This window comes from Pseudochaenichthys georgianus, unplaced genomic scaffold, assembly GCF_902827115.2.
Source record: "Pseudochaenichthys georgianus unplaced genomic scaffold, fPseGeo1.2 scaffold_620_arrow_ctg1, whole genome shotgun sequence".
Lineage (NCBI taxonomy): Eukaryota > Metazoa > Chordata > Actinopteri > Perciformes > Channichthyidae > Pseudochaenichthys > Pseudochaenichthys georgianus.
In genome coordinates, this window is record NW_027263178.1 from 3,190 (window position 1) to 75,278 (window position 72,089).

At 42.8% G+C, this 72,089-nt stretch overlaps 1 protein-coding gene across 1 annotated transcript; it reads right to left on the minus strand.

Moving 5' to 3' along the window:
* Positions 1–2,188: 2,188 nt before the first annotated feature.
* LOC117443524 (multidrug resistance-associated protein 1-like) lies at positions 2,189–56,742 on the minus strand. The gene is made up of 16 exons (XM_034079451.2): positions 56,597–56,742; positions 38,595–38,771; positions 34,072–34,200; positions 33,318–33,455; positions 33,007–33,132; positions 32,614–32,675; positions 23,768–23,899; positions 19,280–19,492; positions 7,331–7,508; positions 5,665–5,826; positions 3,688–3,780; positions 3,326–3,529; positions 3,051–3,197; positions 2,835–2,922; positions 2,623–2,693; positions 2,189–2,276 (listed from the first exon to the last, which is right to left on the minus strand). Exons 1-15 carry the CDS (start codon positions 56,642–56,644, stop codon positions 2,641–2,643), a joined length of 1,950 nt encoding a protein of 649 aa, XP_033935342.1. The 5' UTR covers positions 56,645–56,742; the 3' UTR covers positions 2,189–2,276; positions 2,623–2,640.
* Positions 56,743–72,089: the final 15,347 nt, after the last annotated feature.

The following is a 72,089-nucleotide window of genomic DNA, read 5'->3' on the forward strand; positions in this document are numbered from 1 at the left end:
ATAAACATTGATTGATTGATTGATTGATTGATTGATTGAGATGATGACCGTACGTGTGTAAATATATTGTTTTCTTTGAGGGGGTCTGCCCCCAAAAAACAGTTTTAAGTCCTGAGAAAGTCAAATAAGACGGTGTGTAAAACTACACTGCCCAGCCAAACAAAAGTAACCACTTTGATTTAACTAGGTTAGTAGGTAAGGACCTTCCACTGGATAATAACTGAAGTATAAAGAATGCATGACTGAAGTGATGGAGACCATGTTGAAGGCAAACAAAAAGAGGAAATAACAGGTCAAATCAAGCAAATCCCCTCTCAGATTCCACAGCAACCAGAAGAACATACATACTGGCTGGTGATTTGATGCATCAGCTTTGTGATCAGTGCATTTCCTTAGCTGTGGGTGAGTCCACTGACACCACTGACAATGCTCAGTTGCTGGTGTTTGTGAGTTTTTATGATGAGGCAAAGGGGGGGTTTGTTGAAGATGTATTGGGCCTGACGAACCTCAGTGGACACACAAGGGGGGGGGGGGGGGGGGGGGGGGCAAGACATTTATAAAGCACTAATGGGTCTTACACTGCGACTCTGAGGGGTCAAGCACAGACCGATTATTTTTGTTTTTGCAACCTCGTGTTAAGAATCGTGTTGCAATTGTTTAAAAGTTTGAATGACCGTAATAAACGGACCTTTGTCTTATTGAAACGTTTATTTTGGACCTTTAAGATTTGTATTTGAGTACCCCTGATCTAGAGTGTTGATCTCCTTAGGCCACACCCTCCCTCATTACACAAATACACATCAACTAATATGCTCAACTCCAATACGCATTCAAGTTCATACAGCTTGGAGTTGGAGAATATGCATACTAACGATGATGTGGGCAAAATACACACTTACCTAATAATTCTGCACACAGTGTAGATTACTGCATCTGCATTACTTGCAGGTGGTTTTATAAGATAATCTTGCACTATTTCATTGTTTGATGTCTCATGTATATTTATGTTGCCTTGTTGGAGGAGCCTGGGACTTGAGATTTACATTTTATAATACTACTATTACTGTGCAGAGCACAATCAAGCTTTTGAATCTTTGAAAGTAATAATATAATGTCAACACTCACACACTACCTCTTGATCAAACCTCAGTATAATGAATGCAGACCACTTTGACAGATCCAATGCATTTGTATCAGTCCGCAGATGACTGGACTCTGTGATCAAGAATGTATACCTTCTCTCCAATTTCTGTCTCGTCTCCAGCAGGGAGGACCTCAAGGTCAGGCTGAAGGGCACATGCCTCCACCACACGCCGATACCAGCCCTCTCTCCTCTCCTGTCCAAACATGATGTTGTCTCTCAGAGTGGAGTTCTGGATCCAGGCTTGCTGGGGAACGTAGGCCACTGAACCCTACAGGGCGACAAGCACAAGCACAAGCATACACATTGATTATTCATTGCTTGTGTAGTTGATAATGAGCACTCACGATGAACCGCTTTGTTTCAATGTTGCCAAAGCCCATTGGTGTGCAATAATGGGAACTTCTTTTACACAAAATGATCCTAGCCGGGCCGTCGTATAGCTGCGTTGGCAGAGCAGACTGCCCATATGCTGGGGCTTGGTCCCTAAGCGGAGGACCCGGGTTTAGATCCGGGTCCTCCTTGCTGTCATCCCCTTTCATGGCAAAAGAAAATATCAGAAAACAGTTACAAACTCGTATGGTCATTCATTTCATATAACCAGTTTAGTCAACTTTAATCCGGTGAGCTGACCAAAGGTTTCAACAAAATGATGAAGGACAAGATAAATACCGAGCGCAACTATGGTAACTGTACACAGATGGCAACAGCTGTAGCCTCAACATTATTAGAAGAGATAACCTAAACTGCACAATGAAGAGCAACACTTTTAGAAAATACTTAAATGGAGGTAAACTAGACATTACATGTTTGTCAAAGGAGGAGAACTACAATCAACATCAAATGCTGCATTAGTATGAAGATTCTGTATTCATGTTCTTGTTATCATTTTAAATATAGACCCCATATGAAAATACCCAAAATGCTTTCCCCTCGGAACAGCAGGAAGATAGCTTCAACTGCTGCTGCTGCTGCTGCTGCTGCAAGTGTATTTAGTGAGAGAGCCACCTTCACAGCGACAGCTCCTTCCAGTTTGTCCATCTCTCCAAGCAGGGCGGAAAGCAGGGAGGACTTCCCTGACCCCACGTGTCCTACCAAGGCCACCAGAGAGCCGTCTGGGATACACACATTCAGCCTGCAGACACAGAATCATCTCCATTCATTATCAGGTTAAATGCTTCATAGGAAACAGACATGCTAATCCAACAAGTGCTGTTTGGAAATGTTCATAAACCATTCATCATTTTCTTCTGCTTCTTTGTGTGATATGCTGGATGGCAAGACACTGTAGAACACATCAGCTGCCTCCATGTTGTAAGGTAAAGATGCCCTATTATGCTTCTTCAGGTTTCTTTCCTGTATTGTGTTCTAAAACTAAATAGAGAACCTAAGCCTGTTTTTAAACATGACATTTGTATCGTTACAAATGTTCCCCATATGTGTGAATACAATGAACAAATATGTGGCAAGATGGCGCATGCCTCTTAAGTGTTGGTGGCTCAGCTCTGGACCAGCTGAAAACTCCAGTCCACGATGGAGATACTGTATGGGGCTGCATGGAAGAGAGAAGAGGAGCATCAATACACTGTCCATGACATGCCTCCCTCTACATCAGCAAGAGAGAAGCAAACATGTGCAAAACTGAGAGAAGAGGGAGGGCACACACACACAATAAGAAGCCGAAGAAACTCACAGCCTGCCACTGATTTGTGCTCCACACTGTCCTGCTGCAGCTCCTCGTGTGACAGAAACACCCTCAGCCGCTTCAAGGACACGCTGGCCTGGAGATGGAGACAAACTGTTTTACCAGAAAACACCAGGGGCCTGATGCACCAAACTGTGTACCATTAAAACACGACACCACTCAAGTGTGTGAGCGTGGTTGAGCAGGTGAAGGAGACACACACACCTGCACCATACTACTGATGACCATTGGAAGCATGTTGAGAGGAAAGCGCAGGATGTTGAAGAGTGCCAGTGACACAAACGCCTTCTGAGCATCGAGCACGTTATGTTCGTCACTCAGCACGTACACAGTGAAGGTGGACAGGGCAACCTGTGTTTATATTTGCAGAAAATGGTAAAAGGTTAAAATATTATTATACAGATACTCTATGTCTGTCCTAGCTAACAAGATGAGGCCATGTCTAGCCGTTTGGATGTGTGACTCCGTGTTACACTCACCAGGAAAGGGGCACAGACCCAGGTAAACGTGGACACGGCCCCGAGGTAAGCAGTCTTCTTCAGGACGCGCAGCTCACTCTCCCGGATCTCTGAAACCTTGTCTTTGAAAGCCAGCTCCCAGGCATACAGCTTCAGCACCTTGATGCCATTCAGCATCTCATTCATGAGCTTAATGCGACTGTCCTTACTTTTCATCTGAGCCACCTGTTCAACAAACACGACTTCAATGCTACAAACTGACACGAAGGACGCTGGAGGACCGCTCTGTGTTACATCACATGGATACGTCTTCCTTGTCACTGAACACATGACACATTTTAACAAAATGATTTGTGTGGCAGTGTGTTTGTAGAGAGTCCCACCTGGTAGGTTTTTGTCTTCATGGCGATGACAGCATTAACAGGAACCATCAGAACCATCACTGCCACTCCAGCTAGCACAGACGGACCCAGGATCTGCACAGGAACCGGTGAAGAGAAACCTCATTAAGGAAGCATTTCCCCTGATGTCAGCACTGTCAGCACTGTCAGCACTGTCAGCACTGTCAGCACTGTTAGCACTGTTAGCACTGTTAGCACTGTCAGCACTGTTAGCACTGTTAGCACTGTCAGCACTGTCAGCACTGTCAGCACTGTTAGCACTGTTAGCACTGTCAGCACTGTTAGCACGAGTTTACATTAGAATAATGTTCAGTGCAAGCTTTTCAGAAGGGGGCATTGTAATGCTCATGAACCGTGCCAAAGCTTTCTGCATTTTCCAGGGCCTGCAGTTGCTTTCGTTTGGATTTAACTAGGCACATGTTCAAATTCATCATTTAGAAAAGTGTTTTAACATAATGAGTCGAGTGCATGATTGAGCTCAAATGCGCCAGCTACAATATATAGCGCTTGCAATGCATCGGTCCTGCATGTATGCAATGTGGTAGGTTTATTTAATGTGGAGACGACAACAATGTATTTTTGCGTGAGACCGTAAACCCAAAAGGAAGTCAGACATTTCTTGAACAGTTGAGTGCAGTACTTTAATGAACTCTTACAGATTGTATATAAATTAACTAAATTGTCAGTTCAAAATGAAGACATCTGCATGCAAGTATTGATTCATAGTCATAACGCCAGATTCTACGGGTTTTGTACCCGTCTGACCGCTTGCAGATTATGCAGATTATGCAGATCACTCTGACATTTGTTTTGGGATAAACCTTAAGAAGTGGATGATGCTTCAAAGTTAGGGCTGAGTTTCACAGCAACACATTTTAAAGGTCACCTATTATGCAAAATCCACTTTGTATACATCAACATGTGTCCCCTCTTCTTCATGTCTCTCTACATCAACATGTGTCCCCTCTTCTTCATGTCTCTCTACATCAACATGTGTCCCCTCTTCTTCATGTCTCTCTACATCAACATGTGTCCCCTCTTCTTCATGTCTCTCTACATCAACATGTGTCCCCTCTTCTTCATGTCTCTTCTACATCAACATGTGTCCCCTCTTCTCCATGTCTCTTCTACATCAACATGTGTCCCCTCTTCTTCATGTCTCTCTACATCAACATGTGTCCCCTCTTCTTCATGTCTCTCTACATCAACATGTGTCCCCTCTTCTTCATGTCTCTTCTACATCAACATGTGTCCCCTCTTCTCCATGTCTCTTCTACATCAACATGTGTCCCCTCTTCTCCATGTCTCTTCTACATCAACACGTGTCCCCTCTTCTTCATGTCTCTTCTACATCAACATGTGTCCCCTCTTCTTCATGTCTCTCTACATCAACATGTGTCCCCTCTTCTTCATGTCTCTTCACATCAACATGTGTCCCCTCTTCTTCATGTCTCTCTACATCAACATGTGTCCCCTCTTCTCCATGTCTCTTCTACATCAACATGTGTCCCCTCTTCTCCATGTCTCTTCTACATCAACATGTGTCCCCTCTTCTCCATATCTCTTCTACATCAACATGTGTCCCCTCTTCTCCATGTCTCTTCTACATCAACATGTGTCCCCTCTTCTTCATGTCTCTTCTACATCAACATGTGTCCCCTGTTCTTCATGTCTCTTCTACATCAACATGTGTCCCCTCTGTGGAAAGAGACTCTGAAAGTTTCAGGAACAAAGATTCTCTCTTTTTGATCCATTTCTATAAAAACCTGTCTGAAAATGAGCTGGTCAGATTCTGGCCACTTTATGATGTCATGGCGATGTTTTGTCTTGTGTAACCATTAGCCAATCAGCAACCAAGGTAACCCCCCCCCCCCCCCCCCCCCCCAAAATGTGCATGTGAGACTTCTTCTGAATGGAGCTGATGTGATGTATGTGACTTGTACCTGAGTGTAGTCCTACCTGCCAGAGGAAGTAGAGGGCCAGAACCACCTGCAGGGGGGCGGACCATATCATGTTGATGTAAGTGATTAGGTCCATGAAGCGCTGAGCATCCACTGACATCAGGTTGACGATCTCTCCCACCGTGGAGCTGCGGCGCGCCGCACTGCTGATAACTAAAGCCTGAAAGCGCAGACACAGGGCCGAGTTACAGCCCTGCTGTAGAGTCACAACACAGACCTGCACACGCCTGGGGCCTCATTTATACGCCAGTTTCTACGCAATGTTCGCGATTTATAAAATACTAACTTGACGGGAAAACGTGCGGTCCTCCACGCAAACTCTAACCCATGCGTACGCACTGAGCACAACAACGGGAGAGACGAGAAACTGAGACACCGTTGGAAGAAGGAAGAATGGAGAGAAATATGTGGAAATAATACCATAAATAAAATGTTACCTCATTTATCAGATATGAAGAATTACTTTTCAAACATTGATTAAAGCCAATCTTAAAATGATTTAACAAACGCCTCCTTGAGACTCCTCAGTGCACACCAAAACATAACTTGGAGAAATAAATAAATACGGATATATTATTGAAAACTACCTCGAATATGTTGTGTTAATGTTAAGAAATGTTTTCTCATAAATGATGCGGTCAGCAAGAGGACAGAATTACGTCTAAACTGACGCCGTTTTGCATTTCTATAGGTTGTAGATACGAGCATGGTTTTATGCATGGGGGGGGGGGGGGGGGGGGGAGAGACGCACAGGCTGCAGTGGAGACGCTGATCGACAGCTGGGACACAAACCACCAAATACAAAAACATAATTCAGATCCAGTCGTCATGACTCCACTCCGGAGGGATTCCCCGATCACTTCTTACAGTCTCTCATCAAGGGGGGGGGGGGGGGGGGTCTCCTGTCCCCGGTACAAACACACTGCCTGAGGAAGGCTATGTGTATTGTTTTTGTCATTAACCTTTTTCGGACCACTTATTTATTTATTTTGGTGACGATCCGACCTCCATGCTGCTACTCTGGTTCAAACTGCATCCACCAAACAATGTGATTTATCTCCACCTCCCCAAAATAACCAAAATCTGACTCTGTGAGAGACGTCTTTTTTAGCTGTTTTGTCGTCATTTCCTGCTCTTCTTCATGCAGTCAGTCAGAATGAATGAATGGGCGTTTTGACTATTTATAGGCGAATATGGACGTTACGTGAAGCCCGCGAAAGCTGCACCGCATTTCGAGTCGATTGTGATTTATAAAAGGGAAACCGGCGTAGGAAGTGCTGTACGCACTTTCCTCGCCGGTACGCAATGTTTGGTAAATCGGAAAATGTCGGAACATTTCTGTACCTATTTTTTGGATTTCTACTACGTAAGCAACCTTCCCACGTGAACCCTACGCACGGCGTTATAAATGAGGCCCCAGGACAGGAGAATTATACAGCCATTTATGAAATCTGATTTACATCAACACGGTTCCACAAACACAGCTCTCTGGTTGAGTAAAGGCTTTGACTGATTCCAAAATAAAAATTATCTTATTGTAAATAGTCATTCACTTGGAGGTTTGTCCTCAAAATATTAAATTAAGTATTATATCAAGCAATAACCTATATTCTTTACCTCTGTCATATTTCCATAATTCAAAGTAACATTCCATTTCCTTGTACCTTCCTGTAGACGGCTCCGATGATAGCAGTGCGCAGACGCATGCCTGAGACAAAGCACACGTGAAAGTACTTCTGGAGGATGATGGACTGCACACAGTTACACATGAAGAGCAGGGCGGTATAGAAGAAGCCCCGCCAGGCGGGGGCGCTGGAGTCGTTGACGAAGTGGATCAACAGCCTGATCGAGGGAAGAAAGTCATCATTAGGTATACGTTTACATTAAGTAAGCCGATTAAGCTAATAAATCGCACCTACAAATATCAAAGATGAAGAGAAATATTTTTAAATCTTCCACAATTGAGATGTAAGGTTGCCACGTTTAAGTACATCTTCATGAATATAATGTTTCTAACGTCTAGCATTTGTGTCTTCTCTCTAATCGACGAGGGGAGTGGCAGAAGGCAGCTCTCCTTCCAATTCAAAATAATGAAACATTGAAAACTGAAAGAATATGGAAAATAGATAGCTTGGGGCATCTCCAGAACATAGTATGGCAGGTTCCTGTTTGCATTGCACGTAGGACGGCTTCAGGTCAGGCTGAAACCATGTTATCTTCTCATCTATGGAGCTGTCCATAAGGATAAATTCAGTTTGAAAAGGTGGCGCTGGAATTGAGGTTTTGATGTCCTTAAACATTTCGATATGTTCCTCTTAACATAAGACTAAGGTCACATTCACAGCCAACACTTCTCTGGTGCGCACCAGACGACAGTTTGTTACATCACTTCTTTTTTCAGAAGGTTCGGTTTGCCTCACACAGGCAGACCACAAACGCTCTATAAACTGTAACGAAAAAAAAGTCATAAGAAAAAACGCTAATCCCGGAAATTCCTACTGTAGCCCCTACCATGGAGCAGGTTCTTTTCATGCTGCTGTTTACCTGGAGAGCAGGTCGGCGCATATGATTATATAATCAGACAACGTGCGTTAAAAAACATTTAACGCACAAATCTTTGATTCTAGCAACTCAGGGATGATCGCTGCAGAAGGAGAGCCAGGTCCTCCGCCACTTGACCCTGATCAACTGTTCACCTTTGCCCCCATCTTGACCTCTCAGGTTCACAAAGCTTTAATGAGCCTAGATGTAAAGAAATCTTCAGGCCCAGACAAGATAGAGCCGTTCTTCTTCAAAGTTGCTGCAGGTCTGATTGCAGAACCCATAACCTCCATTTTGAATCTCAGTCTTTGTGCTGGTGAATGACCTAGCTCATGGAAGTCGGCCATGGTTCTCCCCTTGCTAAAGGGCGGAGACCCCTCTGACCTAAATAATTATCGCCCTATTTCCAGACTGTCTGTAATGGCCAAAGTCTTTGAATCTCTTGTAAACGAACAACTGAAAAAGTTTCTAACTGACCATAATATTCTTAGCGAGTCTCAGTCAGGCTTCAGATCAGGCCATAGTACTACTCAGAGGCTATGCTAGTCTCAAATGACATCATAGAAGCACTAGACAAGAAAGAACCCTGTGCAGCATTGTTTGTTGATCCGTCTAAAGCTTTTGATTCTGTGGATCATGCATTGCTGCTGCAGAGGCTTGGCTGCATAGGTCTTGGCAAAATGGCTTTGAGCTGGTTTAAAAACTATCTGAAAGAACTCAGTGTGTCTCAGTAGAAGATGATACCTCAGCTGCTCTTACTGTAAACAAAGGTGTTCCACAAGGTTCTATTTTGGCCCCCGTCTTATTCTCCATCTTTATAAATGAACTAGGAAATGGGATAAACCCAGCACGGTTTCATTTCTACGCCGATGATACAGTTGTTTACACAGTGGCTTCCTCTTTAACTCAGGCCATAGAGCTTCTACAGGATGCTTTTAATACACTGCAACACTCCTTGCTAAGGCTAAGACTGGTCCTTAATGCAAAGAAGACCAAGTACATGACCTTCTCTCGCTCTCGAGCTAATACAGCTGTCCCTCCGATTCTTACACTGGAAGGGACATGCCTTGACAAAGTAGCATCCTACAAATATCTGGGCATATGGATTGATGAAAAGATGGCCTTTGATGTTCATATTGGGAACCTACTGAGAAAACTTAGACCTAAACTGGGCTTTTTCTTTCGTTTAAAGAAATGTTTCCCGTCTGAAGCCAGGAAGAGAATTGTGCAGAGTTCCTTTCTGTCTGAATTAGACTATGGCGATGTGATCTATATGCATGCTTCTTTCTCCCTGCTTAAAAAGCTGGACTCTGCGTACCATACTGCGATACGTTTTGTAACGGGTGCAGGCTCTCGCACCCACCACTGCACTTTATATCAGTCCTTAGGATGGTCCTCTCTGTACCAAAGAAGACAATCACACATGTTGATTTGTATCCTTAAGTCATTGCTAGGTAGCTGCCCTTATATATCTCCAGACAACTGTCCTTTTATACTTGCTTTTTTAATACCAGACGAGCAGCAAATGGGATGCTTTTAAATGTTCCTTTGATGCAGTCAGAGCTTGGTAAAGCTGCATTCTCCCACTATGCTCCCTTTTTATGGAATACGCTGCAAGTAAAACTTTGTCTAGAGGCACTTCCTACTGTAAATGCTTTTAAAGGTATGCTACGATTAGCCCTTCATGAAACATGTAACTGTTTTACCTGATGCTATTGCTGATGTGATTATGCTTCTTGCCACTGCACAAATGGCCTTCTGTATTTATATTTGAATTGTATGGTTTTTTTTGTTTAATGCCCTTGTTTTATGTTGAAACTTGTTGTGTGCCGTGTTGGTTAGGACTCCCTAGAAGAAGAGATCTTGTATCTCAATGGGACATTCCTGGATAAATAAAGGATAAATTATACCTAACACATAATAGGTTCATCCCAATTCACTATCTGGCCTCCTCCTTTCCCTCACTCGCGCCTCTTCCTTGCGTCTTAGCTCTGCCTCCGTAAGATGCAAGCGAGAGACACGATGAGAGCTTTGATTCAGAACAGCTGCAGTGAGCTGATGGCTGTGCAGCTGGGGGCGGAGCTTCGATTCAGAACAGCTGCAGTGAGCTGATGGCTGTGCAGCTGGGGGCGGAGCTTCGATTCAGAACAGCTGCAGTAAGCAGACGGCTGTGCAGCTGGGGGCGGAGCTTTGATTCAGAACAGCTGCAGTGAGCTGATGGCTGTGCAGCTGGGGGCAGAGCTTCGATTCAGAACAGCTGCAGTGAGCAGACGGCTGTGCAGCTGGGGGTGGAGCTTTGATGCACGAGTGGTGATAACACTTCCGCGTAGTCTGCACTCATGTATCCTCCCTCTCTTCTCCTCTGGAATTCTCCTTTCTCCTCGACTCCTCCGTGTGCATTTCAGCAATTGGGAAGTCGCTCAACATGGCATGTCTCGATCGATTTCAGGGTCAAGTCACCAAGGAGAGAGGAGTTGAGGAGGGAAATTGGGATGAACCTAATGAGACGGTGTGCAGTCAGGAGGAGGTTTCCCCGAAGACAGGGGGCTCTGATGAGATTACCATGGCCTTTAAGTCACAAAAGCAATATAGCATAGCTTGTGTTTATAGTTTTATATCTCTGTGAATTAATGAATGATTTCAGAATGAATGAAAGCATGACCCTATAGGCTACTGTATTTTACACACAGCTTAGATACAAAATAGATTTGTCTTGGGGGAGCTGCCACTTTTATGTATTGTTGACGGAGCTTTTTTCCTTGTACACGACACTGTTCAACACTCGGGTTAAATCCATTCTGCTTCATTCTTTCGCTAAAGATTTTGAAGACCTCCACTTGTGACACATAAATCCTACGTTTCCTATGTTTTGGTGCGGACTGCGTTCACACCAGCGATGAATCGCTTCAGAGTTCACCATCAGCGGTCCGAGACCACCTTTTTAGGAGGACCAGAGTCCAATTGTTTAGTTCACATCAGAGGCCTCGGACTGCGTTTCAGACCAACCCAAACGAACCGCACCAAGGAGTAAACGCTCCAGGGCTCGATTCAACCGGACTAAACCAGGCTGGTGTGGACGCAACCATACAGTTTAAAATTGTCCACGTTGGGTGCACTTACGTTCTCCCCATGCTCCTTAGGGACCCGGGAAACATGGTGCACGGTAAGCCCCATGCAGGGCTAGAGGACTCTTTTCCATGTAGACTCTACACGAGGTAAGCGCGTCTCAACTGGAGGAGAAGAAGTTGCGGTGCAGCCGGTCAGGGGCAGTATGATGGGTCGATGTTGTTGGACGACAGGGCGTTTATCCATCAGGGCTCCACCCACTGTACCCATAGAATCCAGTAGAGGGCGGAGCCTGTGTAAGATATAACGGGGGGTCATGTATTGTAACCCTAGTGATATAAGCACAGGCGGAGCCCTCTACCTGGGGCCCTATCTGTCCTATGCCGCTCACTGAAGAGTGTGTAGGACAGGGCTTCTCAAACTCCAGACCAAGGTCCGGATCCGGACAGAACTGCAAATCAATCCGGACCGAACCCTGTGTTCCATTATAATAATACAAAAAAAGAATTTCTGATTCTGATGTAAATTAAAGTGGACCTATTATGCTATATTGGACAAATATATTCGAATTCGAATATTCGTTACAGTCTCCATAATCGAATATTATTTTTAAAAATCGATATTATTTATATATATTTTTGTTTTTTTTCTGGCTTAGTTTCAACCAAAATATATATAAATATATGCTAATAATAGTAATAGTATTAATAATTGTAAATGGCCATTGGTCACACCACCAGTTTGTTTTATTGTAAACTTGGAGGAAGCCTGCGTGCAGAGCAGACTGCTGCTGCAGCACGCTACACACCGACAAAGTGGGTTACATTAACAAATAACTATAAAACAACAATACTGTAGAATAACAAAATAAATGCCGTGAATACACCGAAATACACGTGTTGAAGCGTGTTACTTTGGCATTAGGGCAGGGATATCTCGATACTTTCCAAGGTTTGACATAATGAATTGTGCTACTTTTAAAACAAGTAGCGATGTTTTCAAATCTGTAATCAAAAAGCTCCTCCAAAACGCTATCGAAGCAGTTCCTGCCGTAGCTACGTTAGTTCAAACGGTAACAACGGACTATTTTTCTTAGCGGATGCATGTCAATTTGAATCAATACATACAACTATTTTTTAAATCAATAAAATCATTTTCTAAATCCATAAAAGCATTTCAATTAATATTGGGAGTCATGTCGTTACTTTGTTGAGAATGTGGCCGTGTAATAAGCGGGATAATTTGCAGCGACGCGGTCATTATGGGGAAAAGAACACCGACAGGCTGATCAGGAGCCCGACGCGAAGCGGAGGGATCTAGATCGGCATGTTACATTTGAAGTTAACGTGAATGGTTTTAGGCCATTACACAGTTGGGACTGTTTGAGGCAAGAACACAGCCACAGTTGGAAGCTGAGGATATTGGAGTGAGTGTTTAAACGACAGTGTGAGGCTGTTTTAAAAAAAAAGTCCTTCTCGAGGAAAAGGCCTGAAAAGTTTGAAACTTTCAGTGGTTATTCTTTTCTGTTTTCAAACAAACATTGCGTGTGGATTACGACGAGAAATGCGACATTCGTGCGTTAGAGAGACGATATTCTTCTGATTGTGTTTGGATAGCGTCCCATTTTGTCCCATTATAGCGTGTTTAAACAGAAGAGATAACCATACTGGCTCTTAAAGTCAAAACATTGACGTATATGGGTTGAGGGCTATGACGTAAAGGGTATGAGGCCCATTTATCATTGTAAACTAAATAGAAATGTTATTTTAAACTACAGTGTTGTTTTGTGTTGAATTTTCTAGACTAAAGATCACCCCGCCATTATTTCAACTCCGCTGTGAGAGCCACGAGGTGTGTTTTCAAATCCCTTTGTTCTTCAGGTTAAAGGTTGGAAAATCAGTTGCCATCTTGTCTTGCCCTCATGTTCACAATGAACCACACGGCAGTCGCCATTTCGTGAAATGCTAATTGAAAGTACTCTGTTTTTACACACTCAGTCCCACTCACATGAGGCTAGGCACTCCATCTTGAGAAGGACAAATCATATTTCTTGGCAGAGTTGGAACTATAAAATAGACAGGTTATCTTACTGTGGGAAGTTTGGTATTTGTAGGGAAGAAGGAATATTGTATTTCCTAAAAATCCCAATCTGATTTTGGAAGTTGTTTCTGCTTGCAAGTGTGTATTGGCGGTTGTTTGAAATATTCCTGTTTGCAAATGTGTTTTGGCGGTTATGTGCTGTGTTGTTTAACCATAGTGTAATTTTCTTCCCTAGTGTAATTTTCTTCCCATTTTTAAGAAGGAAAATAAGCTTTTTCTTGTTAAATAGGTCAGTTTTGCAACAGTTATCCCTGGTGGATTGAGCTGGAAATTACAATAGCGCACTCTGCTGGTAGTACAGAATTATTACATAGATAGAGGAAACACTCAATAGCATTTTGAAGTTTAATTTGAAGTGTTATAAATAAACTAGGGCTGTCAAACGATTACAATTTTTTTTTTAATCAGATTAATCACAGCTTAAAAATTAATTAATCATGATTAATTACCATTCGAACTATGTCCAAAATATGCCATTTCTTTATGTATATTGTTGTGGGAATGGAAAGATAAATGAAATAAGGCGGATATATCCATTTAACATACAGTATCTATGTTTATTATAACATTTTTCTGTGTGTCAAAATGAAAGACAGCCCACACACCTATCAATCATCAAACCGTGGGGTCTTAATTCATCACGTGTTGATTTCTATCAACGGGGGAGTACTTCAAGAAAGTCGACAGAGGGGGGGGGGGGGGGGGCTAGTGGAGTACTTCGTAACAGCAGCCCTGTCTGTGCACACGGAGACCGACTCGGTCGTCCTGTGATCTAACCGCCTTCTAGAAAAGCTTCACAAGTACGTCGGTACGCAAATGCGCTTTGTGACACAAGTGACGGTACGCATTTCTGATTACATAACCTGCGTACCAGTTATGTGCACCCCTGTACTACAGCAAAAGTATTCTCCGTCGGGACTTCCTGCAACAACACCACGCCGTTATCAAAGATGTTCTCAAAACCGTGGCTACTGAAATCAATCTTACTAACTGCTGTCTGTGCAATTTACTCCGCGTGAGTTGGCAGACTTTATCTTGCTTACTTTAACATCATTTTTCATGGTGGGGCTAAGCCATTTCTTGGTAAGGGTGTAGCCTACCCCAGCCATACCCTGGCGCTGCACCTGGTGGCACGTATGGGGCGGGCCATTCTGCACATGCGTTAAATGCGTTAAATATTTTAACGCAATTAATTCAAAAAATTAATTACCGCCGTTAACATGATAACTTTGACAGCACTAAAATAAACACATGCTTGATCGCCGAGATAGAATTTCAAGTGGTTTCTAATTATAAGATAAGAAACTTTACATAATACTCTTTCAAATAAGACAATAGAATATTAAGCTAACACAAATTATGACATTTGCATAATTTCATACACTTCGGTATGCACTATACACGGTAGATTTAGATTTTCACCAGATTTTTAGTTTTCATATTTCAAAGTCAAAACCATACACGGTACAATTTTTATTTTTTTAACATTTCAGATTTTAAAATTTGCATAATTTGTATCTTTTAATTTACTTTATTAATATTTTACAACAAAAAAAAATTCAATCATACTTAAAATAATAATAATATAGGCCTATAACTTTTTAAAAAATATTTAAAACTTATTTTTTTTTTTTTTTTTAACAACTGAAAAAAACCCATATTTAAAGTTAATATCGAATGACATAGGATATTATTTATCAGGAACGAAGGTGCTAGTCGGAGGATTAGCGCTTCAATTTGATAACTTAGTAATTTCATTCGAATAGGAAGAGAGCATGTCACCGAAAGAAACTAAGTTGAGACCAGACGCAGAGTCAGGCTCAACTGCAGATATCAAGGAAAGGGTAAAAATCAGATCAGATGCTTTAACCTTTCTAAGTAAAAGACAGACGACATGGAACCAAATAGAGAAACTGTTGGAACAGTGGCAAACAAGAGGACTGATTCCAGCAGATGATCAACCTGGACCAACAAAAGCCCATAGAAGAGCAGTACTCGACTATGAGCACGAACAATGCCTACAACAGCTATATATATATATATATATATATATATATGGAGGGAAGCTGAAGAAAGATTTATAACAGTTACAAATCTGATACTCCATCTGGAATATGCCAGCCTATTGGCAGATAGCATAAATGTGGTCCAAGTACCAGACCTGGCAGTGAGGGAAGACATAGCAGAAAAAACCAAAGAGGCTCCAGTTATCCAAACTCCGAAGCTGTATCTAAGCCTGGCCGAAGTCCCTCCTCCCTCCCCGAATGTTGGTTCGATAGGAGAAGTCTTACAGTTGGATGGAGTCTCCACGGACAAACATCTCAAAGAATTGGAGTATGAAGTAAGAGTGATAACCAGTAAATCAAAACACCTGATAGAAGAGAACATACGATTAGAAGAAATCGCAGAAGAAAGACAAACACAAAAGACAGAAATGGAAGCACTACAACGGAGACTCTTGAAGATGCAAATAGCTGAGAAAGATACCGAAGCTAATAAAAACAAGAAAGTGGCAAGGCAAATTGCAGCTACATCAGGGATGGCCATAGAACCAGAGAAGGCAGGTCAGACACCTCCAACAATTCAAGCTCAGGAAGTGCCAGAGATTCAGGTGCAGAATCAACAAAGAGGGGGAGGAGGTTTCCGAGGAAGACAAAGTGGCAGAGGAGAAGGGCATTTCCAAGGAGGTAATCGATCAACAGGACAAGGTTTCCAAGGTGAAGGATGCTCCATATGTGGTCAGTTCTCACATTGGGCCAGATATTGTCCACAACACAGGATGCTGCAAGTACCAGAATATCTTCCCACACAATTTCGGCAACAGCAAACACCTGCATATCCTCCTACCCAAGTACAGCCACAAGCACAGGCATACACTCCCATACAGCATCAACAAAAGGGACAATGGAGAGGAGAGACACGATCAAGATGAAGAACAGATGAAGGCTGCTACAAATGTGGTCAGCTGACACATTGGTCCAGAGAGTGTCCGCAGAACATGCACCAAACAACGGCCCTCCATGCAGTTACCCCGGGGAGGTTTCCATGATGACAGAGGCAGGGGGTCCCAGAGGTGTCAAAGACGAACAGGGGTGCCAAACATGACCCAAATGCCACTGACACCCTCGTATCAACCACAACAATGAGGAAGCTCAGAGGGCCAGACCACCAGGTGATGCATCTTCAGTCCAAGGGTATTTTGAAATCCAGCTACATTGAGCCATATCGGTCACCACAGGAGGTTGAATGTTATTTAAAAGATAGTGAGTAGCATATTGCATTTACACATAAAGCATCCACAGAGTAGTAGAAGATTAAAACATAGTAGAATATTTAGCAGACTATTTTTGTAATTAAGAGAAGGATAGAGATTACGAGTGATGTTGTTCCCCCACACAGAAAACTATTGTGTCCACACAGCTAGTGAGGTCAAGACGACGGGTTTCCACCCAAAATATGAAGACGGAAACCTAGTACTCGCCCAAGAAGGAGAATCCTTACCAAGTCCTCCTGTTTACACCGACTGCAGTTCAAGGGGCGGCGATACACCTGACGTGGAGCTGTTGAGACCTAAAAACAGAAACTCGATTCTGCTGTGGTGAAGTCTGGCTACAAAGGGAGGTGTCCGATAGGGTCACTTGTCTCAAACCAGTGAAGAAGTCAACAAGAACCCAGCAGAACTAGAGAGTGACTGTTGGCGGGAGAACAGTGACGGCGCGACAGAGACTGGCACAACATTTTCCAGCCAGTACATAGATAGACCCCGTCAGAAGACCGGGGCTGTGTTTAAAGGGGAACTTCATTTACTGTTAGTGGAAGTGTAGTTTTTTAGTCAAACAAGTATGTTATTTATGGAGTCAGATTACATTTTTCTCATAAAAAACATTTTATAAATCGGTCTGAAGTATCTGTTTTAAGGCAATGAGCTGCAGATTAAATAACATAACACTGATTGAGAGCTTGGATGAAGAAGTTGTAGGGTTTTTACAACAGTTTCAAGAATCAGTTTTTATTTATTTATTCTTGAGTAACTTTACTGATTTATAATGTAGTGCGTAAGGCAATATCTCATTTTGAGTGAGGGGCACCAGCCCTTCATGCATGTCACCCTCTGTGAGAATACTTCGTATTTTCCCTCTAGTTTAGAGAAATAACATTTTATCATATGTTTGTTCAGCAGTATCAACCAATCCTCTAATCCTAGAATTATTGAGACGCATTAGCGACACCAGGGGTATTGTTTTTCGCAGCAACAATGATGCATAATATCAGGACAAAAGCCATTCCTGAAACAAGTAAACTATTTTTTGTGCTAATGGCAGATTTGAGTGAATATGCATTTATACCATCAGAAAACCATACATCATACGATATTTTTGTACGCCTTATGGGTACACGGAGAAGTTATATTTATTTAATGCAACGTTATGGGTTTTACATGTCCTGTTCAGAATAGGGTAATCATTGCAATATTAATTGAGCATGTTATGCTCAAAGGAGGGACTGTTATGATTGATTTCAGCGACGTTGTAGTTAATAAATAATAACATGTAGTTAATAATAGGTCACATAACGACAAAAGGTATGCCGAAGCTTGGGCCTCCTCCAATGAGGGAGTGGTCCAGTTTTAGATATTAGACGAATAGAAGTGATGAATATGTCAGAGAGTAATATTATCCAAGTTTTGTCTACACAGGCTAGGAAAGCTACAGAGATACCAGACGAGAAACCAGAAGAGACTCCTGTTCGGCCAGGTGATTGGGTGAGGGTGAAAGTTCACAAAAGACAGTGAGCTGATCCCGGTGGACGGAACAGTGAGAAGTTGTAATGAACTTAACACGCGCTCCGGTTTAAAAGGTAAAGAAAAAGGAGCAAATTGACACCACCTCACACATGGTCACCCTTCACCGGCAACTTCCAGAACATTATTGGGAGTTAGGACTGATTTGGCAGAGCTGGAACAAGACAATAAATAGAAATAAGATAAAGATAGAAACAGCTCAAACGACGAATTGTCTATAGATTTTTATAGATTGTACACTAAAGTGAAAACCTATTTTTTTTTTACATCTGAAAAAGAGTGCAATTTTAGTATACGTTATTATGGTACTCATTTAAATTCTGTAACTGACACAACCATGAAGAAATAGAGATGATGTCAAGAACAAAGCCAAACCAATTGTGGGGTCCCCTAGGGATAAGAGTTAGAATAGTATTGTTGATTGTGCTCATTACACGTGGCACCTTTCTGGTTGGAGGGGGAGTACAATAAGTAAGACATGGATCCATTAGTCCACTCATAGAGAATGCCCACATCACTAACAAAACTCCAGCTGTGTTTCAGAGACGTTCACTTATCTCCAGAGCCAAAAGATCAGTTAAGTTTATGGACAACCGACCGGTGACCTGAGCACAATTATTGAAAATGATTACAGTAGAAACAGGCTACTAACCCACAAGTACAGATGGCGAACGACCTGTTGGTTACCCCTGAAGTAGAGGCTCCATCACTATGGAACATTCGGTCTGCAGTCTCTGCAGAAGCTTTTAAAAAACAACTGAAGACCCATCTTTGATGTGTTATGTGTTATGTTCTTTTGTTTGTTCCATTTGGGACTCTTCGTTGTCTGTGTTTTGTTTTTATGTTAACCTTACATTTCGGCACATGAATTTATTGTATTCTTATGTCTGTGGTCTTATTTTTTACTTTTCTTTTTTCTTGTGAAACACTTTGGCAATTGTATTTCTGTGAAAGATGCTATACTAAATAAACATGTTATTATTATTAAAAAGGTACAGGTACCCAGAGACATTCATTTTTACTCTGTGTGAATCAGATGATGCTAAAAGAAAAGTATCCAATGTTAAAGATTCTATACGTTTAAGAAAAAACTAATGTTTCTCACCGGAGGATCTCAGGCCCAACGAACATGAGGACGTCTTGAATGATCTTATAAAGGCAGGAGATAAGGAAGTAGGGCCCAAAGGTCAGACACAGTGCCCAGAACAGGGAGGGCTCCTTTGTTTTCTGGGGCCTCACAATCAAGATTTCAGACTCCTCCACAGCTCGGTCCTCTTTGACTTCAGTGTTGGGTGAGTACAACGTTTTCTGCTCTGTCCTGAAAAGAAAGACAGATTTCATTTAATATTTAAAACATTTCTTTGTCAGATATGATTGGTGTCATTGGTGTATACATTATTTGTACATACACTGAACAAAAATATAAATGCAACACTTTTGTTTTTGCTGATGTCAATGTTGTGAATCGAGTGGCCCATGGGGGTGGTGGTGTTATGGTATGGGCAGGCGTATGGGCAGGCGTATGCTATGGACGACGAACACAGGTGCATTTTATTGATGGCATTGTGAATGCACAGAGATACCGTGACGAGATCCTGAGGCCCATTGTTGTGCCATTCATCCACGACCATCACCTGATAATGCACGGCCCCATGTTGCAAGCAGGGTTTCCCACACATAGACTATACTTGGGCGGGCCGCCCATGTATATTAACGGCCGCCCAAGTATATTTCGCGACCCATTTACATTTTTAATTTTTTTTTTTATTCGTCCGTGACCACGACGCCATCTGCGATCGATTAACTTGTGGACAATGGTCCCTTGCTCTGATCTCGCCTCCTTCTGGCCTGTTAAGTGGCCTGCCTCACACAGGGTGACTGGCTGTCCACATGATGTGGCCTGCCGACATGGCCACTGTCATACAGATCATAAATCAAAGCCCTTGATTGGTCTCTGTGTCATTCAAGCTCGGGATAAGCTCAGCTCAGGTGAGGTAAAGGACTCTCTGAGTGTTTAGAAAGTTAACTTAGTCTAAGTTCTCAGTGGGTCTCAAACGGTGTGGTCACCATTTATGTAAACACATACTTCTAGGATAAATTGGCTATATGTGAAATGTTTATGAATTCATTGGTTACAAGGCATAAATAATCAAATTAACACTTCAATAATTAAATGATTAGATAATCCACAAATCAGACAAAAAGAATAAGACAAAGACAAAAACGAACAAAATGAAAATGTGTTTTTTTTTCTTTCAATAAACGTATAAGATATCTTAGCACCTGGCCATTAGGAACGTATTGTGTTCTCTAACTTACCTATTTTGCTATCTTTCACCAGAGATATGAACTTTGTTTCTGATTCTCGTGGTTATTTATTATTTACCAGATTCTTCTATTGTGAATTTATTAAGTTATTATCTTTTAACCAATTCCCTGTAATTTGTTTAATTATTGCTTTTTATCACAAGTAATAGTTAATAATCTTTTTTCCCCCTCTGTCATTTTCCCAGGTGATATTATTATTCGGTTCTTTTTTGGAGAAATACAAAAAAGATTTGACATTTCTTAGATGCACGAGTGACTGGACTTCTAAAAGGACCCGTATTAGAATGATATGTGTTTTTATGCCATTTTTGTCATTTTGGTTAAGAAAAATCACTTGAACCAAAATATAATACTAAATATTATACATTTAATTTTTCACAATTTAAGAATTTATTTTTACATTTTGAAAAAACCTGTTTTGAACATATTGATGTAAAGATCTCCGCTATTCTGAGACCCTCACAGTATTCCAGTCCCTTTTCAAAACTCATCTCTTCTCCTCTTGTCTACTCATAGCCCACCCCCCATCAATCCATGCCGGTTGATCAAGTTTGATAGTCCTATACCCCCCACCCTAACCTTCCCTTATATTGTAAAGCGATTTTGAGTCCTTGAAAAGCCCTATACAAATATAATGTATTATTATACTAACAGGTATCAGAACTTGCTGTGTAAAACAATCTTCCTGAGAGGTGTGTCTCAGGAAGTGATGTAGTCTGTGTGGTCTGCAGTGAATGTATTCCTGACAGCAACAGGTGATAAGAATCAAAGGTTCCCATAGAAAATGCATGCGGGTCATTTTTGACCCACTTATGGAAGCTTGGGGTAGTAATACAAAAGCTACAATTTCTTAAAATGTATAAAATGTAAATTTAAATGGCATGATATCCAAAACATGTTTTGGTTAACTTGTATTATTTTAACCATCTTAGTAAGATATTTGGTTTCCAGAGTCATACACATCAGTGGGTTGATGTCTTGAAAATATCTATTTTTTTCAATGACATAAGATAACTTCTCATATGGAAGAATCTGAATAAATGGGTTTTTTTTTTTTTATTCTGACAGACTTCCCAAACAAACCCCAAGTATAGCAACAACCCATCTATTTATTGTATTTTTAATACTCGGAGACAGGCAGAAGTTGTTGGTATATCTCCTGAATTATGCTGCTTCATAGCAAGCTTTAAGGTTTGGCAGATCGAGACCACCCATTTATTTTGGGAGTTTAAACTCTTTAGTATTGGTATAAGGGTAGTTGCCCGCATTGTGAAACGGAGATGTGAAAATGTTGAGTACCCCAAAGGTTTATGATGGACATGTATAGTAGGGTCCCCAGCACATAGCGCTTTGAGCACCAGGAAAAGCGCTTTAAAAATTAAATGTATTATTATAGAAACTGCCTGATGCTAACTTGCATATATTGGCCAATTAGCATAATTAGCAGGAGTTGCGTTAATTAGCAACACATTACTATTATAACCTAAGCAGACAATAGTTTAAAAAATGGCTTGGCCGATTTGGACCGTTTCTGGAGGTTATTGAGGACGCTGAGTCCATTCCTGACCAGAGAGTCCATATGTGTACTCCCGATGGGCTGAATTTGATTAACTAAAGCTTTGGTGAACACAGTTTTCTTCTTTATCCCTAGCCCTCCATTTCCTTTCATTTTAAAGATGGAGAATTTCACCACAATACATCTCGGGGGTCAATCGGTTCGTTGGTTTCTTCTGAAGTGACATTTGGGCTCTTTCTTTCCCCAGATTGAGCTCAGAGGATAAATAAACTTAAAAGTGGTAAAAAGAGGTACAAGCTATTTAATAAACTGATCATTAATCTTGAGCATGTCACCATTCGTGGCGTCTTCGGGCTACTGCATGAACTCTGATTTTTAAGTCTCTATAGATTTTCCCTTGTAAATACTGATCACTTTGCAGAAGGAATGAAAGCAGTTACTCTGTGACAGCATTGCGTTCCTTTGTAGTGCTTATCCTAGGTTCATCTCCTTCGTCTGCTGCCAAGTTTTTTGACAGTATTATTTCCGCGTCGTCACTTTCTGTTCCAGTTGCTCAAATACAATTTTTTGTGTGTGGCATTTCTGACTAAATATCAGTGTTTAAAATCAGCTTTCAGTTTAGCAAACATCGTCTGTATCATAGTAATACCTCACTCTTCTTCACGCTGCTGATGTTGTTTCCCTTAATCTTACGGCTTCCTTTTAGTTGCCAGTTTAGTGAACCTGGAAATGTTGAGTACACCAAAGTTTCATGTTGGAAATGCAAGTGTCCCCAGCGCATAGAAACTTGCCTATGCTGGGAGGGTGGCACAATTAGCATACATTGCATTAATGGCATTATAGCAGACAGTAGCAACAAAAACATTAATGGGAGATTGATAGTTTTTGAGTGTTTTTGGGGATATTGAGGACACTGTCCAATCCAAATGATCCAGAGTCCCCTAAATCGTCATAATCAAAATCAGTTAAAACTGCCATTTTTTTTATCCTGTCAGAAATGGACTCAGCATCCCCAATAACCCCCAAAATTGCAATTTTTAAAACTATTGTCCCCATAGGCTATATTGGTAAATGCTAATTAACGCAATCTATGCCAATTGTGCAAATTGCCCATCATATACAGGTTAGCATCCGGCTGTTTCTACAGTCACAACAGGACTCTATGAGCTGGCAACTAGACTGTTTATTTGCACATATTTAGAAGATAACTTATTTAGAAAGATGCAGCTATTTTCCTATTTGTTTGAGAGTGTGTCTAATCCTCCATATCGTACCACTTCACCTGGTCCAATTGTCAAAAGGAACCCATTTAATTCACAAAACATTGATGATAACTGTTACCCATAAATCCTTGTTCGATGAGCTAGCTAGCCTATGTAAATCACTGTGTGGCACCAACCCCAACGGTTAATAACGTAGCCATTATTATTTTAATGGAGGAGTATTGTAAGAATTATAAAAAGGTTTGTTTATGCATGGTACTTTTGGCATTTGTATATGAAAGTTAAATGTGTACATACAGTATGTTGTAGGGGCTCCCTGCTCCGTCTCTCTTACAGCTAAGGGACATTTGGCCTGAAACGTGTTCTCATCTGCACCTGCAGTATGGACCAGAGGAGAGTCCATTCTCTCTGTACCTATGTACAACACATCTGGCGGATATCTAGCAGGTGTAGTTTTACCAGGGAAAACATTTGGAGCATTTCTGTGTATTTCCTTGCTGTGGGCCATCTATAATTTACTACTGACCTTTTAACCTTTTGGCACTCTGTGTTCCAACGGAGCACCAGCTGTGGAACAACTCTGTGGGAGCGGTCCTCCAAATTCAAAGACCACAGGTCCTTCTCTTCCAGGGGGCGCCTGTAGGCCGTCACCATCAACCTGGAAGATACAATGGGAGGGAGGGGCATTGTATCATTGTATTTCAGCGCAGTGATACAATGCAAAGGACTCCGTAGTGCAATATGAGAAACAAATAACACAGCAAGGTAGGGTTGGGTACCGAGAACCGGTTCCGGTTCGGAACCGGTTCCAACATTTCGATTCCAACGGCATCATTTAGAAATGTGAATTTCGGTTCCGCTTTTCGATGCCTGAGGAAATGTTCTCTGTAGGCTCTCCGTAGCCTACTGTGTGACTGCAGCGAGGCGGGAAATGTAGCGTTGTATCTACACTTCCTACAGCGTAACCTGAGACTAGGGCCGGCCCGTTGCACTGGCGTTATAGATGTTCTCCTAGGGCGCCAGATCTGTGGAGGCGCTGCGCTGACAGCTCTGGGAGGGGAAACAAATGTTTTGACCGTTGGTGCTCATCCTAATGTTCGGCCTTGATGTAACGATATTCATAATTAAGTAAATGTAACACCCTTTTCATCCCGGTTACACGTTTAATTCGCCCTGTACGATGGGCGCTGTAAGTGATGAAAATGGGGGATGTTGGCTTATCTGGCGCCCGCAGCCAACGTGCGAGTGAGCGAGGGAGGGTGCACTGGAACTGGCGCTGTTGTTATTAGCATCTGGTGCTAGCTGCTCTAACGGAAGAAGAAGATGTTTCTACAATGATGTGGAGGAGAGTCCTCTCCAGTCAGACTGAGGCTGATAACTACAGCTCAGTGAGGTAAGGACTCTTGAGTGTTTAGATAGTTCACTTTAGTCTAAGTTATCTCAGTGGGTCTCAAACGTTTTGATCACAATTTATGTAAACATATATTTCCAAGGCACTCCTTTATAATTATTGGGATAAAACAGGTTTGAAATCATTCCAATGTATACTATAGGACAGTAAACCAGACATATCGTTTTAAACTGGAGATAAAAAAATATGCATAAATAAAATAGTAAAATAAGATATGAATGAACAACAAAAATAAAATAAGTTACATGTATTTGTTATTGGCTATGGTAGGTTACTGGTTATGTTCACATACTTATTTAATTATTAAAATGTAAACCGATCTTTTTCATATGGGTGTCTAGAGTTGTACCCCCTAGATCTAGTCTCTAGTCATTCTGCTTAAAGTGCACCAGATTGAAGCATTTGACTTCAAAATGTTCTAACATTTCTTCCCGGTATGCCTGAGAAGGCAGGTATGCTTGTTTTTCTCAACAAGAACTGTTTTTAAAAGTTGGACTGTTGCACTGTTGTAGCTTCAGTGGTTCTCAGGTTACAGTTACATAGCAGTGAATATAAACAGACTGATTAATGTGAATATGACTGTAAACTAATCTGTGTAAAAGTTTCTCGAATAAATGTAATTTTTTGGTGGAAGAAGCATGTATCATTTTTTTACCCTGCCCCTCAAAGAATCGGAATTGAGAACCGTTAAGAACCGGAATCGGAATCAGACTCGAGGAAATTCAAACGATACCCAACCCTACAGTTAGGTCATGCCTGGCAGAGTGATACCAAGAACTCAGAAGCTTACATGACCTGGGGCCTCATTTATAAAAGTGGCGTTCGCTCAAAATATGGCGTACGCCAATTTCAAAGGAATGTTTCCGATTTATAAAAAGCAAACTTGAAGGGAGAATGTGGAGTCCTCCATGGACACTTTGACCCATGCGTTCGCACAAAAACAGGAGAGATGAGAAACTGCCACACCATTGGCAGAAGGATGAAAGCATAGACACATACAGAAATACAACCAATAGTGGAAATATTATAGTTCTGGTCTTAATATGCTCTGCTCAATACGGGCCTAATAAGGCAGTAGTACCACAAGAATAGTAATTCTCCCATAATAACACTTAATTAACAAATATGATCTATTCTTATGTAACAACTTCAAGACATGAAACTATACGTGTTAATTCAGGGCTGCCAACATTTGAGTTCAGCTCGGAGTGAGATTTTTTTTTGGTGAACCGAAAAAAGAAACGTTCATGTGTCCAGTGTTACAAATGTATTGAACATGTAACACTAGGGTTTCCCATTAATGTACCGGGCGCTACAGTGGAATACGCACATACACAGTGTACTCTTATTAACAACTAGTTGATGATTAATTTGTGTACCTTAATATCAAGTGTTACCAAATGTACGAATATAGACACAAGTGCATGCATTTATTTTACACATGTGTTCATATTGTTAAGCATTTAAGAATGTTTTTGAACGGTCCTTTACAAATAAAGTTAATGATTATAATGCTGTTCAACAATACTTGATGTGTTGCTTGTTAAAACACAAGAGGTATGGAAGGAAAGAACACCATGCATGTGGTCAATTGTACAGCTGATGTCACACATCTGTTTGATTTTCTTTAACTGGTGGATAGATAGAGTTGCTGCGGGGGGTTGAGACACACAGGGTGCAGTGCAGACAGCTGATTGACAGCTGGAACACAAACTAAAAAGGGAAGAGCAATGACGTTATCTGAGCGTTATCCTGTGAGTCTGGCACTCCTGTCACCATGACTCCACTCATGAGCTCCACGTCAAACCTGCCAAACGCTGAGGAGAGATTTTGGACCATCCTTCCTCACAGAACTGCTTCGGCTCAGCCATGTTCTCAGGATGTCCGGTGTGAACGGATCTCTTGAGGTCATTCCACAGTACCACACCTTTGGATAAGGTCTAGGCTTGGACTGAACCACTCTAAAGGGCAGATGTTCTATGTACTCAGAGATTCTGTATTACATTTACTTCAATATTCTGCATCACTAAACCCCGGCTGAGCTTCAGCTGGCGGACAGACACTCATTATTACATTATCCTGTAGTAGGGGTGGGCAATATGACGATATATATCGTCGAGACGATATTAGGTCTCCACGATATGCCTTTTCAGAGATATCATATCTATCGTGATAGTGCACCGCGGTAGGATTTTCATGGCGGCAATGACGGCCGGTCTGGCCGTGAAGCCCCGAAAATAATTGTACGTCCTACGGCCACCATGGCCTGCGTGCCCCTGATACTGTTAAAGTCTCGAAGTTGCTTTAAAAGCGTCAGAACAGTGGTTTCTGAACTGCGTTATGCTGCGTTCACAACGGACGCAATGCGAATATTCTCACCCTAACCGCTGGAGTTTCACCGCGGCTGTCAGCTGCGTTTACTTCTGTCATTCAAACAAGACACGCTGGAGAGGGGGCGGGGCTTATATCCATGTAAATACTGTGGTGGAAACCGAAACCAACTACGACAAAATTAACCTATTTTATCGTGATTTAATTGTAATACACGTTTCAAAATGATGCCGAAGTAACTACATAGTACATACTATAACGGTTAGTAAAACCCAAGCTGTCTAGTCAGGATTCAGACAGTATTGCACTTCATTTATTGTCTTGGTTGATTATGTTGGCTTATATTTTATTTTATCAATAAGGTATTTATATTGTTTTTCCCTTTTGAAACAGATGTTCAGTTATGCTAAAGTGACTGACTTTTCCTCATTGGTGTTTTATGTTTTACTTAGTTAGGTTTTACTCTCCTTTTCATGTTCATTGATGTTACATCACTGCTAGTGCTACCTAAAACAGAAAGTGCATTTTTATACTGAGAAACTGTGCCTTGAATATTTTATTTTATTTAGCAAGAGAGTGCAATTTACTTGGTGAAGAAACCAGTGTTGACGTGTGTTGTAGGGTGTAGGCCTACCTACTTGAACACTGAGGAAGCCATATCAAAATTCCTGTTGAATTGTTCATTCAGGGATTCATTGCAGAATTAAAACCAGCTTGAAATGGTATTTTGGTCTGTGACTCCTTTTTATTTTAGTTGTTGTTACCTTGTAGGTGCTTGTACTGTTAAGTAACTTGAAAAATAACCATAATAACCGACATAAAAAAATATCGTGATAAATATCGTCCATCGTGATACTGCTTGAAAAATATCGTGATATTATATTTTTCAATATCGCCCACCCCTACCCTGTATGATATTTTAATAAACTTGGGAATTCATTTTTCTTTTGATGTTTGCAAACTGTCCTGGCCCCCATTTTTTTCTGCCACTCGTAGTGCTGAGTGTTCTTCCCCTTTAATTCAACATTAGTTTAATCAGACTACAAAACATTCTCCCAGTGATGTTAAAGTGCTCTTTGGCAAGCTTCAGGTGCACAGTGGTGTTATTCTGAGAGCAGCTGCTTCCTCTGTAGTGTCCTGCCATGGTTCCTAGGCTGTACACGGTTTTGCGTGTTATAATCTGATTAACTGAAATACTAACCAGATCCAATGATAACGACATGCCTTTAGCAGTTACTCTCGGGTTCTAGTTCATCTAATTTAGTGGGAATGCTGACACAGCACCAACTATCTGTTATGCTACGCACAAAATTCTTTATTATTCTGCCGGGTTATTTTGCGCCTATTCTGCTCCCACATTGAACATCGCAGAAACTCCGTTCAAACATCAAAACGTTCAGCTCGGTCGGGAATCGATGGCTATTACTTTTCTCTTTCATAACTCCAGAGATACATCCCATAATTCATCACATTTTTAACATTGAAGTCAATGGAGAAACTCTTCAGACTTGAAAAATCTTCATGCAACTTCAACTACTAACTGTTCATTTATACTTTCACTCAGAAACCTCATTCCAACTTTAAAATGTTACACATCTTTCTGAGATTATTCGTCTAACACAACTTTTACATCTGATTCTTACTTTTAGAGATATTAAACATTGTTCAGACCTTGGTAAAGAGGCCTTCTTCATATTTTAACATTAGTGTGTATTGAGCAGCTCGTTAAGGTGTGTGACGTCAAAGCTAGAGTGGAGGACAGCTTGAAATTTGCCTTCATATTTATTTATTTTTTTAAACCTGCCATAATTCCCAAACCCGACACTCCTGAGACATCATTTGTCACGACAAATGTAGGAAAACATCTCGTAGCTTGAAAAATGAAAAATAATTAAACAAAATGCCTCTTGAGGGCATGAAGTAGGGCTGAACGATATATCGTATCTTGGCGATAACCGCGATATGCGCATTCGCGATATTCACATCGCAGGGACGATGACGATTTTTATTAAAAAAAAAAAATATTTTTAGGATGTGCGATATTAAGTAGGTAAATTAACTCAAACACGTCATGTTACAATTATTTTGCCGCTTGCTACAAAAGGAAAACTTGCGCGGCTCTCATGTCAGGGGTACTTGAGTGAGTGACATGCAGGCTCTGCATGCACAGCAAACCACCAATCACCGCTAGTTTGCAGACCATCAAAACACCGGTAAAAAAATGTGCGAGGAACAGAAGGACAATACCAGCGAGAATGAAGATTTACTTCCAAAAAGAAAAGCAACATCTGCCACCTGGAACTATTTTGGATACAAAAAGGTTCTTCTCTTCTTCATTCACAGCTGAACCCCCTTATTTGAGGGTAAGCAACATGCATTATCATGACATGTTCGATCATGACTTAAGGTATGATGAGTAAACCAGTTAAGATCCAGATATCCGTGACTAAAATCCTTCATCCGGTAAAATATAGTTAAAAAAAACGCAATGTATATCGCAGGGGAAAAAATATATATCACAATGTCAGTTTTTTTCAATATCGTGCAGCCCTAGCATGAAGTGACAAAAACTTTCAACATGTCTCCATTAAAGCCAACAGTAAATTCAAGCTGATCTTTACTCACAGCAGCAGTCGCACACCTTTAGTTAATCTGCCAAAAATGCCACATTATTAACCCGAAAGTATACAAAAAGTACACTTCAGATGCTCAAGTTCCTTGACATGCTTCACGCGTTGAAATTTCACTGATATCTTTTTTTTTTTGTCCAACAAAACTTTCACATGTACGAGGTTTATCTCTCATTCAGAACAATGCAAAGGCTCTCCTCTCACTGATTACTGCACATCACCATGGAAACCTTTGATCTCTGGACACGTTGTTAGCTCAAATATAAACACCCGTGTCATGGAACACGATGATGTCATAACTCTAACTGACATGGTCAGAGCAGCAGACTTCATATAATGGTTAACGGTCCAGCCTTCAACATGTCTATGTGCCATTAGTGAGTTTTCCTCAAAAGCTGTTGCCATGGCAATGCATCCCTCGCCATAAAACACGATTTTGCTATAACTCCTATGAAAATGGTCAAAAAGTGCTCAAACTTCACGTGTGCCAACAGTCCAGCCGTGAAGACATCTATTTGACAGTTTTAAGATTTCTTCAAATGCTGTTGCCTTGGCAACACAATGCTCACTATGAAACACGGTTCTCTCACAACTTCAGTTCAAATGCTCGAAATTGCCCAAAACTTCACAGGCTTGGTAACGATGTAGCCATCAACACATCCAAGCGTATTATGGGGTGTCATCAAATGCCGTTGCCATGGCGCCATCAAGTTAGTTCAAAAGTTTGCAGTTCAAATATTCTGCTGCTTTTCCAAGCCTTTTTACTTTCTTTTCTCATCACACATTCAAGCCCCCAGTGTTCATGTATCATTTCAATCTAAATTCTTCACTTTTTTCTTACACATTACATTTCAGCATAGCAGTTTAGCGTCAGCTTTTCAGCATAAAGCATTCCCACTAGCAATTTCTTCAGGAATTGCATTCTCTAGTTGATTATTCTTGTTCATCTTTGCTGGGCGCCCACGTATTCCCTATAAAAGGGCGCCCAGCCACAGATTGGCTCCTTTTATAGAAAATTAGTCTAATAGGGATTGATAAATAACTTGGTAACCCTTTCCAGCTTGATGCAAATCAACAAAAGTGATTATAATAAGTCAAAATAGCTTGTACAACGCTTCTAATCTCGTTTCACTGATTAAAACGAGGTTTGCCAACTCATAATTTCTCTTTTAAGTCTAGGGGTTCACATTTTTCCAACTGAATGTCTTCAATATTGACAACAAAAATAGACAGTGTTCTATTCGTAAAAACTAGGGATGTAACGATACCAAAAACTCACGGTACGATAATATCGCGATAACAAGTCCACGGTACGGTATTTATCGCGATATTGAATAATAAAGGGGGGGGGGGGAATGTAAAAAAATTGTTTTCAATAAAAAAAATGTTTACTCGAAAAAAATTTCTTTATTAAATAATAAATCTGATTTGTACAGCATTTTAATAGGATAGTAACAGACTGGAACAAGAAAACCAGTGTTTTTGTACCTATAGTACTACCAAACAAAGTAGGCATTTTCTTTGTGCCACTGCATCTCACAAATAAACAAGGACATTTAATAATCAGACCCTGCAATAAAATAAATCAAGTGTCACTTTAGTTTTTCAAGTAACTCAACTGAAACTCACTAGTCACTCACTCAGCATCATCAGACAGGTTTTTAGGAATATGAGAACATTTCCAGGTATTTATAAGCTGGGATGTTTGGGAATTTACAATATTTACAATATGCTCTGGAAAAAACTCTCTTGGTACTGATGTTGCTGGGACAGCAGTGGTCGCGTTAACCGAATATTTTATTTAACAATGACGGAAAAATCTGAAAGCAGTCTGTCATTTTGACAGATTAGAACAAACTCGGAACAGCGCCAACGTTTCCCCGCAGCGAGGCTCTGGTGTTATGCATGCCCTCCAAAAGGAAATGATATAGTTTCCAAACCGTAATTTGCCATACAGCTCAATACATGTCTGGGAGGTTTTGCTTTACGCTGTGCGCGCTCCCGCGAGGTGCATGCACACACGGCATAACACCGCCCCCCCCCGCCCCGTTGACAGTTCACGAGAGACCCGACGGGTAATAAGGGATTATGACTGACATTCTATGATCCTGTCTGTCAAAATCACAGACAGCGAAAAAGTCTAACGCCACCTCAGTGGGACGGAGAGATATGCTTTGGCCATGGGTGACAGCAGTGGGTCAAACTGTGCATTGTCTCTCCACCACTTCAAAAACAATACCGTTTTTGCCAAGAAGGTGAGGCTTATTGACAGAAATATAAATATACTGTTGGTACTTGTCAATGTCTCTAGATGTGTAAATGTAGCCCTGTAAATACGATGTCCTTTTGTGTTCTGTTGTTTTATATTCATGTTGTAACCTACTTGCTGCCATGTTGGACAGGTCTCTCTTGAAAAATAGATCGATGATCTCAATGGGACCACCTGGTTAAATAAAGGTTTAAAACAAAAAAAGTGTTTAAAAAATAAAATAAAAAATCGCGGTAGATTTTGTCAGTCTCACGACGGTATTGGGACGTTTATTTACCGCGATATTCGGTATATCGTTACATCCCTAGTAAAAAACTGATTGTGTTTGTTCATTATTGTATATTAGGTGAAGATCAGACCATGCAGGTTATTCCATAGGGTTCACCTGCCTCTTCTTGCCACTGTGCGTGTGTGTTTTATGCATGTCTTTTTTTTAAAGAATAGTTTTTGGCCATTAGTGCCTTTGATTTAGACTCCGATTTGAAAGGGAGACACGGAGGAAGAACTTGTGCAAATGGTTCCCAAGCCGCATGCTCTACAAGGCGAGCTGTCCGGTGTATATTTTGTGCATTTCTCTTACGGTTATCCTTCTAGATTCTTTAATAAGAAGAGACAACTGAAGAATGGACACAGCAAGTAAAGAGTCTAAAAGTTGTCATTAGACTGCAAAAATGTATATAGAAACAAATATTAGCCTGAAATCCAAAGGAATATATAAATCGGCTGCTCACCTGTTGATCCACCAAAAGGTAATTCTGGAGAGAAAAGAAGCTCCAGGCTCAGGGCAGGGGTTCTGAAGACAAAAACATTAAGTTAGACCCCAAATATTTGTATTCTGCTGAGATACTGATCCCAGAATGAGGAGTAAGCATCTAATGGAGCACAGTGATTATTCAATAGTTGTGCATCTATTTAAGATCCGCTGACTAAGGAAAGAAGCAAACGCAGTCCCCCACCTTAATTAGGAGACAAGTAGCAAAGACACTTTGTTAGCGGAAAAGAACAGAGGCATGATGGTTATTGAATTTGGCCCATTGATTTGTCGCATTCACCAACCAATCCAGAGATAAAAAGTGAGGCAGGAAGCAGAAACAGAGCATGTGGACAGTGTGAAGGAAACTCACCGGGTCTTTGGTGGCCTGGGAGAACAGGGGGGGTTTGTCCGTCAGGCAGGACAGGAACAGAGAGGCCAGCAGCAGGAAGTAGTAGATATAGAAGGTGGTGTACCTCCACACAGACACTGTCCACAGCTGGAAAGAAAGTTTGAATCCATGGAACTTGCTGTTGTAAGGTATTGCTTAGTTTTCTTAACCATCTGAGGGAACTGTGTTCATGGTCCTGGGAATAACTACTAACTTGTGCCCAGCCAAACATGTTGCATATCAATAGCTTTTTAAAGACTCCATTAATCAAAATGTAGGTATTCAAGACTGACCTGCTCCAGGGCCTGGAGGATCTTGGACCTGAAGGTGACCGTGGCACACAGCAGGGCCAGCAGCCAGTAGATCAGCAGAACACCACACGACTGAACCCCTTTAATCCGTTCATACTGGACCAACAGTGTGGCAAGCAACTACAGCAAAAACACATTTAAAAAAAGGCATTTATACACCATACGTGAACAAACACACAAATATAACCTGAAAAAGTAATGACATTGCAATAAAAATAAACTCTTCTTGTTCTGGTTACAGCTTTACCACTATCTTTACAAGCTAAACACAAGTTGTTTTGTTTGTTAAAGGCCTGCGACCTTCTTTCGATTACATATCAGGCCTAGTAATGCTTTTGGGGAAATGCAGCACATGGCTAGAAAAAGGCTTAGCATAAAACATAAATGTATGAATGGAGTGCAAGGCGTTATTGGTTATTGGGATCATAGAATCCCCAGTTTGAGTAGCATTCTTCTTTTGAGCTACACACATGAACCTTGCACTGAATTTGATGATGTATACTATGTGCAAATAAACTACGCTCAGAGAAAATATTCAGTTCCAAGTTCTCTTTTATCATAATCTTCACAACAATGCAAATAAAACTAAATCACATTAAAACTTAACTAGAACCAGACATTTTCAGAAAACAAAACTACAGCCACAAAACACGAAGGCTTAAAGATTCCAATCTCTTAAAAAGACAACAAACCCTTTCTTAACCTTTCTATATAAATGACAAAGATAAAGTGTCACCATGGTGATGCCCAGTATCAATGGGCTGACCAGGTGCGCGGGGGCGGGGATGCTGCTGCCATGACCTCTTTCCCAGAAAGAATAGAACACGTCCGACCAGCAGATCGCCCACAGTAGAACGCCCACAGCCTGCGGGCAGAAGAACACATCAGTTTCTGACTAGTTGAACATTTATTTTAACTAACATAATACAACTTCTGTTTTATTAAAAAAAAAATGCACATGGTTGTCATTGTATGTGATAAAATCTTCCAGGACAATCTTGAAACAATAAGTGCATGATAACAGGAGGCATAATGTTAAAACACACTTCAACAACAACATACACCACAATGGATATTTGACATGACTCTGAATACAGATACAGGCAGACCATGGGTCACAGGAGGGAGGGGATGTTGATCAGGATTGGTTTAGGATGGGCGTCATCACACGTCTCAACCAATGAGAGCATTTGGGGCGGGCTTAAGACTGCTGCAACGCTCACATTAACGGAAACAGAAAGCAGTGGCCGGGACAGAAACATGGAGGAAAGTACAGAACTCTGACAGAGGCTGCATCTCGCTTCTCTGAAATGCAATCCTTGCGTCCCTCGCTTGCATCTTTTCCTTGCGTCTCTCCATGCTTCCCTGGTGGGAGGGACTAACTTCGGTTATTTTTCATTTCCTTGCTCCTCGGTCTCGGTCTCACCGGAAGTTGATTTGTCTGCGCCATTTTGAGTAGCGTCCCAGTGGCCTTATTTTTGCCGGAGGATCGAGGAGCAATAACGGAGGAGCGATAATGGAGGAACCACCAGACCATCCTCCAGTGAAATCCTCAGACACTCGCCCCGCCTCCTTACTGTGTATCGCTCACCGATTGGACGATGCAGAGCATGCACTGATCTGATGCTTCTTGACATGAGAGCAGTTTCCCAGCGGAGTGAAGAAAACACATGAACCTCATGAGACTCACTCCTCAGTTTATACCGTGTTTTGTTTCAATTCATGTTTCATTTAGTTACAAATATGTGATATGTCTGAACAACAACGTGGTCAAAAATCATTTTATTCATTTATTGGAAACATTTTCATGATCGCTTTTTTCGTTTTACATTTTCATTTATTGTCATTTCCAGTCAGTCATTAAGTGCTATTACAATGTTAATTTGCTACATATCCATACAAACACACAAAGTGTGCAGTCCAATGAATGTTAATCTAACTGGGTTTTGATAGATAACATATCTCTTTTTCTTCTCTCAATTATTTCTATTGTGCACTCTAATCAATATTAATCTAACTAGTGTTCGTTTATACATTTTAAGAATGGTGTTTATCTTTTTTGAGAATGAGTTCTTATTTTATTCATTGGGGTCTACAACAGATGATACACATGTTTGTGTCAGTAAATGTGTGGCGGGGGTGTTTGTGAAAATAACGGGGACAGAGCTGCTGTCAGACGATCAGCTGTGCGGCGTCATCACAAACGGACGTCGCTTCACGTGACGCTCCGGAGGAAAGGACGTCCCATTGCTCTTAAAACTCATTTCCCTGCTAAGTAAGCAGGCTTGTTTTAAATCAGTTTTTAAAAAGGTAAATCTAATGTGTAGTGTTTATTTGTTCCGTCTTTTGCATGTTCCCCGTCCCACACCAGAACATGGATGTGTGTGCTTTTGTACAAAATTATATATGGAATGTTGTATTGTTGAAACAAACTAAAAGTTCATTGCCAAAACGTCCTTGAAGCCATTTTGCACAACACAAATATGGCCTTTGATACTTTGAATGGTATTAAACTCCTGTCATGCAGAACCAGCTCTCAGTCTGTGTTCTGTGTGAGAGTAGGCTAATGACTTTCATCTGTGTCCTGCTTTGATCCATACTTTTCATATATGTTCACATTATTATTAGTTCCATATTTGTCATGTGGCTTGTGTAATTTTAGTGAACAAATAACATCTATCGAATGTCTGTCCATCCTAGGGGAGGGACTCCTCCACAGGTGCTGCCCTTAAGGACATTTTCTCCCATTCTTTTTCACTTTCTTGTGAGAAAACCTTTCTTGTCCTGATCAAGCATCCAAGGACCGCTCAACCAAATGAAATGCCCACTGAGGGACAATTAGAATGTGCGAGTTTGTACAATATAACTGACAGTGACTATTATCCACCCACCAAAGAACATTCTGCATTAAATGATGCACATCATGCAAACACAATCTTGTTCTTTTCAAAATTAGAAATACTGCACAACATGTTGCACATCTCTGCGCCACACTACCTCTCCTTAAATCTGCACAGCTCTCACTGTGAATGTAGTATATTGTATTCGTCACTATATTTTACTCCGTTTCACACATAATTATATTTTGTGTAAATATTGTCTATATTTTTTATTCGTTACAATAGTCTTAGTAGTAACTTAGTAGTACTCTTCTTTGCATGCAACATTTATACCAAAGTAAATTCCTCCTATGTGTAAACCTACTTGGTAATAAAACCAATTCTGAAAGTAAAATCTGATTGGTTTACACCAGGGGTGGCCAACCCGCGGCTCTCGAGCCGCATGCGGCTCTTTGCCTAGTTTCATGCGGCTCTTCAGTTCATATCGAATTGTATATGTGTGAGTTTGGGGGAGAGACACTGACTCCTGACTAGTGTTGCATGGTGTACCGATACTTGAAAGGCATACCGCGATACTCTGCCGTTAAAAACGTTACTATTCCTCCGTTTCATTAGTATCGGTACTTTAAGAATGACGGGGGAAAGTACTCCGGTGAGAAAGTGCCGTTTTAATAAGAGCCGTGTGTGTTCAGCGCTCTGCTTCCACTCCCTGCACTGCAGCCGTGCCTGCAGTCCCTCCCCTTTCAAGCACGCTCTAAGTCCCTCCCCTCTCTCGTGCATGCGCTAGCTGCCAGAGCATGTGAGAAAACGAGAAGCATTGCTGCAAGTGGGAGTGCAACTGCCGCTGCGCCTCGGCTTGTTGACAAAAAAGACGCCAGAAGCGAAATTTGGAAGTATTTGAGCGATATCTCTGACAGTGAGGGCAAGCCTACGGACACCACGAGGCCTGTCTGTCAGACATGTATTAATTGTATTTAATACGAATTCTTGGCATTTATTTTATTTATTGTTCTCATTGTTTAAAAGTTTGTGTTATGGTTATGGTTCTGGTGTGAAATAAAGCACAATAATTACATTTAAGACTGTTTCCCTCTTTTTAAGAAAATAATCGGAATCGCAATTCTTGACTTGGTATCTAAACCAAAATGTTGGTATCGTGACAACACTACTCCTGACAGTTAAACCTGATATTTAGTAAGTCTGTTAAGTATTTAATGCTGATAATTCTGACGTAATTTGGCCGGTCAAAGTTGCTTGGGCTCGGATAAAATCGTCCCGTGTTACTTTCGTCCCGTGTTACTTTCGTCCCGTGTTACTTTCGTCCCGTGTTACTTTCGTCCCGTGTTACTTTCGTCCCGGCTCTCCCTACGTGTGTGTGGTGTCAGTATGAGAGGATGACAGAGCGTCTAATTTTGATGTGGCCCAAGAGCCCATCACAATAATACCTGCGATGCAGTGAACCAATCACCTTTGAGGGGGGGGGGGGGGGGGGGAAACCTATCGTTGATTAAACACTATCCAGTGTTTCCCCTACCATTGTCTTGGAGGGGCACTGCGCCCCGCCAACGGAGCCCCGCGCCCCCCCTGAAATTCAAGGTGTTTAAAAAAATATATAATTTTTTTTTTTTTAAATATATATATATATATATATATATATATATATATATATATATATATCACCAAATTGCAAATAATCTATGACTACTGTCACATTGAACATGTGCTCTTTTATTAAATAAACTAAACGCTTTCATTTTAAGTTCTGAGTTTAGTGTTTTTGACCCTAAGAAACACTGATGCATTAATCAATAACAATAATACACAGCTCCTCTCTCTGCTCCAGAGGATTTAAAATATATATCCCAATGCCACAAAAATGCATCAGTGACGTGGTTGAAATCTTGTCTCCAGAAAACAAAAACCTGAAACAAGCGGTATCAGTGACTGTGTGTTTGATGTGGCTCTTTGCAGTAACAGAGAAAAAAATGTGGCTCTTAACCTCTGACTGGTTGGCTACCCCTGGTTTACACTAACACCTTGTGTATGAAAGAAGTATTACTACTCGTGTTTTCCCTCCTCCAATAACAAACAAGACAATATTAAAGGAGCAATTAAAATGGAGAGCAGGAAAAGTAGCATAATAATATACAGATCCGGAAAAGATTAAGAGACCACTACAAACGTTTCTTAAATCTCAATATGTATGGCAGCCATTTCAATCCAGAGTCTGTTGAATTCCAACACAGAGAAATGTTGTCAGTAGTTTATAGAATACAATTAAAAAAGATTGATTTTACTCAAACAGATACCTATAAATAGTCAAACCAGAGAAACGGATAATACTGCAGTGGTGTCTTCATTTTTTCCAGAGCTCCATGACACTGATATTCAAAAAGAAATCAAGGGTACGGCCACTCACAGTTTTAGCTTTGTTGAGGTGAGTCATACATATGTAGCCCTGGTCATGGCTGCGGAGGTAGACGAGGTAGATGGGGGCACACATCCAGAGGTAGAGGCATGGCAGCCACACAAGGACAGTGTTCTGGAAGCACTGGGTGAGGTCCGGGTTAGAAGTGTACCATGTACGGTTCCAATCCTGGTAGAGGGAAAAGACAGAAGAGGAAATATAAATAAAAAAGATAATCATATTTGTTTCGTCATTCCAATTTCCACATTGACATGGCTATCTGGATACAAATGAAAGTGGTGTGTGAGATTGGTATGAAAATTCTCCGCAAATGCTCCCGTTTGGTTTTCTTGTTACGGAATACAGACCAACAGTGCCAGGTAGTGACTTCCTCTCACGCAGGTGCAGTACATAGGTGTTTGTATTTTGTTCAGGGGCACCTTTTTTGCCAAGAGCAGGCCGTGGGAGATGCTAGAGTTACATGTGTCCCTCATGTAGAGCTCACCTTCAGGTTGTGAATTACCAAGAGATCGCCCCAGGTGTTTTCGTGTGGCCCTGTGTCGGCGATGCATTTCCTGCATTCTGGCACTTTGAGAGGAAAGGCTGCGTCAGATGTAAAGCTTTCTTTTTGGATAGGACATTCAGCCCCATGTGCTTGCAGGAGAGAGAAGCACAGATGCCGGAACAAAAATGCTAAAGAGGAAGCTACTGGGCTCACTGTACAGGTTAAGTCAATGGGTTGTGTTCGATGGTACCCTTAAAAGATGACAGTCTTGCTGTTGATGACCTCACACTGGCATTACTTAATTGGAGTTGCTAAACATCATACATCATAGCAGAAGCCTGCATATGAGGCATCTAAAAGGTCCTTACACACCAAACTGACACCAAAGAACACGTCCCAACGGAACGTCGCCTCACGTCTCCTGCGCCATGGCCATGTTTCGCACTGGAACACACCGCAAAGACTTCAGCCGACGGCCAAGGCATGTACGAACTGCGCATGCGTGAGTGGCAATAACTCTCCTTACCAGCAGGCGGCGGTAGTGTGTATTCATCATTCAAAAGAGGCAACAACCGGAAGACAGACTGTGTGATAATCAAGAGAAGAAGAACAGACTGCGTGATATAAACAAACAACAAATAGCGTGTGCGTTCCATTTTCACTCTACAGCGAGAAGCTCATGGGGCTTTCCCGAACCTGTGTCGAGAGCTGGAGCAGGGTTAGACAGTAACGGTTGCCATTGGCAACCATTCAGAAAAAATTTCATCCACTTCTTGGCCTTTGGTTGCCATCAGTGGCAACCAGTTTTTAACATAGAGAAAGAACGACAGCAAACATATGTGCACCCCAAAATAGATAAATGTTAAATATTTGTTGTATTAAGAGTAGGGCTGTCAAACGATTAAAATTTGTAATCAGATTATTCACAATTTAAAAATTCATTAATCATGATTAATCACCATTCGAATTATGTCCAAAATATGCCATTTCTTTATGTATATTGTTGTGGGAAAGGAAAGATAAATGAAAGAAGGCGGATATATCCATTTAACATACAGTATCTATATTTATTATAACATTAGTTAGTTCGTGACCACAGAGTGTGAACGTTGTGATCAACTGTTTTAGTGCAGCAGTGCTCCAGTTCCGTTGTACAGACCGACGTTAACAGCAGCCCTGTCTGTGCACGGAGACCGACTCTGTCGTCCGGTGATCTAACCGCCTTCTGTAAAAGCTTCACAAGTACGCAAATGCGCTTTGTGACACAAGTGACGGTACGCATTTCAGATTACGCACATAACCTGCGTACCAGTTATGTGCACCTACTACAGCAAAAGTATTCTCCATCGGGACTTCCTGCAACAACACCACGCCGTTATCTTGATTCTGATTGGCCAGAAGACATTATCAAAGATGTTCTATTGAGAAGACGATCACTACGTGACAAAAGTTTTCAAAACCATGGCTACTGAAATCAATCTGACTAACTGCTGTCTGTGCAATTTACTCCGCGCGAGTTGGCAGACTTTATTTTGCTTACTTTAACATCATTTTTCATGGTGGGGCTAAGCCATTTCTTGGTATGGGTGTAGCCTACCCCAGCCATACCCTGGCGCTGCCACTGGTGGAACGTATGGGGCGGGCCATTCTGCACATGCGTTAAATGCGTTAAATATTTTAATGCAATTAATTAAAAAAATTAATTGCCGCCGTTAACGCGATAATTTTGACAGCATTAATTAAGAGTGATATTTAATTATTGTTGTGACCAGTCGGAACCTGATACGTAAGGCGAGACGCGGCAGACAAAAACATCGTTTTTCAAGTAGGCCTACTGGTCAATTTTGAGATTTTGTGCTATTTTCATTCTATAAACATGTTTTCTTTCAGGCTTTTGGAAGGAAAACGTACAAAATACACATTTAAGTGTTTATTTTACTATAGTTTGTCTATTTGCGTCTGTAGATTTCTCCTAAATTCAGCAAAAGTTAGCATTCTAACGTAAGATAAAGTACCGCGACCGCTGTGTGCACCATGTCAACAGAGATATCGTTGGAAAGCTGTGTCTCTCCTGCACAATGACAAATATGGTCATTTCCTTTGTATCAGCAACCAATCGTGAAAGCACAAAGGGGTCTTAAACCAAGAAACGAAATCTCATTGGCTGGTGTCAATGTCTGACAACGTGATTCATTCAGATGCGTCACGTGGTGTGCTAAAACACTTCCTGGTTAGCTTTCCGCTAGAAATTGAAATCTCATAATGGCGAAAAAAACGTTCACAGAGAAGACGACAACAATTGTCACTTGCACGAAGCAAGGTTATACAAAAAACAAATGACCCCGAACATGAAATACCTTCACGGAGTGCGTCGATGCGCAAGCAATCATCCAAAGAACAGGAGGGGTTAGCTAGCGCCTCACTGCAATCTTTAAAGGAATGGTCCACTCATTAGATAATTAATCAAAACTTCAGTATTTAGTGAAACGTTATGTTTAAACCATACCCTGAAGAAATCAGCGATATTCCCCCGTAAATAATGATTTTATAGCTCTTTTTTATCAAGACCTGTATATTCCGTCTGGCCGCCGCCATGTTTGCCATTTTCAGTAGTCACGTGATGGTCGTGACGTCATCCATGCGTTCACTTTGTCAACACACGGAACATGGTGGAGTATTTCAGTTCGGACTCGTCAGCAGAGGAACAAGTTTTGACCAATGTGAAGAGATTGGATGGGGGAATTCAGCCATACATATCAGTATGACAATACGACACCCTCTGTCCTTAGTCCCTCACATCGTACAAGGAAAAACTTCCGAAGAAAACCCAGTTTAAAGGGAACATGGGAGAAACCTCTGGGAGAGCAGCAGAGGAGGGATCCCTCTCCCAGGACGGACAGACGTGCAATAGATGCCGTGTGTAAATTGAAAAGATAATACATTTGCAACATAGGTAGTCCAAATGTTTGGAAATGCATGTGTGTATAATGGGAAGATGATATAAGATACTATATGTATGCATGTAGTACCACCCTTGCTAGCGATTCCCTCTCTAGTTTAGCATACTCAGCTTCGTTGTCCCTGGCCATAGAATCACGATTTTATGGGGCCGGAAAAACTGGGGGGAAATACACACTAGCCGGTACTACGCTATATGGAAAGGCCACCAAAAACTGTCCTGGCCTGGACGTTAAAACGGGGCTAGCCGCTGCAATGGAAATGCGCTATAACATACCTTATTCTTACTCCGAGCACTACTTCTGCTCCTCCGTCGCTTCACACTTGCAGAGGGCGATTTCTCTACTGGCCGAACTGGTGTCCTGGTCGGTGATGACACCAGAAAGACCGATGGTACTGCATCTCCATTGAGTAATGGTTGTTCTTTAAATCCCATGTTATGTTTGATCATACTCTCAGAGTAGTCGTCCGGAAATGTGAAATGTTCGCTGCATACATGAGCCTGTAAATCTCTCAGTTCGGGCCGGCCACATTTCGCTAGCCACTGCCTCCGAATGTACTTCTTATGCTTACCTTTTGGCAACAGATGGAACCGAGCATTCCGTGGATTGTTCCTATCCGAATTATGGCAATATTTCGCGATACAGTGAGGCATATTTGAATAGAGAAACTACAGTAAATAACATGGAGATCAACGTGTCCTCGAAAACCAAACGCATGGATTACTTCACGTCCGGGAAATGGCGGCGCCCACAGTGTTGATGTTATTTCGGTATATAATCAGTTTAAAATCACTGATAATGTCATCGGATTAAAAAAAAAAAAAAAGAGAGACTGGCAGAGACTGGTCTGTTTTATCGGATGATAATTTTTAAAAAATGAGTGTCATGAGCATACCATTCCTTTAAAGGTCGTTATCTCAAAATTAGTTTTTTCTCCTACTCCGAGTTCGAAATGTCAACTTCAGTAGCACGTAGAGACACCAAACCTTCCAGTTATATTCCTATCAATATTATGAAGGCTTTTACGGAAGGGTTTGTTCATATATAATTCATAGCCTGAATTATACAACATTGTATACCTAAAAACATGGCGAAAATTGATATTTTAGGGCTGTTGACAGTATTTTCTGATTTATGGAGTGATAAAAACAGATATCCAACATCCCTTCTGTAAAAGCCTTAGATAATAATATGACTACAAAATGAAACAAGAATTTTGAACCTGGCTTTATCCAAAGTTCAGATTTCGATTCCTGAAATGTGTTAAAATTAGGGCTGTCAGTAGATTAAAATATTTAATCGCGAATTATCGCATGATTGTCCATAGTTAATCGCACATTTTTTATCTGTTCTAAATGTACCGTAGAGGAATATTTTTCAAGTTTTTAATACTCTTATCAACATATGATTGGACAAATATGCTTTATGCTAATGTTTATTATCATTTGAACAATGACAAATATTCTCATGAATATTAAACACAACAACCTCTGAACATTACAAATATTCGCCTCGATTCAACCTGGAACCTCTCATACAATACAAATGGGTGGGGTGTGGGTGTGTGTTAGGGCTGTCCCGAATACCATTTTTCGGGCTCCGGATATTCGGTAATAATCAGCAGCGAATATTCGGTGCGGAAAGATTTTTTTTTTTTTTTTTTAAATAACGTTTTTTTTTTTACAAAAACATTTCATAACACGCTCCGAGAAACCTGACAACATGCTGTTAAGCAGAAGTGCAGAAAGAGCATACTATTACGATTTATATTTATTTATTGTCTCAGTACTCGCATACATTAAAACTAAATGTATCCTCTGCATTTAACCGAGCCGCAGTGCAGCGCCTGGGGACCAAATCTGGTTCCAAATTACGTTTTACAACCTGAAGATACAAAACACATATTTATGTTATAACAACAATGCTTTTAATAACATAGCCGTAACAGTAGGCCTAACAGTGTAATACTTGTTACCGATACAGTAAACAGTATTTAAATAAATGAAGAACGAAAAATAAATGAACGAACTGTATGCCAATAATTGCCGTAGTCCCAGATGTTCCCACATTGCTCCTATTATTTTCACTATTCGGATGAAATTGAAAAACTAATATAAAAAAACAATTCGGTTGCTTGCTTGCAACTATTTTCCAAGCAAAGTAAGTGCACGATTTTATCATGTGTAACGTTACTGTTTAAACGGCGGATAAAGCAGCTTCATCATGGCAACTTGACAACAGCTAAGCTAAGCTAGTACTTACAGCATCCGGTGACTTTTCAGAGTTGTTGTGCCACCGTGGTAGGCCAGTTTCTTGTCGCATATATGGCACACTGCCTTCTTCTTATATAATATATATATTAGGGTCCGATATTCCACATTTGACCGATTATCGGCATCGGCCTTTTTTTTGTCAAATTGCCGATAAAACGTTGGCTCTGATGCGGCCGTTTCTCTGGCTGCAGTCACCACTCTCTGTACACTAGTGCTGGGGGGAAACGATTATTTCGAAAACGATTAATCGGGCGATTATTTGATCGATTAGTCGACTAATCTAACGATTATTTTTCTGTTGTTCAATTCATAAAAAACGTAATGTAAAAACAAAAATGTCACGATACTGTGTCTCAGGGGATCTTAATATTTAACAAACTATTAATGTGTTATACCAGATTAACGGAAATAATCTCAGCTAACTGACGATACAATCCATGTTTACCAAAACAAAACACAAGTCTCATAAGAAGCATCTAAATGACCCATGAGCGAAAAATGCTAACGGACATTGGCACAGAACTCAAGATAAAAGTACCCTTATTACTTATCGTAGCTGCACATACAAGATATCCAATTAAAACTGAGACTCCACAGATTATGTAGGTATATAGTATCATCACTGAGTGATCCGGACTCGCGACAGGGGAAGCAAATACAGTCATCACAACACGTACCTTTACAGAGCTTCTAGGGAGATCGTCTCACCACCGTAGCTGTCAATCTGATCAAAAGACGTGTTCAATGGCATTCAAATGAGAAGAAACGAGGCTGAATCGGTTAATCCATAGGTTTTTAACGTCTATGTATAAAAAAATGATTGAATTTATAATCCATAATTCCATTTTTATGTAAAAATCGGAGAGCTGCTAATGGTAGCCACCACAGCTAGCTGCCGCTTTAAATGTTCCAACATAGCCGTTGTGCTTGTGTGATATGCCAACTCCATTTGGCAAAGACTGCAAATGACAATATCTTTGCGTTTTGGACTAACTTTAAAATATTCCCATGCTTTTGAAGACCTAGGGCGAGATGTTTTCGTTTGAGGGCTTCGTGCGCAATCCTGTGAGGAGGAGGTGGTAGCCGTTTCAGTCTCCATTGTGTTTGAAGTGCGATTGCGAACGGCTTGTTGCTTTGTTTACACACCCACGTGTGTGTAGCGACGCGTCGACGCGGAAATATGTCGTCGACGATATTTTGAAGTCGACGTGTCGCTCCAGCACTACTGTACACGAGCAATGTCCCGCACACAGCGCTATCCGGCGCATTTCCACTGCAGCGGGTAGCCCCGTTTAAGCGCCCTTAAATCGTCCAGGCCAGTTTTTGGTGGCCTTTCCATATAGCGTAGCACCGGCTAGCGGGTACTTTTTCCCTCTTTTTCCGGCCCCATAAAATCGTAGTTCTATCAGGCTAAACTAGTGATGTCAACACTCTCGACTGCTGATTGGTCAGAGAGAATCGTCACAAGATCTCGAGCAAAATCATCCCTAGCGTCGCATATATATATATATATATATATATATATATATATATATATATATATATATATATATATATATATATATATATATATATGCGACGCTAGGGATGATTTTGCTAGAAGCAAGCTTGCAGCATTTTTATACACAGCATTTTTAAATGAATCGCCTCCACATCCTCCATTGTTGTGTAGGGCTGCACGATTAATCGAAAAAAGATCGTGATCTCGATTCAGACACCTATGCGATCTCATTTCTAAATTACAGCGATCCTATGACGTCAAGCTGATTTTTTTTTGTGGGATTTTTTTACATTTTTTAATTATTTTGCTTCTGAATAATACCAACTTGCAATGTCAATCATACTTAAACGATGTAAAGCAAATATACTCTATACATTTAACATTAAAGTACCATGATCGCATCCAAATGGTAGTGTTCTGTCTGTCTCTCCTCCTCTCATGCAGTGTTACGCTGCAGCCACGAGGGTTGCCAGTTTTTACGGAAGGAATAAGCAACCAGGTCTATGAAAACAAGCGCAAAAGAACATGAGCACTTTAAACTAGTGCTGTCAAAATTATCGCGTTAACGGCGGTAATTAATTTTTTGAATTAATTGCGTTAAAATATTTAATGCATTTAACGCATGTGCAGAATGGCCCGCCCCATACGTGCCACCAGTGGCAGCGCCAGGGTATGGCTGGGGTAGGCCACACCCATACCAAGAAATGGCTTAGCCCCACCATGAAAAATGATGTTAAAGTAAGCAAAATAAAGTCTGACAACTCGCGGAGTAAATTGCACAGACAGCAGTTAGTAAGACTGATTTCAGTAGCCACGGTTTTGAAAACTGTTGTCACGTAGTGATCGTCTTCTCAATAGAACATCTTTGATAACGGCGTGGGGTTGTTGCAGGAAGTCCCGACGCAGAATACTTTTGCTGTAGTACAGGGCAGAGCCATATAATAGTAATAATATGGCTCTGGTACAGGGGTGCACATAACTGGTACGCAGGTTATGTGCGTAATCTGAAATGCGTACCGTCACTTGTGTCACAAAGCGCATTTGCGTACCGACGTACTTGTGAAGCTTTTCCAGAAGGCGGTTCGATCACCGGACGACAGAGTCGGTCTCCGTGTGCACAGACAGGGCTGCTGTTAACGTCGGTCTGTACAACGGAATTGTGCTAAAACTACGCCAACCGGCTGCGGAGAGGGAGACTCCCCCCTTCACTGGAGAACTGCGCCAAAACAGCTGATCACAACGTTCACACTCTGTGGACACGAAGTACTCCACTAGCCCCCCCCCCTCAACACGTAATGAATTAAGACCCCATGGTTTGATGATTGATAGGTGTGTGTGTGGGTTGTCTTTCATTTTGACATGCAGAAAAATGTTATAATAAACATAGATACTGTATGTTAAATGGATATATCCGCCTTCTTTCATTTATCTTTCCATTCCCACAACAACATACATAAATAAATGGCATATTTTGGACATAGTTCGAATGGTGATTAATCATGATTAATACATTTTTAAGCTGTGATTAATCTGATTAACATTTGTAATCGTTTGACAGCCCTACTTTAAACCTATACATGTCGGGTCTACAAGCTCACAACCGCAACAACCATTATTACTTACTACCAAGCAACTTTACAGAAAGATAAGCCCATTAGCCGCGTTCACACCGCAGGACTTTCCCTGGTACTTTAGTTCTTTAGTTCTGTTAGTACCAATAATGTCCCGTTCACACCGCCGGGACTACTCAGTGCCGGGAACTCTTTTGGAACTCTTTTGGTACTTTTTAGTCCCTGCTAGAGAGGTGGTACGAACCTGGTGACAAAAGAGTGCCAATTTCTATTCTATTTCTATTGGCTGGGCGAATTGCAAACCACGCCCCGTTAGACTCTGAATTTGTTTTGTTAGGCAGCCATTTTTTTCCTCGCTACAAAACCACATCCACACCTGAGCGAGTGGTTTTTTTGTACTTTAAAGCAGTTATGACCACACGTACTACAACATCGGAGCGGTGGAAGTGTCGGCGCTTCTGGCAATTTACTCCAAGGACGGGATGCAGCAGCTTCTACAGAAAGCAGTTCCCAACTCCAAATGTTTTGAGCGATGTTCGCTACTTGAGCTGGGAATCGTGCACAGTGCACACGGATGCCGGGTAAAAATAAAGAAACTCAGGCAGGACTATAAAAAAATTAAAGACCACAATAATAAGAGTGGTAACGATTTTCTATTGTTATTATATATATATATATATATTGCCACTGTTTTTTAATACACCTAACTTGCACTAAGGCGTGTCTGCTGCTATATATATTGCCACTGTTACATTGTTTTGAAACTACTTACACTTTATTTTACATTTCACACTGTTATTTAACTTCAATTTACATGCATACGACACACCTGGAACAGCATGATGCCGTTATTGTTATGTCTTGACTGTGCAATAAAACAAACAAACTGGCGAAGCTTTATTTATTGTGTCCCACCCCAAATTTGCAGAATAGAAGAATGTGAGAGCAGAGCAATTTATCAGAAACACAAGTCTTACACACATAAACACAAGTAATTTATCATGTCATTTGTTTTAGATAAATAAGGGGAAAACACCAAACAAGGGTTGATGTCCTTTTCCAAAATCAGCCTGAGGGGGTAATATATAATAGATACATAAAGATAAAGTCCATTGTTATAATGGGGTATTTTATTTGTAAATTACCCTTATGAACTCCATCATGTCTGAGGTCGGAAAGTAAACAAACGCCTCATACAGCGGATGGGCTTTATACCCCCTCCCCCCTGTGTAGTTCTTCTTCTCTCGTTTTTTTGTTGTACTCGCCGTGAAGTGGTTTTGCGGCCTGCCAGTAAACCCAGAGAAGAAGAAGACGAAGTGAGGTCAGCGTAATCGTGCCTCAGGGAAAGTACTGCGGTGTGAATGCGATTGGCACTAGCCCCCTGGCGGATTTAGTGCCGTGGTACTTTAGTGGTACTTCAGTGCCGGCACTAAAGTACCGCAAGTCCTGCGGTGTGAAAGCGGCTAATGTGGCTTATAATAAGTATACCTGGCAACACTCACTGACTGCAGCACGTGAGGGCAGGAGCCGGCAGTATGTTTACAGAAGCGTTAGCATTAGCACTGATTAGCAAAGAGTGACGAGAGCGACTAGTAGTACAGGAAAAACAGAAATGAGTGACACAGAAATGAGTGACGAGGAGGTCGAGGACAATGACAACAACACCGATGAAAATCCCGGTGGCGACTCTGGCGAGAGTGAGAGGGAAGTTGTGCTTGTGCCGAAAAAAGTAGATGGACTGTGCTAGTAGCTAGGCAGCTTGGCTTTATTTACATTTATTCTGAAGCTGTAACTTTATGTTCTGTTCCGTTTTTATATTCAGTACTGACTGCAGTATTTAAGTTAATTCTTTTGATTCAGTGACATTACTACTCAGTGGAGTCTAGCACTTTGTTTAAGTTTATGTTTTTTTCAGTACAAGAACCTTTAAGTGCAGTAGTTGAACTGGGTGCTAGCCGGCTAGGCTTTTTTTTATATTATTATTCTAAAGCTGTGAATGTTTTGTTTTTATATTCAGCACTGTGGTGAGGTATTTTGAGTAACTTAAGTGCATTCCTCCCTGTAAAAAACAGGTTGGTGTTGTTGTACAGTAGTTGGGTGTCCACTGTGGACAGGTGCTACTGCAAAGTTTACATTTTGTTATTATAAAGCTGCAAAAATTCAATTTTTTATGTTCAGCACTCAGGCAGCAGCAATATCTTTATTTTAGTTACTGTATGTTTTGTTACTAGAGAGACTTGAGTTTAAGTCAAGCACTTTGTTTAAAGCCACAATAGTTGGCTCCAGGTTCCACATTTTGAATGTAGTAATGTTTGTTCAGTATTCAGCAACTACAGACTAAAGACAAAGTTATGTTTTTGTTACAAGAGAGACAAATATTGTCTGTTTAAATTCATTGTACTCACGTGACGTCTAAGAGTAAGAGTGCAATAAATATTTTCATTGAAACGATGAGAATCGTGTGAGAATCGTGATCTCAATTCTTATGGAGAAAAATCGTGATTCACATTTGAGCAAGAATCGTGCAGCCCTATTGTTGTGTGTGTTTTGTGAGTTGTGTGGCATTTAAGATGACGCCACTGCAGTTTTACCCAGCGTCGCTCCGCCCAAAAAGCTGATCGCCCCGCCGACACTGCGTTGATACCCCAGGTCCTAAACTGTAATGGGAATGCGCAACGGCCTCGGACGGCCAGCGAGGCAGCCCGAGGCCTGAGCGAGGACGCTTAAACGGGGCTACCCCACTGCAGTGGAAATGTGCCATTACTGAAGTGTCAATCAATACTGAAGATTTTCTGGGCCAGAGAGGTGGGACCTTCTCAGATTACAGGCAGGTGCGACAGAACGCAGACACAGACTGAAGCAAGCAGCAGCGCTGAGCGGCAGAGCCATACATGTGTTTTGAAGGTAAACCAGTTGAAAGCCGAAGTTCAATAAATATCCCAATCCCCTATGCTGAAGTTGCAAAAACACCACAATCTTATGATCCAATTATATCAGTTTCAAAAGGGACGCGGGAAGTCAGTCAGAGTTGGGGGTGCGTGCAGCGTCTCGCAGCGGAGTAACGGCCCCTACACACGGTGGCGTGCGTTGCCGCTTCAACGCTTCTGCCCATTCACTTTGAATGGGGTGATGTCCCGATTCGCCGAACTGCATTGTGGGAGCAAAGCGTAGCTTCTCTCGCGGTGCTCGCTGCAAAAGTAGAGCAATGTTCTACTTTTGCCGCCTCGACGGAGGCGTCAGCCAATCAAATCCCTCGTATGAAAATCTGACAGTACAAGCACTAGCCAATCAAACCGTGTGTATGTTGGGAGAGCCAGACCGCAGTTATTTCCCATATGTCAACAAATGGAGGAGAAAATGATCGTGGCGGTAGGGAATCACCCGGTACTCTATGACCAGTCCCTCTTGTTGAGATCTTCATAGTATGAAGTAAATACTTTAAACGAAAGTTAGTTATAAATCATATATGATCAATCATATTCTTGTATGAACCCATAATGAGAATGCTTCTTGATGGTCTTTGAATATGTAGGTATGCTTACAATTTTAGTTGTTGCTGTAATATAACTTTGCGTTTTCAAAAGAGGGTGTTGAGAGCTTCATAGTATGAAGTAAATACTTAAAACGACAGTTAATTATAAATCATATATGATCAATCATATTCTTGTATGAACCCATAATGAGAATGCTTCTTGATGGTTTTTGAATATGTATGTATGCTTACAATTTTAGTTGTTGCCGTTTGATAACTTTGCGTTTTCGAAAGAGGGTGTTGACAGCTTCATAGTATGTTGAATACTTAAAACGAAAGTTAGTTATAATCAAATATAATCAATTATATTCTTGTATAACCCACAATGAAAATGCTTCATATTTTAGGTTTTTCTATATTTACAGCATAAACAAAACAAAGTGGTTTGTTAAGTTGAGTGTAAGGCCTATGATTTATGCCCTGCTCTCTGATAAGAGAGTGGGCATGTTCTTTCCTCTCCTCTCACTGCAGGGAGGGGGGCTCCAGACTTAAGCAGAAACACATGGAGGCCTCAAAAAGGTGGTTATGTCATAGTCATAGAATATGTCCAGTCATGTTTTGTTTTACACAAACTTGGGAAGGTGTGTCTTATGCCAGAGCCAATAGAATATGTTGGTTGGGTATAGAGGAGGTGTTTGTGGGTTTTCTATCCGGTTTTTTGAGCATAAAAAGACTGGCTTTTTTGGATTTCGTCAGGGAGAGAGGGGGAAACCCCTGGTATACTCTCTCCCGGTAGGCTCTGTCTTTCAGAGCTGGGTTAATAGCTCTCGGTAAGGTTCTCTCAAACTTGGTGAATATCTCTTGAATTTTTTGGTTGGAATGCTGAGTGAATTGCTTTGAATGAGGGAATTGCTTTGAATGCTGAATGGAATGATTTTATGGAAGATGATTTTAGAAGAGTATTGATACCCACCTAAAGAGGAACTCCCTCCGAATCACTGTGGGATTTTGAGAGTATTGATACCCACCTAAAGAGGAACTCCCTCCGAATCACTGTGGGATTTTGAGAGTTTATTGATACCCACCTACGTGAGGAACTCCCTCCGAATCACTGTGGGATTTTGAGAGTTTATTGATACCCACCTACGTGAGGAACTCCCTCCGAATCACTGTGGGATTTTGAGAGTTTATTGATACCCACCTACGTGAGGAACTCCCTCCGAATCACTGTGGGATTTTGAGAGTTTATTGATACCCACCTACGTGAGGAACTCCCTCCGAAACACTGTGGGATTTTGAATGGGCTTTTTATTATCACCGGTCTTTTTATGAGGAAATGCCTCTAAATTCTATCGGGAGATTTTAAATGTCACAACTAAATTGGGCAGTTGAAGGGAAACATTTTGGTAATAAATGTAAGACTGTGAATTAAAGTTTCATATTTGAACATGATCACAGCATCATTTTTTTGTGTTGTTTAGTATGATTATAATGTTGTAAAGAGAGAAGGTAAAAACCCTGTATTAGTTTGGACCTATTTTTCTTCAAATAAACTGATCCCACCTTTTGGACTGGGACAACTTAAAGGACATCTGTGCTCTCCTCTCCTGCTTCAAAGGTAAGATTGCACCCTGCCACACAGACATGTTTAGGTAGGAACACACCCCATTTACTGATACCAAAATCCTTCGGGATCGCTTAAACAGATTAAAAAGAGTTGTCTGAATAGAAACAGCAGTTAATTGAACCTGGTTCTTCGGGGAGTTAATAGAGGTGAGATCTTGCTGACGTTTGGTGGATCTGAGCCAAGCAGTAAACTTACATAGACTCAGTAACTTCGGTCGGGTCAATTAGTGAGGTCAGAGTAATTTACCGGAATAAATTAATCGGGGCCTCACCTAGAACTCTAAACACTCTTTACATACAGGGATACAAACTGGAGGAGCCAGGCATGGGAGGTGGCAGAGACAGTGGGTGAAACTGGTAGGTTTTCGCTTGTTTGGGGAGTTTATATCCAGTGTTCTTCGTTTGAATGGATAGCTAGCAAGCATAGACAGTATATTTAGCCAGCATGGATGTAGCATGAATGCTTTGCTTCGTATGTCCGGGGCGGGACATTCATGTGATTGGTTGTTGGTCGTGTTGCTCGCGTTGACTCCCCAAGCTCAAGACACGCCCACCGCCAAGCGGCAACGCACGCCGCCGTGTGTAGGGGCCGTAACTGTGGTGCGGGGGGAGTGGAGCCTTGCAGTTTTTCAGGTTGATATGTGAAGCTCATTAGCTAGCCAACATGTATCTAGCAAATGTTTAGCAACATATTAGAAGTGAGGCTACTAGACTAACGTTAGGTCTACTGCAATAGCCTCACTTTTAATATTTTGCAAAACATTAGCTAGCACTAGTGTTTTGCAGTTGCTAGCAGCTTATTGGGATTTTATGCTAGATAGACAGGCATTGTTTTGATATAATACATTAAATATTGTTAGTTAAGCATGTCAGCCTGCAGCCCCACTTTTAACTCTGTCTCTCTAACTCAGGGGTCGGCAACCCACGGGCCGCATGCGGCCCTTTAAGCCCTCTGCTCTGGCTCCCTTGAGCTTAGACAAAAATAAGAAGGAAATAAAATAAAAGTATTTGTAGGACTATTTATATTTTGTTGCATGGTTGAAAATGTTTCATATGTTGTATTTTGAGGTGATACTGTGACACATAAATAAAAAACAAAACGGTTTTAATTAGGTCAACTAAAATATGCGTCACATCCTGCTCCGGTCCCGTGCGAGCGCCTTTTCTTGGAGGCGAATAACCTGACCCCCGGCTCGATGAGCGAACTATGGATAAATCAAAGAAAAGTACCGGAGGAACACAGGATTTAATTCTGCGTGGACAGAGTTGTCTGCTTTCACAGCAAACGATGCTGGTTTACCGGGATGTTTGATATGTAGAGAGAAGTTGTCAACGGTGGTGCAGCCTTTACGAGGGAGGAAGACAGCTGACGATCGTCAGTCATAATTCAATGGGGCATGTAATTTATTTCAGAAAACACTTTTTGTTATATTCCATGGAATGCTCTTAACGTCCCGATAGCAATGAATATATTAAATGCTTTGACAATAAATACATACAAAAATTAACCTCTGGAAGCCGGAGCGCTGTAAAAAGCACGACCAATCATCTGAGCCGTCCCGGCTAAAGTAACTGGATGGCCTATCTGCCTGTCAGCCTTCCACCTGGGCACAATCTTATCTCGTGCCCTCATTGGTCATAAACTTATCTCGTGCCCTCATTGGTCATGTGCGCGTTCGTGTGTGTTGGAGGAGGGGCTCTGTGAGGAAGTCTGAAGGAAGAGGCATATTTTTTCCGGTTGTGTATTTTCAAATTCTAGCGCACTCGAGCTGGTTTCTCCATTCTTACCTTTAACTCTTTTTAGGGTGCAGATATATGTTTTATTTATTTCAAATGTGCAGAGGACTCCCCAAGTGCTGTGTTTATTTATTTTAAAGTAGGCCTGTGTATTATTTTGAATTCTCCTTATAAAAGTTCTTTGTTTCTTATTAGAGGTTAACAGTTTTATATCATGTAATAAATAGCCTAATAAATGCAAAAGAAAAAAAAAAAAAAAAACTGTAGTTTTTGTCGGATATAACAATAAAAAAAACTATGAAATATGTTTTGCGGCTCCAGACAAAAAAATGTTTGGGAAAAAGGAGCGAAATGGCTCTTTTGGTCAAAAAGGTTGCAGACCCCTGCTCTAACTCATTGCAGATGGCTGCACTGAAGAAAAGGGCACAGAGTAGGGTGACCAGATGTCCCGCTTTGCGCGGGACTGCACAGCATTTTCACGACTTTTGGTGCGTCCCGCAAATTGAGACGATGTCCCGCATATTTCATTTTGATTGGCTAAAACGCTTTTCTTTAAAATCAGATTCATCCAATGGCTGTTGAGAAAGCAGGGAAGGCTATCATCAGGGGGCTGTGTTTGCTGTCAACTGTAACACACGGCGGGTGCTGGTCAAGTGTTAACCAATGAGAGTAACTCACTCACACCCACCCCCCCACCCGCCAAACAACAACAACGAACGCAGGCGACGCAGCAGGTTATGGAAAATGGAGGAAACTGAAACTACAGCTAAGAAGATGCACATACAACAAAGACTGGGAAGACACTTACCCGTGGGTGAAGCCAGTGCAGGGCGACTCTGAGATTTTTTTGCAATCTTTGCAAGAGTAATTTTTAAATTTCACATGGCAGTGAATACGACGTCAAAAGACACAGAGAATGCGATTCTCACAAGAAACGTGTCGCTCAAAAAGAGACATCCCACTCTATGGAGACATTCCTACTCAAACCAAAAAATGATGGTCACTCAGACAAGGTAACAGCAGCAGAAATAACCAGTGTTTACCATACAGTGCAACACTCCCATTCATACCGGTCAAATGACTGGTAACAAGCTAGCGCCGACCATTTTTCCAGACTCTGAGATAGAAACGAAAATGTCATGTGGTCGTACAAAAGCAGCGTCCATAATAACAGATGTGCTTGCCCCTGCCTCTGTGGAGAGTTGTTTGACAGAGTCAAAGACACCAGTGGTTCTAGGTGACAAAATAGCACAGCAACAAAATAGCACAGCAACAGAAGGTGGGCCCCCACGTGTGGGGGCCCACCTTCTGTTGCTGTGATGGACAAAACTGAAAGCTATTTTTATTTTATGTATTATTATGTTTCTGTTCCCTCCTGGCCAGTGTTGGTATCTATCTATTAATTTATGTTGTGCCTACTTGTACAGGTAATACACTAGTTGAATTAAGAAGATGCATTTCTAAACACTTGAAGTGAATAATGCCTGCTGCCTTGGTTAGCCTTAGTTTACTTTTCTTTATTAAAAAACTGCATTTTGACTTCACTTTCTGCTCTGTTGTTATATATTTGTTACGGTTTTTTTTCCGGGGGTTGGGGGGTGCTGTTGAGAGGGTGTCCCACATTGTCCCACATTGTCCCACACAACCATACTCCTTGTCCCACATTTGGTTTGTTGGGATCTGGTCACCCTAGCACAGAGAGTAAAGTTGTCAGATGTTTAAAAGTTCATTAAAACATAATATATGCTTAAATGCATTTCAATGAAGTTGTGTTGGAGTTTGTGTATTCTACATTTTGACACCAAGATTTTCTGATTTTACCTCAAATGTATATCGGTTCCACATATCGGTTATCGGTCTCCTTGATTACTAATAATCGGTATTGGCCTTGAAAAGCCATATCGGTCGATCCCTAATATATATACATACATATGCATATAATAAGTGTCAGTACGATTTTATTTTGTATTTGCGTGCATGCACTTCCTGACCTGAGAGTGGAGGTGTCCTGAGATTGGCGCCTTCCCATGGAAATACCTGAGTTTCCTCGAGGTGTTACGAAATGGTTACCGACCGTACGAGGATTACTGCAAATAAACGCTTATGTAGAAACCAGCCTCACATGGCGTTTTGTGTCCAGGGCTGCAGCGGGGGGTCCACGCCGAGGCTGACACACACACCGCGGGGGACAGCACCGGGCACAGCCATGTCATGTGGTTCTGCCCTCTGCCCGGTGTTACAGAACAGACACACTGTGGGTGGCTTCTTCTGGGAATGTAACTTACCGGGTCTCAGTCAGATATATGAGCAATTGCTATTAACAAATAGAGGGAAATATATAAAGGTTACGGTAGTGAAAATAAACTCACCCAAAATGGATCGGAACTGTCCAGGCTGCAGAACGTATCAAAGCCCATTCTCCGCCACGCAATGGAGGCTCCGACCTGACTGAGGTGGTTGTGAAGCTCAGCTTGGGTTTTGTAACCTGGCTGCAACTGTGGAGTGCAAAGGCAAAGCGGAGTGTTTTTCTTCTTTTTCTTCTTCTTCTTGTTTACTGGGGGGCGGGAACATAACGTATTGGGCACGTTACCGCCACCTACTGCCAGAGTGTGGACCAGAGCTCTTGGGGGGTTTGGGTTGCGTTCCAATAATCCAAAAATCAGCTCCTAAATTCTAACCCTATCTCCTATTCCTTGACCTCTGAGTGAAACGTCACGGGGTTAAGGGATAGTGGATAGGAGAATTGAAAAGGACTTAGGAGAAGAGACTGCGGTACTTTAGAGAATCTGACTGCACTTTCACTATCCGACGTGTTTATGATGCTCCAGCGGACGTCATGAATGTGCGTCTGCTGCTGTGGGGAAACTATGGAAACTACAGTTTTCTATACAGCGGACTACAACATGGATGTTTAATAAGAACGAGGGACAACTGTAAACTCATCTAGAGACTCTGCACCATGCTCTGATGCTGTTGTTTTATGCGTTATGAACGTGGACAACAGAGAAACATATTCTTCATGACCAAAGTTGGATTTGGTCAATTAATACAAATGATCCCAATACGTATGATTGTATGAACTATGAACAGATCTTAAAATAAATACAAATGTATTTATTATAAACGTTAGTCCTTAATCACTGTGTTGACTGCAGTATTCAAACATCTTTTAAAAGTTGAACAAACCCCACACAGCTCAGTAAAGACTGTGAAATGTTGACTTTATTTGATCATTTCAGTCAAAACTAACGTTCATATTTCTCTTTTTGATTATAATACTGATGAACGTTCAGAAAAAAAGCACTTTGGCAACTTACCACATAGGGGAGAGTGGGGTAATTTGTGCCAAGGGGCAATTATTGCCACCCCTGTTATCGAGAAAACCATAGAAGAAGTTGGTCATGTGACCACATATTTTTGAAGAGGCATCCATTTCAATCATCCTGCAAAGAAGGGAGACACATGGCTTGAGAAGTAAGCACATTTAAGTTAAAAAAACAATTGTTTGCCCTCCAAAGTAAAATTTCTATGATCAAGGTTTTTTGATTGCTGTGTTTGAACAATTTAGACAACTTTGAAAACAGTTCACACATGTTTTAGTGCTTTAGTAAGCTACACCATGAGTCTATACTTTTGAGCTAGCATGATGCTAGCTCAAAAGAGCTGGGGGATGCATTTTTTTCAAAATGGTGGGCATGGGGTGATTTGTGCCAAAGGGCCTGGGTTAAGTTGTGCCAATTCTCCGTTATCCAATGGGAATGGACGCTCACATTACCTTTAAGAGCAGCCGACATAAACGAATGCCGTGCTTGCATGAGCGCAGATGGGAATACATTGCAATCAGTTGAAAGCTATGTGCGTCCCTTTATGACGCTGAAGGAGCCTAGGAGCGTCACAATTGGACGCCACGGACACTGACCAAACGTCGCTATTGGACGCTTAGGGAGTGAGAGTGTGTTGACTATACAGTATAGTCTATACTGTATGTGTGATCTCCTTTTACATCTCGTTGTGTCATTTGAGTTTATTTGCTGTGTGTAAATTCAAGGATTTTGGTGACATGAACATGACCATCGCGGAGGCAGTCCAGTTACCATCCTTCTGTCTCCGTGAGGAGGGTGGGTCATATATCACCCATACTGGCACCAGGTCCAAGGGCAGCTGCACATCACAGACCGGAGTCTCTGCTACTTTGTTGTGTGGACCAGAAGGAGGCGATCATCATCCTCATCCCCAAAGACCCTGCATGGCATGGAAATCTCCTCCTCCTGGAGAACTTCTACACCCAGCATATGCTCCCTGTGTTGGCCAGTAGAGAGGAGGACATTTCAATAAACATACTCTTAACACCCTGGGACTCTGCGTTGTGTTCCGTATGTGTGATGGGGTTTTATGCAGAGGGGAGGAAAACAGGACACAGCAGATTGGGATTGTGGTGGAGATGCTGAGCAGTTATTTCATTGTTGCATGTAATTATTATTATACTGCATGCTTCTTAGTTATTCAATCTTTTCCTGTAACATGGATCTGTATGTAACTCTATATTGACTTGTTATCTACCACACTCCCTTCTACATCATACACCATCATTATACATGATGGTGTATATAGGATATATATATTTGTATACATATCTGTAAATTGTATAATTTAATTTTTCGTATTTGGGATTATTGGAAACGTCTTTTTGATCTCTCTCTATAAACACAAACTGAGTAAGATTGACAATAAAGTTGACTTTGAAAAATATATATATTCTTTATGAAAATAGTTGACTGTTGGCGAAATGAATCCAAATTAAACGTTGGACTGAACTACAACTACGCCTTTAAATCTCTACGGACTGTTTTTCAGTGGGCTGGCAAGTTCCTATCTTTAAACATTTATTAGTTTTTTCTCAGAACAGATTTGATTTTCTGAAGTTAATTTAACTTTGCCGACCATGTAAGGTCATTATTAAAAGGTACAATCAATTTGTTTAGGGTTGACTAAAATAATGAAAAACATTTCATTTGGATAATTTACTGACAGAATAAGAAACTCAATGATGCTCTACCCACCTGTTCCTTTTTATAAAGTGAAACAGTTGAAACGATAGATTTTTGTAAACTTAAAAACAACCTTCTCCAAAAGCTATCAAGGTATATACCGAATACTTATTTTAGAACTTTATTACATATTATTTGTATATAGTTTGAATGATCCATAATTGACAGAAGCTTGTGTTTACACTGACCTGTTACTCATATATTAATGTCTTTGTAACTTCAGTAAACCACTACCTCACTCATTTCTTTCATTCATCACGGTTCAGTAAACTAAGTGACACATGAACCAGTTTAATAATTATGATAACGTAGGATTGCAACTCTTTGAAACTATAGGTGGCTCTTAAAAGAGCCGTTGTGTTTGGGTGTGCTGGTCTCAGGTCAGTCTAAGCCCTCTCTCCGCGGATGCGGCGGGCCAGCTGGATGTCCTTGGGCATGATGGTGACCCTCTTTGCTTGGTTCATCTTACTGGGGGGCAGCTACATGGATGTCGGTGCAGTCCACAGTCATTGTGCAGTTGAAGGCAGAATGAATTTATTATTGACTCCGAATGAAGCACAACTTCATGTCATACAATACATTGACTTTATTTGTAATTGTGTAAAAAAATAAAGCATTGATTAGCAAGCAGGACCTGCAGGAACAGAGAACGGTGATGGATGGAGCTATTTAGAAGAATAAAGAAAACAGTTCAACTTTATTATCGGATATTAAAAATTCAATTTCAAAACAAGTTGCCGCTCCTACAGTTTTCTAGTGTGTAAAGATGATTTCACTTGACCTATGCAAAATATCACACTCAATACATGTGTGTCTCTGGGGGGTGCATTGTGCCTTTGATGTATATAAATAATATACCATAACCAAATACTCACACGTACAGTGGAAATCAGGTTGCCAGAGCAGGTCAGTGTGCATGTTCCTCAGGGTCTCAGCAGTTACAGGTGAGGGAAAGGAAATAAAAGAGAAAAAGGTCAGTAACAACACTTTAAAGTAACAACACTTTGAATAATTTTCTCTCAGTAATCACTCAACTACTGTCTTTCCAACAAACAGATTGACTCACCCTTACTGTCATCACAATGAAACACGTCCAGAAGAATCTGTCATGCAAAGCTCCCTGCCTGCCTTCGACTCTCCCTGACTGCTTCCATAGCACCCGGTGGATGGCGCAGTAGGCCACTCTTCAAATATTTCACGAAATACTTACTATCATGACTACTCTTACTCTTACTTCATGTAATAAAATAATAACTTCATGGTAAGGCTACTAAAAATGACAAGGCTAAGTAATGTAATGCTAACTAACGTGCTCGCTACTCGTCGCTACTAGCTAGGTAGCTAACTTGACTATATATGTTCCATGCACAACATGTATATTACCTGATATGTCTGATCCAGCGACTCCTGGTCCTTTCATCAGACGGGAATCGAGAGAACGAGCAAGTGGTATGATCACTTATGTGATTACAACCTGGTACAAAGCACACAGGCATCTTGTAAAAGTGAATTTATTTTGAGCAATCTCTTATTTATTGGAGGGAATAAATCAGTTATGAGATCTTCTTCTTCGCTTTAATTACGAGTCGCAACCACTTGGAGCATTATCGCCTGTGACATCACTTACGTGACCCAGATGTTACGGTTATCTGAGAGAACCCAAACGCAGGACACGGCAGTGTGTTACAAAGGTTTTATTTGAAGGAGATAATCCGTCTGGAGAGTATCCACTGGAGCGTAATCCACTGAAGAGTATCCTCCAAAGTTTTAATCCACTGGAACGTAATCCACTGAAGCGTAATCCTGGAGCACAAGAAGAACAGGTAAGAATATATTCAGGTGTAGCGAAGGCGAAGGCTGAGAAGGCTAAGAGTTTTACCACTGGGGTTTAACAACGATCTGGCGCTGACAGGTTGTGGAGTCTCCGCTGATATACCATCCGTAATGGCTGATGGGAATCAGGTGTGTCGCAGAGGAGAGTGCTCAACTGTTTGCAGCTGGTGGAGATTTGAGCCGGGAGCCAGGAGTGACAGGCACCACGCCCACACAAACAGGGAAAGGGAAAACACACACACAAGGAAGGTGGCTGGAGAATGCAACCACCACAGTACCCCACCCCTTAAAGAGCCTGTGACACGGTTTTCCCCCATCATCCAAACCCATCAATTTGAGTACATATTGTCCCCTTGAAAACCGTTACTGAACTGATTTTGGATATTTGTACTTTGATAACCATTAATCTGCCTTCAATGTTGACAATTTTCTGGATCTTCTCGCGGATTCTTCAAGTCCCGCCAAATGATGGGTGACGTCATTGCGGGCACAGCGCTCCAGCTGCACCGTCCAGGATCCCAGCATCTGCATGTAAACCTTTATATATATATACAGTCAGATGTAAACGCACGACGGCGCACACAGCAGCAAGCTCAGACAGCGATGACAGGTTAATGTTGAACGTGTCTGAGAGCTATATGAGGCTGAAGGATCGGTTTATGTTGTATCTGTTAGAAGTTTAGGAATGAGGTGCGTCAATATGGGCGATCATATGGTCATGTAGCCAGTGGTGGAATGGGACTAAAAATCAAGCCAGGGTTTCTCTCTCCAGCTGAGAGCGCGTTCACGTCTAAGACACGAGTGGATCTGACGTTAATTACATTTGTCTCGAGTGTTTCGTCAACATAATGTGTTAAATAATACTTCTGCATACAGTCTGTGACACTGTGAGTGTTGCACGGCCAGATGAGGCTGGAGAAGCTGACTCAGATAAGGAAATATATGATATATTATGATATTATATGATCGATGATCTGATTGATGATGTAATATGAATGATAAGTGCGACACGTCGGCGTCTTCTCTGCATACGGCAGTTTAAACTGTATTTCCTTTATCCTGTAATATGACTTGAGAGATTTAAACTCCGCACACTGAGTTGATCTCTTTTCTATAGACGCCGGAGGCGGGCAGCGTCAGGTAAAAGAAGTTATTTAGCCTTCTCAAACCTGAGCCTCACGCGCCGCCTATGGGGGATGTGCTAGTTACTTATCCGACCGGCTCACTTCGGTACCGGCCCATCGGGATTCGTCCCGATGGCCAGACCGCCACTGCACCCAGCCCACGTAAATTGTCAACGGGGGGAGCCTCGCTGCGGGGAAACGGTGGACCTAGTGTCCCGATCGGAGTGGGAATAATAATAATAATAATAATCCGTGCATTTTATCCATTAATTTCCCCAACATTGTGGTAAAAAAAACACACGTTTAATCCATGTTGTTGGTGTACTACAACTACAAAAAGCATCGGTTTGTTTTCTCATCAGGAAATGCAGACCGGCTCAAACAAACGATTTTTAATCATCATCCTCACTCATCATTTAATGTATCATATGTTCGCCGAATTGACATGAAAGCACTAATAAATGTAGTTTCATCCACTTGAGTTTACAACCACAAAAATAATCGATTTGTTTTTATATCACATCCGACGGGAGGAAATTCAGCAGCTCTCACTCCCGATTTTTAATCCTAATGTAATCATCATCTTCACCACGATCATTTATGTTTATGTCGCCGAATTGACATGAAAGCACTGACAAATATGAATATACTGTAGTCAACTTCATTAAAACGTTATTAACGTGCCTAATCTCAGTAATTCACCATTTCTACGCATGACAACACACTTTGTCCGTGTTTGGCTCTCGAAGCGTTCCCGCATTGACGTCACTTCCGGCTTCCCCCAAAACTTCAAAATGAGTCGAAGGAATTTCCCCGCGATGTTCGAAATTATTGATATTTAACGGAACGGTATCGCTTTTTCTTTTTTAAACTGACGGTTCGAGATTACTAGTAGCCCAATATTTCATTGCACAACAGTTGTTGGGATGGTGTCACAGGCTCTTTAAGGGACGCCTCCAGGCGGTCTACCGGGTTTACCAGGTCTTCCAGGGTTATCCCGGTGGAAGTCCCGTATCAGAGATGCGCCCACGATGTCTCGCCGGGGAACCCAACACCTCTCCTCTAGACCATAGCCCTCCCAATCCACCAGATATTGGAATCCCCTTCCACAGCGACGAACGTCCAACAATTGCCTGACGGTGTAGGTTGGATGATTATTGATGATGCGGGGGGGTGGGGGAACACTCACTGGAGGAGACAAAGGACTGCTGGCAACAGGTTTCAACAGAGATACATGAAATGTTGGATGAACCTTCATGTGTGAGGGAAGTTTGAGTTTTACTGCAGATGGATTAATAATGGAGTCGATGATGAAGGGGCCGACATACCGTGGGGTAAGTTTCTTTGACTCTGTCTTGAGTGGGAGATCTTTGGACGAAAGCCAAACACTCTGACCTGGTAAGTAGTTGGGGGCCTGGGTCCTGTGGCGGTCTGCGATGAGGCGGTTGCGGGCAGCGGAGCGGAGCAGGGCTGCTCAGGTGTCCCTCCACACCTTACGACAGCGACGAAGGTGGGCCTGAACGGAGGGAATAGCAACTTCCTCTTCCTGGGCTGGAAACAGAGGTGGTTGGAAACCCATGGCACAATGAAAAGGTGAAATACCTGTGGCTGCACTTGGCAGGGAGTTGTGGGCCTACTCGATCCATGGCAGATGTGGGCACCATGACGAAGGGTTCTTGAAAGCCACACAACGAAGGGCCGACCCCAGATCCTGGTTGGCCCGTTCTGTTTGCCCGTTCGTCTGAGGATGATAGCCAGATGACAGGCTCACCGATGCTCCCAGAGCCTGACAGAAGGCCTTCCAAACGTGGGAAATGAACTGGGGGCCCCGGTCAGAGACGATGTCGGTGGGGATCCCATGAAGTCGAACTACATGGTTGACCAGAAGATCTGCAGTCTCTCGGGCAGTGGGAAGTTTGGAAAGAGCCACAAAGTGTACCATCTTTGAGAATCTGTCCACAATAGTTAGGATGATGGTATTTCCTTGTGAAAGTGGAAGTCCAGTAACAAAATCCAATGCCACATGCGACCAAGGGCGACTAGGTACTGGCAGTGGGCGAAGCAGGCCAGCGGGAGGCTGGTGGGAGGACTTGGCGCGGGCACACACTGTACAGGCAGCAACAAAGGCCCTGGTGTCTTGAGCCATGGAAGGCCACCAGAAGCGTTGTTTGAGAATGAACAGTGTGCGATGGACACCAGGATGACATGAGAAACGAGAGGCGTGTGCCCACTGCAGGACCTTGGAGCGAACAGGGGTAGGCACAAAAAGACAATTAGCTGGGCAGTTACCTGGGCTAGGCTGCGCTCGCTGGGCCTCCCTGACCACTGACTCAATCTCCAAGGTAACAGCCCCCACCACGCAGGAGGCAAGCAGGATAGTGTCTGGACTGGCAGCTGGTCCATCGGAAGCGAACTGACGAGAGAGGGAATCAGACTTGAGGTTCCGTGACCCTGGACGGTAGGTGAGGGTGAATGAGAAGCGGCCGAAATACAGGGCCCATCGAGCCTGACGGGAGTTAAGGCGCTTGGCAGATTGGATGTACGCCAGGTTCTTGTGGTCCGTCCATACAATAAAAGGGAGTTCAGCTCCCTCCAGCCAGTGCCTCCACTCCTCTAGGGCAAGTTTGACAGCCAGCAGCTCTCTGTTACCCACGTCATAGTTCTTCTCAGCTGGAGTGAGGCGGCGAGAGAAAAATGCACAAGGATGCAATTTTTGGTCTCGTTCCGAGCGCTGGGAAAGAACTGCCCCTACTCCGGTGTTGGAGGCATCGACCTCCACAACAAACTGGCGAGAGGAATCAGTGTGGATGAGCACAGGGGCAGTGGTGAAGAGTCTCTTTAGCTCTGAAAAGGCTGCATCGCACTCTGGGGTCCAGGAGAAGCCAGTTGTAGGGGAAGTGAGTCTGCTTAAAGGACCCGCCACTCTGCTGTAGTCCCTGATGAAGCGGCGATAGAAATTGGCGAAACCAAGAAACTGTTGAAGCTGTTTAACTGAGGTTGGTTTGGGCCACCCCGCCACCGCTTGGATCTTCTCAGGGTCGGTCCTAAGCTTTCCTTCCTCAATGATGTAGCCCAGGAATGAGACTGTGTTGACATGGAATTCGCATTTCTCCGCCTTCACAAAGACTCTGTTTTCCAGGAGTCTCTGCAGCACCTGCCTGACGTGGATAATATGCTCCTCCTTGTTACGAGAGAATATGAGGATGTGATCCAAGTAAACAAAGACTGACCAGTTGAGGAGGTCACGGAGCACATAGTTCACCATTGACTGAAAGACTGCTGGCCTCAATTCGTTAGGAGGAAGAGAAAGAGCGCGCTGTTTACTGAACACCTCTCCTAGGTTATGATATTCAGTGGCAACAGATGACAGGTCAGGCGGCTCGATCTTGGGTGGTGGAGAGGCGGCCTCTGCTGGCGGTAGGGCAGACTGCAGGCAAGAGGATAAGCAAAAAAAACTCCAACTAATGATTTACTCGAGAGGAGCATTTCAGCTGAAGGGCCACATATTCAAAAGAAGCAAAGTTTCCATACGATGTCTTCCTGCATTGAAGGGAATCATTGAACAGAATAGCCACCCCCTTTCTTATGCATTCTTTCCTGACTCATAAAACTAAAGTTGGGAGGGGTTGATTCGATAAGAACAGCTGCACTGTTATTTTGTTCAATCCAACTTTCCGTTAAAAACATGCAATCAAGATTGTGCTCAGTGATAACATCATTGATTAAAAATGTTTTTCCTGCCAAAGACCTGACATTTAATAAAGCTAGTTTAAGTTTGTTAGATACACGATCAGTACGATTTTTTGTGACAAGCTGTGGCTGACATGGAATCACTGCTAAATTTGATAAACTCACACAAACGTTTGAGCACTTCCTGTTTTTAAGCAGATTCACCGCTCTTAATCTATTACCTATCAACACAGATATCGGCAAAGCTACTGGCAGGCAGGGCCCCGGCATGTCCTGGAAAGAGTTGAGAGTGTCATACGCCCTTGAGCCTGGACCCAGCACATATCAGTAAGAGTTTGTTGTGTTTTGCACACACACATCCTTATCAGGCTTCGGAGACTGCAGATGCTTTCTTGAAGGGAGGGGAGGTGGTTGACGTAGGCACGGTGATGGAGACGGGGGAGATGGTGTGGGGGTAAAGGACATGCTGCCAGGTGGGGGAGGTGGTCGACTTAGCCACGGTGATGAAGACGGGGGAGATGGTGCGCGTCTCTGTGGTGATTTTGGTGGGCGTCGTTGAGGAGCGGGGGTAAAGGACATGCTGCCAGCCCTGCATATCGCCTTAGTTTGGTCTTTGAACTCCAGGAAGGAATCGGTGCCAACCCTCTTTATCTCCTTCGTTTGTTCAGCGATCTCCAGGAGGGTGGGCGAGGGTGAAAGGGTGAACGGAGAGTAGAGAGAGCTGTGGGGTGAAGGAAGAGTATCCTCAGAGGTGATAGGGGGGGGGGGGTGAAGGGCGCTGGAGACTCCTCCATTTGTCTCCCATAATCATGACATTCCTCAGGCGGGTGCAGTGATAGATTTTCAAGGTTTTCTGAGCGATGTGTTGTGTCTTTCTCTTGTTTTGATTCCTCTTGCCGCTTGTCCTTGGCAGAGGGAACAGATTGATGATGCAGGCAGTTGAATACGTTAGAGATAAACAATTTCACTCCTGACTTGTTCAGTCAAACTCCATTTGCCTTGAAAAGATGTCTGCGGTCCCAGAAAAAGTTAAAGTTGTCAATATAATTGACAGAATGGTCAGTACAGGCAGTTTAAAGCCAGGTATTCAGTGCAAACAATCTGCTGAATCTCTCCACTCCTCTTCTGACTGGCGGTAGAGGGCCACTGATGAACACCTATGCATTTAGAGAGCTGACAGTTTCCAACAAACATTTAAAGTCTTCTTTCAGCACTTCTGACTCTTGTTTCACAACATCATTTGTTCCAATGTGCAGTACCACATTCTTCACAGTCGGATGTTCAGCCCCAATATGCAGGATCTTCTCAGCCAAGTCAGAGGAATACTTTGGTGTTGTTCTTATTACACAGACCTTTTACATCTCTTACAGCAGAGTCACCCACAATCAGAGTTTCAGGCCTAGTCGTTAGCTTTCCCTCTAGCCTTTTACTTTTGGAGTAGCTATTGGTCCTTACCCTGCCGTGTGAAGAGGACAGGTTATCCAGGTCATCAGAAAGAGATCTCCGGTTCTGTGTCAGCGGAGCGTATCTGTTCTGGATTGGCACACTCGGTGGTTTAGGAGGATTGTTTGTAATTCTCCCTTTAGCAGCTGTCCTCGGCTGTTTCCTAGTATGAATAGGGGTTGAAGAGGCGCTCTTCCTGGGTGATAACAATGCAGGCCAGCCGGTCTCATCACAGATTTCTGAGCGCTGGGCTCTGCCTGTTGTTCGTCTTACCAAATCCGATGGAAATGATTTACTCTTAGGCCTTGCACCCAGAGAGTTCCAGGGAGGACTACCACTTGTAGATGTATTACCCGGTACACAGCCCTCCTGTTCCTTGGAATCCTTGTAGCTGCTAACTAGCTTTGAGTTAGCATGCCTTTGTCCATTCTTTTGCAACACTGGTAAAGTGGTGTCATTCCAATCAAGTCCATTCACTTCCACGTTAACTTCCAACCGTTGCATTTTCATTTCCAACACAGCCATCTTCTTTAGAAGTTTGTGGAAGTCATCTGTAGAGAACGGATGCATTTTGCTGCTAACTAGCTTAAGCTAAATAGCATGCAGTAGCCTACCAGGCTTTAGCTGTTGCTAGGCCACGCTACTGTAAGACTGAGGTCGTCGTACAAATATTGAAATATGGCTGAAACCCTCCGTCTATTTACGAAGAATAACTGTCCCAGTGATAAGTTAATGTCCAGGAGCCGCTGCTCGAAGTTTTCAGAAAAGAAAAATAGAAAAACAGCATAAAAAATTAAGCAGAGGCAAGAGCAAGCAGAAAAGCGTCTACACTGTAAGAAGGCTACACAGAGAGCCTTTTTAAGGAGATCCTAGTACTAGGAGCAGTGGGTGGGGGCGGATGTGTCAGGTGCCTTGCTCAAGGGCACCACGGCAGGGCTCTGGGACCTCTCCAAGTACCAGTCCACACTCCATATTTTAAGTCTATTCGGGGACTTGAACCGGAGAAACGGTAACGGGTCCCAAGGTGGGTAGATCTGCGGACGGAACGCTCTGGGGGGTCAAACGGCTCCGTGTGTAGGCCCTATACGCCATAGCCCAGTCTCTCCCGCTCACCCCCGCGTCATCGCTGATGTGTTCAACAACAACAACAACAACAACAACAGTGTTCCGAGTGTTTCGAGCCAGGTCCAGGTATATCGCAGGACAGTGCACCCAGCAGGAGCCTCCAGCAGACCCCCCAGCACGGTTTCCTCATCCCAATTGGAAGAGATTGCTGGTGGACTACCAGGGAGAACGTCCTCCACACGGTCTCGTGTGGACGGACACGTTTCATGAGGCGATACCGTGTGGACGGAAGACTTTTTTGATATCGAATTTGAATGGAAGTGATGTTGATCAGCTGCCTACAGTGTAGTATACACTCAAGATGAAATTCCCACTGGCTCAGTCTGGGACTCGGCTTGGGAACTGAAGGGTAGCTGGTTTTAGTCCAGATCGGACACAACAATAATACCAGGTGACCTCCTGGGCACTCTCAAGGTGCCCTTCAGCAAAGCTCCTAACTGCTCCCTGCCGCCGGACACACTGGCAGCCTGTTTACTCAGACATCTCTCCGTTTATCAGAAAATGTTTAATAGATTAGATTCATTTTATTGTCAATGAACAGTGTACTTAGACAACAAAATGCAGTTAGCATTGTTGGAGCAAGCTGTGGTCTGAAATCCACCTCGGCTCCGCGTGTCCTTTAATGAGCTGGTCAGAGATATAAAAGGAAGGAATTCAGAGCACCAGATACAGGGTTAAACAATAATCTGTTTTAATGATAAAAGGTAAGAATACAATACACTTTTAAAAGGGGTAGGCCCACCCCTGCTCTGGTCCTAATGCCGGGAGATCTCATCATCTTGACGGCAGGAGGAAAGAGAGCGGACGCAAGGACACACAGGCTTACATATAAAAACAACAGAAGGAGTCGTGTGGATGCTTCTCCCAGAGGGGTTATCTTATTGGAAGAGACAAACACGATGGCCTGTCGTAGCCAATCAGCGCGAGCCAGCCAGGAGAAAGAGTCTCTTCAGTTTGAGGGCAAAACTGTTACGATGTGTGAAGCAGGTAGGACCCAAATGCAGATTAACGTCAAATTCCTTTATTTCAAGGCTAAAATGACAATGACAGAACAGAACACTCACCGAGGACAAGCCAATACACAAGACGAACCGACAAAGACAGACAGAAAAACCAGAACTTAAATACACACAAGACTAATCACACAAACAAGACACAGGTGAGGAGGGAGGAGAAAACACAGGGGCCACAGGTGAACACAATTGGGTAATCAGACACACCAGGGAAACTAACGACAGGAGGAAAAACACAGGGAAAAGGACCAGACAATAACCCAGGAGGAAAACATGACAGAGAGAACAGCAAAAACACCCAAACCTAGACATAGAAATGTGACATGACATGAGAATCGTGACAGAACCCCCTCCTCAAGGGACGGATTCTAGACGTCCCTAAACACCAAAACAAAAATCCAACAACGTCCAGCAGGGTGGGTGGAGGGGGTCCGGAGGACGGGCCTTGGCTGACAGCCCAGGGCAAGGCAGAGTTCAAAGAGGGGGTCTCGGGCGAACGGCCCGGGGGCAAGGCAGAGTTTGAGGAGGGGGTCTCGGGCGGACGGCCCGGGGGCAAGGCAGAGTTCAAAAAGGGGTTCTCGGGCGGACGGCCCGGGGGCAAGGCAGAGTTCGAGGAGGGGGTCTCGGGCGGATGGCCCGGGGACAAGGCAGAGTTCGAGGAGGGGCGAAGACTACAGCGGGCGAACTCAGGGGACCGGGCTCGAGGGCGAAGACCGGACAGCTCCGGAGACCGGACAGGAGCCGGCGTCGACCAGACAGGATCCGGAGCCGGTGGGACAGGTGTCGGCAAGATTCCTCACGGAAGAGGACACAGGGCCGGCAAGACCACCGGCAGGAGAGCAGTCGGCGGAAACCTCCAACGGCACAGGACATGGAGTTGGCAGGACCCCCAGCGGAAGAGTAGTCGGCGGGACCTCCAACGGCACAGGACATAGGGTTGGCAGGACCCCCGGCAGAAGAGCAGTCAGCGGGACCCCCAACGGGACAGGACACAGGGCCGACAGGACCCCCGGCAGGAGAGCAGTTGGCGGGACCTCCAACGGCACAGGACATAGGGTTGGCAGGACCCCCGGCAGAAGAGTAGTCAGTGGGGCCTCCAACGGCACAGGACACAGGGTTGGCAGGATCCCCGGCAGAAGAGTAGTTGGCGGGCCTCCAACGGCACAGGACATGGAGTTGGCAGGACCCCCGGCAGACGAGCAGTCTGTGGGACCTCCAACGGCTCAGGACATGGGGTTGGCAGGACCCCCGGCAGGAGAGTAGTCTGCGGGACCTCCAACGGCACAGGACATAGGGTTGGCAGGACCCCTAGCGGAACCTCCAACGGCACAGGAAATAGGGTTGGCAGGACCCCCGGCAGAAGAGCAGTCTGCGGGACCTCCAACGGCCCAGGACATGGATTTGGCAGGACCCCCGTCAGAAGAGCAGTCTGCGGGACCTCCAACGGCACAGGACATAGGGTTGGCAGGACCCCCAGCAGAAGAGCAGTCTGCGGGACCTCCAACGGCTCAGGACATGGAGTTGGGACTCGAGAGAGGGCTCGAGAGGGAACTCGAGAGGAAATTTGACAGTTGACTTGAGAGGTGACTTGAGAGGGATCTCGAGAGGTGACTTGAGCGGGATCTCGAGAGGGAACTTGAACGGAGACTCGTGAGGAGACTTGAGAGGGAACTCGAGCAGTGACTTGAGAGGGAATTCGAGAGATGACTTGAGAGGGAACTCGAGAGGGGACTCGAGAGGGGACCTGAGAGGGAACCCGAGAGGAGACTTGAGAGGGAACTCGAGAGAGGGAACTCGAGAGGAGACTCGAGAGGGAACTTGAGAGGGGACTCGAGAGAGAGGACCTGTAAGGGGACTTGAGAAGAGACTCGAGATGAGACCTGAGAAGTGTCTTGAGAGGGGACTCGAGAGGGGACTCGTGAGGGGACTCGAGAAGAGACTCGAGAAGAGACCTGAGAGGGAACTCGAGAGGAGACTCGAAAGGGAACTTGAGAGGAGACTCGAAAGGGGACCTGAGAGGAAACTTGAGACGGGACTTGGGTAGGAACTTGAGAGGGGACTCGAGAGGGGACTCGAGAGGGGACTTGAGGGGTGACTCGAGAGGTAGCTTGAGAGGAGACTTGAGAGGGAACTGGAGAGGAGACTTGAGAGGGGACTTGAGAGGGAAGTCGAGAGGGGACTTGACATGGGTCTTGAGAAGGGTCTTGAGAAGGAACTTGTGTCGGTCGGTACGCCGACAGGACACGGGGAGCTGGCGTCGGCTGGAGATCCAGCAGGAGACGAGGTGCTGGAGTCGGCCGGTACGCCGACAAGACTCGGGGAGCTGGCGTCGGCTGGGGAGCCAGCAGGAGACGAGGTGCTGGAGTCAGCCGGTACGCCGACAGGCCTCGGGGAGCTGGCGTTGCCCGGTACGCCGACAGGACTCGGGGAGCTGGCGTCGGCTGGAGAGCCAACCGGAGACGAGGTGCTGGAGTCGGCCGGTATGCCGACAGGACACGGGGAGCTGGCGTCGGCCGGAGAGGCAGTCCTGGAGCCGAAACTGGAGTTGGGACCATGGCTACTGGGGCCGGTACTGAAGCCAGAACC

Coding starts and splice junctions, on each gene's coding strand:
- LOC117443524 (XM_034079451.2), bottom strand. CDS start 56,644: ATGGGCTTTGATACGTTCTGCAGCCTGGACAGTTCCGATCCATTTTGG. Junction 19,493..23,767: donor GAGTGCCAAAAGGTTAAAAG/GTCAGTAGTAAA, acceptor CTTTCTTTTCAG/GACAGAGCAGAAAACGTTGT. Junction 2,694..2,834: donor GCACAAATCAGTGGCAGGCT/GTGAGTTTCTTC, acceptor TCTTCCATGCAG/CCCCATACAGTATCTCCATC.